General features: G+C 38.9%; 5 protein-coding genes and 1 long non-coding RNA gene across 8 annotated transcripts in view; 4 read left to right on the top strand and 2 right to left on the bottom strand.

Annotated features, from left to right (window-relative positions):
* LOC130096887 (KN motif and ankyrin repeat domain-containing protein 4-like) overlaps positions 1-7,231 on the bottom strand; it is a 10,848-nt gene extending 3,617 nt beyond the window's left edge. The window contains exons 1-6 of the mRNA XM_056263578.1: positions 7,044-7,231; positions 3,611-3,686; positions 1,965-3,485; positions 1,616-1,697; positions 1,183-1,515; positions 995-1,079 (exon numbers count right to left, since the gene is read on the bottom strand). Coding sequence (XP_056119553.1) covers positions 995-1,079; positions 1,183-1,515; positions 1,616-1,697; positions 1,965-3,485; positions 3,611-3,638 — 2,049 coding nt within the window. The 5' untranslated portion in view covers positions 3,639-3,686; positions 7,044-7,231. The remainder of the gene's footprint in view (positions 1-994; positions 1,080-1,182; positions 1,516-1,615; positions 1,698-1,964; positions 3,486-3,610; positions 3,687-7,043) is intronic.
* Positions 7,232-15,490: 8,259 nt separating this feature from the next.
* Positions 15,491-27,681, top strand: LOC130096878 (angiopoietin-related protein 3-like). Its single transcript, XM_056263568.1, has 7 exons — positions 15,491-16,014; positions 17,104-17,214; positions 21,889-21,988; positions 22,072-22,185; positions 22,323-22,418; positions 26,301-26,570; positions 27,161-27,681. Exons 1-7 carry the CDS (start codon positions 15,526-15,528, stop codon positions 27,322-27,324), a joined length of 1,344 nt encoding a protein of 447 aa, XP_056119543.1. The 5' UTR covers positions 15,491-15,525; the 3' UTR covers positions 27,325-27,681.
* A 2,568-nt stretch (positions 27,682-30,249) lies between these two features.
* Positions 30,250-40,091, top strand: LOC130096858 (phosphoglucomutase-1-like). Of its 3 annotated transcripts, none has more exons than XR_008808237.1 (11): positions 30,252-31,200; positions 34,738-34,900; positions 34,971-35,117; positions 35,213-35,338; positions 35,970-36,160; positions 36,297-36,451; positions 36,542-36,657; positions 37,262-37,397; positions 37,484-37,667; positions 39,439-39,523; positions 39,632-39,759. XR_008808237.1 is itself a non-coding variant. In XM_056263545.1 (11 exons), the coding sequence occupies exons 1-11, from the start codon at positions 30,682-30,684 to the stop codon at positions 39,719-39,721; spliced, it is 1,962 nt and encodes a 653-aa protein (XP_056119520.1). In that variant the 5' UTR covers positions 30,252-30,681; the 3' UTR covers positions 39,722-40,091. The 3 variants fall into 3 exon arrangements, 2 of the variants coding, with proteins under 2 accessions (XP_056119532.1, XP_056119520.1); XM_056263545.1 differs by having other exon boundaries at positions 39,389-39,523; positions 39,632-40,091; XM_056263557.1 differs by lacking the exons at positions 39,439-39,523; positions 39,632-39,759 and having other exon boundaries at positions 30,250-31,200; positions 37,510-37,628.
* Positions 40,092-43,154: 3,063 nt separating this feature from the next.
* On the top strand, positions 43,155-43,757 carry LOC130096849 (uncharacterized). Its single transcript, XR_008808230.1, has 2 exons — positions 43,155-43,313; positions 43,397-43,757. It is a non-coding gene; the product is annotated as an uncharacterized LOC130096849 (long non-coding RNA).
* On the bottom strand, positions 43,572-65,311 carry LOC130096828 (tyrosine-protein kinase JAK1-like). Its single transcript, XM_056263521.1, has 23 exons — positions 65,132-65,311; positions 64,924-65,047; positions 64,393-64,525; positions 64,150-64,301; positions 63,152-63,491; positions 62,784-62,969; positions 62,527-62,684; positions 56,246-56,360; positions 55,660-55,855; positions 55,229-55,323; positions 54,325-54,468; positions 54,159-54,246; positions 53,924-54,051; positions 52,911-53,046; positions 51,259-51,410; positions 50,958-51,117; positions 50,532-50,626; positions 49,497-49,680; positions 49,189-49,313; positions 45,565-45,737; positions 44,969-45,086; positions 44,325-44,435; positions 43,572-44,181 (listed from the first exon to the last, which is right to left on the bottom strand). The coding sequence occupies exons 1-23, from the start codon at positions 65,253-65,255 to the stop codon at positions 44,077-44,079; spliced, it is 3,342 nt and encodes a 1,113-aa protein (XP_056119496.1). The 5' UTR covers positions 65,256-65,311; the 3' UTR covers positions 43,572-44,076.
* Positions 65,312-66,375: 1,064 nt separating this feature from the next.
* LOC130096838 (leptin receptor gene-related protein) lies at positions 66,376-70,991 on the top strand. The gene is made up of 4 exons (XM_056263532.1): positions 66,376-66,533; positions 67,050-67,125; positions 67,217-67,400; positions 70,497-70,991. The coding sequence occupies exons 1-4, from the start codon at positions 66,518-66,520 to the stop codon at positions 70,611-70,613; spliced, it is 393 nt and encodes a 130-aa protein (XP_056119507.1). The 5' UTR covers positions 66,376-66,517; the 3' UTR covers positions 70,614-70,991.
* Positions 70,992-71,497: the final 506 nt, after the last annotated feature.

The raw sequence follows: 71,497 nt of genomic DNA, 5'->3' as shown, positions 1-71,497 counted from the left end.
AATCAGCAAAGAAGAAGACCAGTACTGAAGTTAACACTCAAAAGAGGGATACAACAATGGCAACAAACAAAACAACAGGTACTGTGAGGATTGAAAAACTTTAACTGGCAGTCTAACTGGCAGAGTCAATGTTAGTAAAGGAAGTAAATATTCATTTAAGTTTTCACACCTGGCTCGTTTGGAGTGTTTGTTTTGGAACCTGGTACGTTTCCCTCCTTAGTTCGGTTCATTTAGGCATGTATGAACAGAGCAATAACGCTCGGATCCCCACCAAAAAGAACGCCTAAACAAAGGTGGTCTCGACCCACTTGAAAACAAACTCTGGAGCAGTTGGCTCGTGGTGAGGAAGCAATCCCACCGAACATACCAATGAACCAGGCTGTTTCACAATGTACAGAATGAATGAAAAGCAATAGTTTGTTTTGCTAATGCCTCTCAAAATGAATTGTGGGTTAACTTGTAGCAAAGATGAAATGAAATGTCTGATTGAACTTTGGTCGGATTAACATATTTTAGAACAACTGTCTAAACCGTATAAAAATAACAAAGTTTACAAGGTGTTTAGCAAGAGTCTCCAGAGATGGGCTTTAATCGCGCAATGGAACAGTTCAGCACAACGACGGAGCTGATGGATGATGAGCGGAATCCCGGAACATAAACAGATGCACTTTGACTAATGAGAGGATAGTTTACTCGCACAAGACTTGAATTAACACATTTTGGTCCATTTAGAAATGTTGCCTTGTGAAAGAGAACAGAACCAAGAAGAAATTACAACATTGTAACAATTTGAATCCCTGTTTCGGATCAAAGCAAACGATCTACAGGCCTGAAAACACCCAAGGGTTTGATGGTTCATGTCTCATTCCCTGCAGGGATTGGACCAGCAAACTTCCGGTTACTAGCTTTAAGTTATTACACACCACTGCCCAAAATAGGTCATTAATGTGCAAGTTGGGAATATTAAATATAAACTAGTTAGTTTGAATATTACCGTTTCGTCATCAGGTTCTGACACTTTATCCATATGGTCTTTAAGGAAACAACATGCCTGTATGAAATCTTTATTAACAGCTTCCCTAGAAAACAAAACAAGTTGTTTTCCATTTGTGTTTAAAATTTATAAGAAAGCTACTGAAAGATATTGTTGTAACATCTAAAGATGAATTCAGTTCGCCTTACCTGTTTGTCTTAATTGCCAGGGATTTGTGATCCGAGTCCACTCTCAAACAATCGTGATCCTTCCTCTCTTCCTCTATCTGATCCTCTAGAGCTCTTCCCTGACTTATTTGCTTGTGCAGCTCGTCTTCTTTTGTGGTCTCTACATACACGACATCTTCTGTTGGTTTGAATTCTGTATTTGTACTTTTACTTGTCTGCACACTGGAGTCCATTGTCCATGTGGTCCATAGTTTGCCTTCTTCCTTTGTCGTATTCTTGTTGAGGTCAGCATCCACTTCTGTATGCTCTTGTAGTTTGATAGCATAACTTACTCCCTCTGTCTCCACACTCCCACTTTAGAAAGTTGAAGGTCAAAGACCATTAGTATTCTGCAGTTACAGTCACTGTGAATTAGTCTGTAAAAAAAGTGCACAATGTGGGGACATGTATTTACCTTTCTCTTGTGCTGACTTTACGCAGACGTTCTGTCTTGGGGTTCTCTTTCACTACAGGAAGAATTTCCTTCATTTTATAGTCTTGAAATTCACAGAAAGGCCACAAAAGACAAAAATGCATTACACACATTTTAAAAAAAAAATCATAGATTGGCAAGTATATTTTTTTATTATACACGGTCAGAAAAAGGAGCACATAGAGCAGCTTATCACTAGGACAGTACCCTCAACAAATCAACATTTTTACCTTATCTACCCCTGAAGGTTGCATATGAGTACCTTTTGAGGCTAATGCCCCAGTGACAAGCTGTTAAATCCTTAGAGGTACGACTAAGTCTAGAGTCATACCTGGTTGAGAAACATCCCCAGCAGGAAACACATAGAGGGATAGAAGGGTGACTAAAGTTGATAACTGCTCTTGAATGGTGCAGACCCTTGGCGGCAAGTGATCGAAAGACATTTGTCCTGATGAGTCACCTTTGCAAAGGCATTCCCACTGCTCCTGAAGGAGCTCTTGCAATCTTTTCACATGGTGCTCCATGTCTGCATGTGATACTGGAGGTTGATCCAGAACCTGAGGGGGGATTCCCTCCTCTGTTGGCATCTCTTGCTCACTTATTATTGGTTCCTGCAATTCTACCAAAGTTTCAAGATTTTGTTTACTTGCTAAGAAGATCTCAGATGAAATCATCCTGGCCAGTGTGTTCCCCGGCTGTATAGTCAACTGCTTAATCTTCTCATCCTTGAGATGACTCTCCTCTACTTGCTGCTTCAGCAGAGTTCTTGTCTTATCCAGCTCGACCTCCAGTTCATGAAGTTTCTGTTCCAACAAAACAACTTTCCTCTGGAGAGTTTCAGTGAGAGACTTGGTTTTGTCTCCATTATCTAAGAGATCTTTTTCTCGTGAGACCGTCTTATGTCTTTCTATCTCTGGAAGAATTCTAGTTGAAGGCATTGCAACTGCTTCAACTTGTTCTGAAGAAGCCTTGACATTTTTCTCAAGTCGGTCATATTCTCGATTCATCCAGTCATCACTTGCTTTGTCTTGATTTTCTCTGGCAGACGAGGGACTGTCCCAGTTATTTATGTGTAGAGAAGCAGTAGGAACATTCAGTGGCCCAGTGGTTTTGTTTTGGGAATGTAAATGGACTAAAAGCCTCTCTCGCTCCTCCTGCAAAATACATATCTGAGCTTTGAGCTCAGGAATGATTCTGATCTCCTCTTCCAATTCCCCAACTCGTTCAAGTGCTGCAGAGAGCCGCTGGAGGGTCCCATTTGCCCTACCCATCCTGCTGTCGGATGTATGGAATACATCTTCAGAGGAACCATTTTCCCGCATTAAATATTCCTTGGGGCTGCTGGGGCTAGTTGGACCATCGGTTGACTCAGAGTGTTTTCTCAGTAAAACAGTCAAGGGTAAACTGGAGGCTCTCAAGAGATTTGGCCTGACATAATGTCCTAAAGGCTGCTCATCAAAAGCCTGAATATCAGCTTCCATCTCTGCAGATGTGAAGGACTTGTAGATGGGCTCTCCCCTCCTGGCATAGCCAGCAGACACACTGTCACTAGATCGAAACTCAAAATGTTGTTGAGAGTCTCCTAGTTTGGTTTTGGGCCATAAAGTACTGATAGAGCTCCACTCTGTAGCTCTGCACCCATAACCCGGAAGGCTTAAGTTACGTGACAGGGCACCATTATTTCGCCCTCTTTGCCTTCGCTGCATTGGCACCCTCCTGATGGTGTTGCCCTTCTCAATGTCATCCACATATTTAAGGAAGTCCAGGTCCAGATGGAATCCATAGGGCGTCTCTACAGAATAGGAGGGTGGTCTTCTTTGGCTCCCATTCTCTTTTGGAGAGATGCCATTCGCTAAAAGAAAAACACAAAGGTGTTTTGTAGAATTGATGCACAATATCCAAATTGCTCCAAATTTATTCAGATCATTGGAAATGTTGTACCATGCTACGACTGAACAAAAATTGGGTTATTCATACCTTTTTGGGTATCCATTGTTCTTAGCATAAGTCTGTCTTCAGCTTCATGTGGCTTTTGGTTTGTGTCTCTTACCCCCTGAGGACAAAGATACATTTCTGTTACTTTTGATGCATTTAATTAAACAGAATCAAGCACTTCTAAATGTTGGGAACACAAGTTAAGGTGAGAGTAGGTTGTGCATTAGTATTCAGCAGATTTACAGAGCCAGACTCTTTCTTGTCTGTCTCTCTCCTCATCTCTCTCTTTGACCACGAAGCACTTTCAAGGCACCACAGAAGCAGCCACAGCCCAAACAATGTGAGCTATGCAGTAAACACACAAACAGCTGAGACCAAACACTTCCACTGGCTCACATACACACAGACAACCACAGATGCACTCCGTGGCATAGCTCACACAAGTTGAAGAAATACATCTTATCAAAAATTGCAGCCGTCCTTCCTTCATACCTGTCTGTTCCACCATTCTACTCTATCGACAGAGATAAGCCAGACAAGCACAGAAATAGGGGCTGATCTTTTTTTGGTTATGAGATACCTCAGTTCCCGCTAAGGCAGACTGATCTGAAAGAACTGATATAACAAGCAAGGTATATGGGCACTGTCAGACAAAAAAATGCATTGCTGATACTGTCTTCTGCTGACAGGAAAATGGGGCTGCAGGATTCTTGACTGAAACACACTCATAGAAAGTTTCCTGACAAATGTTTCCTGTATCCTGAAAATCCATAAATAGCCAGTAAGCCGGGGGTGTTCAATCCTGCTCCTGGAGGGCCACCTTCTAGCAGAGTTTATCTCTAGCCCTAATTAAACACACCTGAACCAGTAAATCAAGGTCCTCGGTATCACTAAAAACTTTCAGACAGGTGTATTTGAGGTCAACTCTGCAGGACAGTGGGCCTCTAGGAGCAAGAATGGACGCACATTTTTAACATAAACAAGTACTTGAACATTTAAGACACACATACAGTGTCATGACCCCAGCATCACCTCTACTAGGGATGTGCCCGATGCCGAATACCTTATTCAGAAAGGCAGGATCATATCTTCTAAAAAAACTAAAATTCTACAGAATAAAATGATAAATATTCAGCAGACCCATTCACTCCTCATGTTTGCTGGATAACAGGTTAGCTAGGAGTATAGCATGGGATGAGATTATACATAAACCTCTAAAATCACTATGCAAAAATGAGCGTGTGAAGTGAATGATTGTAAACTTTATGAATTAAATGAGCAAAGTGTGATCGCAAAATTAATAGCCACATTGCCATTGTACGTCTCAACCAGAGCTTTTACAAGAGTGATATCAACTAAACTATTACATCTTACACATTTTCTACTACTTGATATGCTTATTTAAATGTTGTACCATATGATATTTTTCTGTCTCACTTTCTGTCTCACAAACGTATTGTTCAGATTTGCATTCAAATGCAAGTCACTGGACACTGGATGTGTAAAGACACATAATTTGATGTTAATGCCCCCTTGAGAACTTGTGTAGAGTATATTTCTGGAATGAAAAAATATATTCGCACCACTATTACAAAAAAAACTGTAATATAAATACTAAATCATAATGAGTGCTGGTAATTGTTTCTACCATACAACCAGCTTTCATGTAGAATCTTAATTCAGCCACTGTTATAGATTTGGGATGTTTTTGGTCACTTTCACAATGTAGTCTGTGTTCACTGAGTGCGGCACAATCCATTTCACAGTAATGATTATTGTTCACTTTCCTTTTTTGCAGCACTCAGGGAAAAAAATATCCCTCCTCTCATTAAATGCTTTTCTCTCCACAGCATTCTTTCTTACACCACAAATTGGATTGAAACTCATGACAAACTAAAAACTGCTACCGCTGTAAGAACAAAAATTGAAACACAGTGTCCTCTGAAACGAATGGACAATTTCAGGTTTTAATTCAGGCTTGGAGGATGGAAAAAAAAAAGACCAAACTGGAAACTTGAGAGGAACAAACATTTCCTGCAAAGAGTTTCAAACTAGTCGGCTAAGACTTGAAGTTTTTACTTCATATACAGGGAAACTTTGCTGCACAATCCATAAATTATAAATGACTGTGTGGCTTTTCTCTTCTCACTAAAAAGGTGTCAGATTACACTACCTGTTCTCTGTTTCTTCTCTGAATAGCATTATGTTATAGCTGTGTTTTGACTTGCACAATTAACAACTCAAGTGGGCCTGATTCACTTTTACATAAAACAGACTGCTGGTCCTGCACACGTTCTCACTCACTCACATTTATAACACACAATAGACAGACGTTTCACTCTTCCTGTTTGGCCCTGTAAGTGGTGTGGTTTCCTTGGCTCAGATCCTCATTCTTTCTCCTCTGTTTGGAGTTGGCTGGAGGACTGAAGCCAGAGATCGGTTCTCCTGCTCTCTGATCCCCATCACCCTTTCACTTTATGGAGAGAGGGTGTGTTGAAGAGTCTCTGCTACTGAAGAATGACTACTGTGAGAAAAGAAACACTCTATCTATCTATCTATCTATCTATCTATCTATCTATCTATCTATCTATCTATCTATCTATCTATCTATCTATCTATCTATCTATCTATCTATCTATCTATCTATCTATTTGTCCTTAGAGTGTTGTTCCATCTTTTTTCCCGATTTTTTTTCCATGTCCACAGTATTTGGACCATGTCGACAATCTTGGCTCTTTGCCAACAGCAATATGCGCACGCACACCAGTTACACGAGAAGACGTGTGTGCAGCAAAGTAAATTCAGACTCACTGTATAATCAAACACATGTGAAACATTCAGCACTAAGCGTCTGAGAAAACTTCAAAAAGAGTCTTTTCAAGTCACCATCTGAAACCTCCTGTCACACAAACGAAGCAATCCAGGACGTCTCTCTATTGTTTTAGCGAAACAATCACTTCATCAGATTTGAGATTTGGACTTCCTGAGAATTTGTTTGTGCAAAATGAACAAATTACATGTAGGCTATCTTATGAAATCAAAACGACACACCCAAATTAGTAAAAAAGAAAAAAAAAGAAAAGTAAATTAGTGGACACCCAGAGTTAAATGAAATAAACTTTTGCTCAAACTCTTTGACTCTACGGTAACACTTTAGTTTAGGGTCCAATTCTTATTATTACCTAGTTGCTTATTAGGATGCATTTTACTAGGATATTGGCTGTTTATTGGTACTTAAATCACATATTAATGCCTTATTCTGCATGATCATATCCCTTAATCCTACCCAATACTTAAACTTAACAACTACCTTAATAACTATTAATAATCAGTCATTCGGAGTTTATTGAGGCACAAGTAATAGTTAATAGTGAGAATTGGACCCTAATCTAAAGTGTGACCGACTTCACTTCTCTGAGTTCTTTATTTATACATTGAGACCGAATTAAATCTGTATTTTAGGGCTGTATCTTACCTTAAATATCACAGGTTTGGCATTTTGTCTTCTCCGTGCTAAAGTGTAGCCTGTTCACCTCTTCACTTTTCTCCTTCATCTGAGAGGCTTCAGAGGGGAAGGCAGACAAAAGACATTCAAGCAATGCCAATGTAAAATTCTTGCAAAACATAAGCAGTGTTATTGTGTGTGGAACAGGAGGTGGGATGTAGGCACTCTGGCCTTTCATGGCTCCGCCCCGTCCAATCAGAGCCAGTGGGTGGGAGGCAATCTACACAATTCCTCCAATGAAAGAAATAGGGCGGGCTGAAAAACTGAGAGGTGGGCGGGGCTTTGTGCATAACTGCAACTGAGGGATGTTTGTCAAAACAGGATTCATGTGATGGCAGGGGGCCCGAGTTTACTTGAAGAGTACTGGGGCACTCACAAAACTATTCCCACATGAAACTGGGTGAAAGAGGACCCCAAAGTAACCTGTCAGAATCTCAGAACACACACACACACACATGCCCACCCACACACTTTAAGTGTAATTCAATCCACTGTAACTTAGTGCTCACCATCCATTATAATCATGAAAATAGTTCAGGGCTTTTTATGAGTACAGGGCACAGAGTGTTTGAGGCTTCCGCAGGACATGCCATTCATTCTTTATGTATCTCCTTTCTCCTCTGGTCTTCTTTTTAATAGTATTATTGTAGATTTTCAACATCAGCATCAGCCAGGCGGTGCTTATTGAGCATAGATAATGGGAAAGGCTGACTATACTTTCACAACTGATTAAAAAGCTGAAAAGGAATTTTCTTTTTTCCCCTTTTAGTTTCCCATGTGAGGTATAGTATACTTATAAAAAGAGTACTTGTTATAGAAACAACATACTTTAAATGAATATACTTGTGTGCAAACTGAATGTAATGTTTTCAGACACTTGATTGCATGTTAGTTACAATTAAATAAAATGTATTATAATTTAAAGATATATTACATGCATTAGTGGATTTTGACCCACTTATGTAGGACTTAAGTGTATGTCTAATTTCATAATTACTTTTATTGTCTTTGAAATATGGTTTAAGTGTACTGACATGCATTTATGGTAAACTAAAATATACTTTAATGTAACTTTACTGAAGCTGGTAGCCTATTGTAATAGATTTGTAATTACACGTGATGAGTTGCAATTTAGTACATTTAAAGTATATTAACTTTAAATATCATATCAAATAACACACTACAGTAACATTTTAATCAAGCACTTTACACTTAACACACACTTAGTATGTTAGACAACACATCAAAAACACTTTTAAGTGTACTTTAAAGCATGACAAAAGATTATTAAAACAATGGTTTAAAATGTACTTTAAAGTAAAACTTTTAATTTAACATTATTACAAAGTACACTTATTAAAAGTGCAGTGCATAAAAAAAACTTTAATATTTGATGTACACTACAATTTGATGGTTTGCATGCTTGTAGGTAGCAACTGGACTCTACCCAGTATATAATGTGTAAAGTCATTTGGTGGAGCTAACTATGAAAATTACAGGAACAATCTAACAGTTTGACTAACATGCAATGTGGGACATAAAACAGCCACAAGAAAATGCATGGCTTGCATGTGACACCCACCAAACAGAATAACTTCAGTCATCTGAGGTGGTCCTGCATGAGTGATGGGAACAAGCGTGCCAAACTAGACTTCCACAACTCAGTGACAAAAGAAACACGCAGGTCCACTTTCCTTTTGCTAATAGCAGCCAGTTGCAAACTTTTGTCAGTTTGTCATTCTTGATAAATGTTGTCATTTGTCTCACAATACTTTATGTAATTATTTTTTATTTGTATAGACTTAACAGTGTTTAGTACACTGTGTGAAGCAAAACACATTTTAAAATAAAAAAATATAATTTTTTCATCAGAATATCAGACAATTTGCAGTTCCCCGTTCATCACCATCTACGTTTGATTGGGTTATATAGCAGAAGAAAAAAACAATTCTTAAATTGAGATTTTGTTTATAATACTTGTTTTTTTTCTATAGTTTTGTCCCACATTTTTTGCTCAACCTTATGTTATGACTTCCCTTCTTTAAAAACAATGATATATTTAGAGAAGATATAAACTATGTAAATTAAATAAACCATGTATTTTTAAATGATATGAAGTCCAAACGACTGGTTTAAAATAATGTGATTTATAAATAAATAAACTCTTTGTGCAAGGCTATAACCACATAATATTTTGTCTCACTCTCATAATATTTTGTCTCTGACAGTTATAGCCCTGGTACTTTGGGACTAAGAGTGGGAAAAGGCACAAATGGCACAGTAACCCTAGTTCCCTGAGTAGGGAACTCGCGCTGCGTCGATGACGCTCTGGGAATGCCCCTGCGTGATTGCGTCTGAAGCATATGTTTCAACTAGTCCAATGGTGAGAGTGAGCGTCACGGGTGGGTGACGTCACGACCAAGAAAGGATAAAAGCACATCCGGTCTGACCGGCATTAGCTTAGAAAAAGCAAGTCGATCACAGGGATGTAGGAAGTATGGCAAAGTGACGCAGCGTCTCGTTCCCTACTCAGGGAACTTGGGTTACAGTCGTAACCTGAGACGTTCCCTTTCGAGGGAACTCGCGCTGCGTCGATGACACTTTGGGAACGAGAATGCCCCAACGCCATACGGCCAAGAACATGCCGTGTTAAAACTGTCATGACATAAGAACTCTAGACCCAGGGGTATCCATGTCTAGGTCATAAAATCTGACAAACGTGAGCGGCGAAGACCAGCCCGCTGCATCACAAACTTCTTGAAGGGACACCCCTGAAATTAGGGCCTTGGAGGCCGCCATACCCCTAGTAGAATGGGCTCTAGTGACCAAAGGTGAAGGCTGGCCCACAACCTCATATGTAAGAGAGATAGCCTCAACTATCCATTTACTAACAGTCTGGATGCAGGAAGGCCTTTTTAATGGGCCAAAGCATACAAGCAGCTGGTCAGACTTTCTCCACAGGGCAGCTCTGTGGACGTAAGTGTCCAGTGCTCTGACTGGACAGATGAGGTTCAATTTCTCCTGGTCTTGATCTTTAAAAGGAGGAGGACAGAACGCCTGCAGTACAATAGGCTGTGGTACATTGGTTGGAACCTTTGGTATATATCCGGGTTTCAGATAGAGGAAAGCTTTGACAATCCCGGGTGCAAACTCAAGGCACGAAGGAGATACTGATAGGGCCTGAAGATCTCCTACTATTTTTAGTGAGGATATGGCTAAAAGGAACACAGTTTTGAGGGTCAGAAACTTTTCTGAGACCGAATCAAAAGGCTCGAAGGGAGCGACAGATAAACCTTCTAGAACAAGAGCCAGATCCCAAGCTGGAACTCTGGTACGAACTGCAGGCCTTAGCCTCTGGGTGCCAAGAAGGAAACGTACTATAAGAGGATATCTTCCGACAGATAAACCATGATAGGCTGTAATGGCCGCAACATAAACCTTCAGTGTGGAAGGAGATAACCCTGAAGCAAAACGATCTTGCAGGAACTCAAGTAATGAACCAACAGTGCAATTAACTGGATCCCATTGTCGTAGATTGCACCAAGAGATAAAAACTCTCCATTTCAGGGCATTTAGCTTCCTCGTGGACAGAGCTCTGGAGTGCAGTATGGTCTCCACAACCTCGTTTGAGAGACCAGAGTCTATGAGTCGGGCCCCCACAGAGGCCAGACCCACAGGTTAAATGTTTCTGGACAGGGATGGAGGATTGCTCACCCCGCCTGAGGTAGAAGGTCCCTCCTGACAGGCAGCTCCAGGGGAGAGCCGTCGAGATGGGATATTAGGTTTGAAAACTCCACTCGGCTTGGCAAGTACGGAGCTATCAACAGGACACTCACTACGTCCTAGCGGACCTTCTCCAGAACTCCTGGGAGCAGAGTAATCGGGTGAAATGCGGGGGAAACACGCCTCTGCCATGTCTGCACCATTGCGTCCAGTCCTAGTGGGGCTGGATACGTGAGGGAGAACCAAAGTGGACAGTGCGTCGTATACTGAGACGCGAACAGATCCACCTGTGCCTGGCCATAAACACAGAGCGCTTGCTGAGGCACAAAAGCTAACGCCGGTCAGACCTGGTCGTGAAGTCACCCGCCCTTGACGCTCACTCTCGCAATTGGTCTAGTTGACACATATGCTTCAGACGCAATCGTGCAGGGGCGTTCCTAAAGCGTCACCGACGCAGCATGAGTTCCCTTAAAAGGTTACTGGCCTGTTATGAGGCAGTTCAACACCAGACACCAGACAAAGACCATGAGAAACACTGAAGTATATATACACAAGAGGTGATTGGCAAACACGACACACCTGGGAACAATCAGGAACTAATCAACAAGAAAACCTACAAAGGACTACAAACCATGGCACAAAACAGGAAATAACAAAAGTCCACACAAGACAAGGGGAACACAAGACAGGAATCATGACAGAGTGGCATGATTACTGATGAGCGCCACCTGCGTATCTGCGCCACCCGCACCGGTCTCGTATCTCTCACGGAGAAGCGGAAGCATAAAAGGAGAAACGACGACAGTGAAGATTGAGAGAGGACCAGGCCTGGACTGTTTTATTTGATGTTTTGTTTTATTATGTGTGGCGGCAGTCGTGAGGGACTGCCGTCTTTACTTTCATTTTGTGTTTATTTATTTATTAAAGTCTTTAAGCGTTTGCCGGTTCCCGCCTCCTTCTTCCCACAACAACATACTGCGTTAACGTATATCAGAATCAGAATCAGAATCAGAATGGGGGTTTATTCGCCCTGAATGTTTACAGACAATGTTTCATATACTAGTTTGTAACCGAAGCTATAGATTTTGAAATTAAACATTTCTCGTTCTTAGTGGGGTTTGCTTACCTATACAATTCAAATACTATACAATAGTTGTCTGTTTTTCTGTAAAGCTGTGTGTACAGTGAAAAGCGCTATACAAATAAATATATTACGTGATGGTAGAAAACTGCTAGACTACTTGTTTAAAATGTTTTTACAAACTGCTTTTATCTTATTTTGTACATAGCAGCGGGATTTAGCATACATAAAGCTTCCACATAAAGCTAAAACAGCTCACGTTACAACAAGTTATTGTGAGAACAGCTTTAGATCAGGCATACTACTGAAGTCCTAAGGTGGGACTCATCTCTACGGTGGGACTCATGTCTTCACCACAGTGGCCATCTTGGCTGAAGCTTCAGGCGTGGCGGCTGGGTCTCTGGTGTGATGAGTACTCCATGAATGTCGTAAGAGCAAAGCCGTTCACCAGAAGGGCGTTATCTAGGAACTCACTCAGTGACCCTCGAGGACCATCACGGATGAGTTTTGGATTGTAACTGGTTGTTGAGTCCATAGCAAACAAAGTCAAAGGGAAGTCCGGGAGGTCAGTGATGTTAGCAATGTTCAAAAAGTGTCTGATGTGGTCCTCGAGTGAGTGAGTCCCTTGGCGTAGTCGGACAAGGGAGACTGCTGGATCCATCTGTGGTCTGGTGTTCTGTTCATGATCCGGTTCCTGAGAATCTGTTTTGTTAAGATTTGAGTTTATTTCTAAATAAAGACTGCTGCACTTAGATCCTGTTTTATCTCTGCCTCAACCAACAGTGACAGAACTGAACATTAAAAACAGGATCTAAGTGCAGCAGTCTCTATTTAGAAATAAACTCAAATCAGACATGAACACACTAAAAACGTGACAAACAGACTCAAATTGTGACAGTGCCCTTTACAGTTTTCAAAAGCTTTCAGTTCTGCAAACGCATTTTAATGGGATCAATTTCAAATGGTGTCTCTAAGAGGAAACTATATAGAAAACTATATTAGCATATAAAACATTTCCCTGCTTAGATTATTTACCTGTATATGTGTTTGCCTCCAGGAAAATAAATGCACATTTGTAGAGCCCTAAATAAATAAAATAAAATAAACTCAATTCTGAACCATGTCTTATGATTTGTTATTTTTATGCCAATAAATTCTTCACTTGTATGGTTATTTTACTAGCTAAATCATAACATACATAGTCTGTGTTGAAATTACTGTAATTTTGCGATTTCAGTTTCCTTCTTGATTGTATTCAGATTTTGTCTAAAGGGGGGTTCTCAAATATATACACAGTATGTGCACTTATCTATGCTTGTATGCACATGTGTGTGCCACATGTTGAATCATCAGTGATGTAAGACAAGACAGTGATGTAAATCATGTGCATTGTATACAGTCTGTGTGTATTCTGCTGCAGTAAACCCATAATTAGGATGCAAATGTGGCCTTCTTCAAAAGAGTCCACAAACCAAACAAACTGCAAACTAGGGATAAAGATTGATTGCTGGCCCATGAGAAATTCAAGCATTCATCCAAGCCCTAAACAACAAAAGCATGATTCATAAACCCAAGATACACACACGAATTTGTACTTGGACACCTTATCAAACAGACACATATTCCCTGTTTTGGACAGAAATGGAGGTAAGGTCAGGTTTGTTGTTTCTACTGTGTCATCCTTATGCAAGTTAACGTTTAACTGGAAGAGGCCCAAAGCTTTCTGATTTACGTTTATTGGAAATCTGCTTTGACTGCAACAGAACTCACACATTTTTATTTTTAGACCTCAGCTTGTGAAGGTTATGACATATAGTTCATGTAGTTGTTAGGATCAGCCTCTTATAAAATCCTCTGTGTTTTCTTTGGCTCACTCACTGACTTTTGAGCCAGTTGAAAAACATTGACTGTCATTAAAAATTCAGAGGTCACCCCATCCAGTGTCTTCTGCTTAAATAGAAGTCACAGGGAGACAGAATGATCTTTCAGGAAAACAGGACATAATCTCACTGCCATATGGCAATGGACAGCGGTGTAGTTATAGCTAATAGTTGGTTTTGTATTTTGAAGAGTTAGGACAGTGGAGAGCTATATGAAGTCAGAGCTAATGATATTAGCAGCCGTAGCCCAATGACTCTCTCTCTCACACACACACACACACACACACAGAGACACGCATGCTTCACCGAATCTAAAGAGACTAGATTTCCAACATGACATCATGACTTTGCGTAAACATACACGCCACTTTCAATTCAAGTGGCGTGTTATCTATACGCATTTTGAGCTATCCGCGTGTATGTCCACGCCGAAATCTTTTGCGTGTATGTCTACGCCATTAAATGTCCGAGTGATTCCGCGTGTATGTGTACGCCGTTAAATGTCCGAGCGAAACGAAGCAAAATCTATATCTACATCTGTGGAGCGATATTTATTTTCCTAGGATGGTAGGAGAAGACTCATAAATGGTATTAACCCCAGTGACGGGTAGGTTTAGGGACGGGGTTGGGGTAGGTCATATATTTATATATACATAATACAGTAATATAACGTTAAGTCAAAGGCGTTGATAAACACGCTGAAAAGCGATTATGCGTGTTGATAGCACGCCAAAAATGAAAATACGAATTGGCGTGTCATACATACGCCATTTCATGAGATCAGTCTGAGATTTCAGAAGTTCAGAAGTTATGAGCAAAAAGAGCCATTGTTTAATCTCCTGACCACTAGGTGGCACTGCGTCGAGACTGTGCAGGTAGCCTCGGGTCATGGTTGTCATAACACACACACATTTTTGTCAGAATATGCTAAAGAGTTGCAGAGATATAGCCTTATGTTCATTTTGACGTGCATTTTGTTGAATTCGTTCACGCATTATTCGAGAACAGTTTCACTAATCAACTTGAATTATACTTTTTTGTTGGCATGGTCTGAAGACGATCTGGTTAAATTTTCGTGAAAATCTGAGCAACAGCCTAGGAGGAGTTCGAAAAAGCTTTGGAAAATCCAAAATGGTGGAAAAATGTTCCTAATGGAAAATGACATTGAATTTGGTTTCTAGCCCTTACGGTTCAAACGTTATTAGCATAAACATGAGTGAAACTTTGGACAATTGGTGGCGCTAGAGGGTTTAACTTAGAGACTCCAAATTGCTCTGCCAAATTCATCAACTTTCCCACAAGCGGTTCTATGGGCTGCATAGACTTCAGGAGTGGAAGAAGAATATGTATTAATACTTTGAATAACACTAACGGATACAATAGGTACCTACGCACCTTCAGTGCTTGTCCCCTAATAACAAGAAGGAATTTGGCATAAGTGTTGGCAGAAGATTTTCAAAAGATTTTTTACATTTTATTTATGATTTGTCATTGAACCTTTATCATGCTCCAATCCAAAATCTCTTTTTTGACAGATGATGTTGATACATTATGTGAATAAAGCTTAAATGTTGTGGTATTTGTGCATTTCAACCCTTTATTTACCTATTGGGACAGCGTTGGGATTTATAAAAGGTCTATATGGGGTCACCACCATGCTGTTTAATGATCAACAGCCCAACAGGAGGAGGCATATAAAAGAAGTTCAAAACCATGGGCGTCTTACTCTAGTGAGGACCAGAGCAGTCTTAGCTGAAAAGAAACAACCATGATACTGCTTTTACTGTCGCTCCTTCTGGTGTCGTCTCAGTCTTATTCCTTTCCAACAGAGCTCACCTTGCCTGAACATCAGACAGAAACTAGGTTACGCTTTGCAGCTCTGGACGAAGTTCGGCTTTTGGCGAACGGCCTCCTACAGCTGGGCCATAGCCTGAAGGACTTTGTGCAGAATACCAAGAATCAGATCAATGATATATCCCAAAAGCTCAACATCTTTGACAAATCCTTCTACCAACTTTCTGCGCTGGCCAGTGAAATCAAGGAGGAGGAGGAGGAACTGAAGAAGACCACTGTGTTCTTAAAGGCAAATAATGAGGAAATAAAGAGTATGTCCCTGGAGATCAACTCCAAAGTGGAAGATATCATAAAAGAGAGGAACCATCTGAGGAGTCAGGTGGGAGGCTTGGAGGAGAAGTTAAGTGGTCTGTCCCAGAGTTTGCTCTCAACTGAGCAGGTTGCTGAAATCTCCACATTCAAGGTATGATTGATTATGAATTGGCTCAAATGCAAACAAGCAAGATGATTTATATATAGGTGCCACACCTAACATCTTAATCATCTTGCTTGTTTTCATTTGGTGCGCGTAAAGAGATTTCATTACTCCAAGTTTTGGGCAAAACATTCATATTCACAACATCAATATTGATTACATTTATATTTGAAGGTGTCCTTGTTACAGTGTAATTATACATTTAAGTAGAGTAATATTAATCAACTACATGTACTTACTGTTAGGGTTAGGTAGGGTTTGGTTTAGAGTTAGTTGCATGTTATTATGATTATTATAGTAATTACTACAGTAACTATATGTAACGTGTAACAAAGACACTGTAAAATCAAGTGTCACCTAAATATTTCTCTAAACTAAGGTAAACAGAGTCAAATTAACAGAGCCTTTTAAACTAATTTTAATTTTATCATACAGGACCTCAACAAGTATCCGCCACATTACTTTCAGATAACTTTCTAAAAACGATTGAATTAATATTGACAAAATCTATTGATTATAATTTGGTTGTATAATAATAATAAGAATACAAAAAAGTAAAGACAAATAAAAACAAATATTCAACATACAAAGATATTGTTTAAAAATAAGAAAAAGATTAGCATTTTTTAGAGGGTGCTAACAATTTAGGTCACAGTGGTTCACTTGACCTTAAAAGTTTGGGAGAGCATAATGAGAAATGTGTTCTCCTTCCATGGTCCAAAAATGATGTACATAGTGAATTGTATATACAATTATGCAATTATATTACATGTAGAAAATAGGGAAAGGTACTGGTAATTTTCAGCCAGTAAATTTTCCATTAAGTTAAAAACAAGATTACAATGTGTTTTCTAGCACAACATAATACAATGTATTATCATACCTTTTTTTAGAGTACATTGCACCAGGTATACATTTTATCATTCATGCATTAATTCATTCCAAATTTGATTTGAAATATCTTGTTCACTACAGTACAAATTCAGTTATGAATGGCGCATAACCCAGCCAGGTTCACATTTATGTTTGACATAAAAAAAAAAAAGATGCTAAGATGTTGCTGTCGTTGTCTATTAGGAGATCATCCAGACCCAGGAAAAGAGCATCACTGATCTGCTGAAGGCTGTGAATGAGCAAAGTGAGCAGCTCAACAACCAAAGGACCAAGATCAAGGGCCTGGAAAATAAAGTACAGTATTAAAAGACCATTTGAGATAACCATAACTGTGGATATGTGCTGTCAGCGTGTAACCCATCCTGCACAGTTTGCAATTAAAAAATAAATGATATTTTAAATCATGCGGCTTGTTGAAGTGAAGTATGCTATTACTTTGTTAAGTGATGCCACTTTTCATCCAGCAGGCAATAAAAGGAGCATAAATACCCCATAGACCTATAATGAAAGCAGGACCTGAGCCAGATATGGGATTTGGAAACCCCCTTAAGGCCCATTCACACCAAGAGCGATAACTATATTAGCATCCACACCAATACACAATAACATTGTTTCTTTGCAGTTCTGTAATCTTAAATTTGGCATGACTTGGAAGTTTGTGATATCTTTCCTTCGCTAAAATGATGTACATCTGAGTGAAATAGCTTCTTGAACAAGATGATAAATGTTGGGCGGGGCTTGATTTTGTCTATCGGGAATTGATTGGATGGTTGTGGTTTGCTATTGCTGTGATGTCATGTGAGTGACAGGTTGTCCCGCCCTCGCACCAGTATACAAATCAACAGAGAAGAGAAGAGATGAGCAAGAGGGAGGGGAAGTTATTTGGTTTCACTTTATTTGGATGGTCCCTTTAACACATTCAGTTGACTATAAGTAACGTTGCACCTACATCTCTACTAACTCTCACTAGAGTGTTAGTATGGTATTAGTAGACTGGTAGGTTTAGGGATAGAATAACTTGACATGTACCCACATAGCAAAATTGGTTTGGCCCAGTGACGGGCCACACAATCCACTTTCACTTGGCCCAAATACAGCAATGAATTACGGTACATGACTGGACCAGGTCTGGTTGCCAGAACTCGGGCCACATATGGCCCATGGCATAGCCATACCTCAGCCAAATGTACGACTATAGCTGGCCCTATTCTGGACCAGGTCTGGTTGCCAGAACTCGGGCCACATATGACCCATGGCATAGCCATATCTCAGCCAAATGTATGACTATAGCTGGCCCTATTCTGGTCCTTTGTAGGACCAAACAATTCCCAGACAGCAACAGTGTCGACCCAGATCCGGCCCACATCTGGGCCGTGTGGAATCCACGTGTACAAGAAGTGGGCCGGATCTGGGCCGACACTATGTTGCTGTCTGGGTTGATTCATGTCAGCCTCAACTAAACCATGATCTAGCCACTTTATATACACCCTGCTCAGCTAAAAAATGTCTGAAACACAACAGTATTCTTAACAAATGTTTATTTTTTCACATTTAAACAAAAAAAATTACAAAAAAACAAACAAACAAAAAACTTCTTGAATGTCAGCTCTTGAACGAGTCTTTTCCATACCGTGGCTTTACTCAGGTCTTTTGTTCTTGAACCTGAAACAAACACAAAAGAGAACATTATAAATTGAAAAAATATTTATATAAATTATTAATAATATAGAAAGCACACACACACACCAAACAAAAACAATCATAAATGAATAAGACTACAAGGTCCGTGTACGTTTTGATAAGTTTGTTTTTCAGTTTAAAATGAAATAAGCAGAAACAAGAAAATGTTTTGTTTTTTTAATAAACAAAAATATAAGATTTTGACTATATTTTCATTTTTTGGTTCACAGCTGAAATCTTGTTTTTTTCATTTCTTCTTATTTAATTTCAAAATGAAAGACAAACTATCAAAACCCATAAACCCACTTGCTCACTTGTTACATAATTTATCAAACAAAAATTTCAACAAATTGCATAAATAATGAGTGATACCACAACAAAATCCACAATGGATTAGAAATGCAAACACACACACACACACACACACACACACACACACACACACACACAAACATAGGCTAAATTTGATGTCAAATGTTTAGGAGGTCCAAATCTAATCTCTCTTTTACTCACCATGGCTAACTTACATTTAGGCTACTTGCTAAAAAATACAGTCAAGCTCTTTTTCAAAACTTTAAACTGCCAGTGTGTAATATACATGATAATAACATGTAATCGCTGTAATGATGTAAGTTAGCATAATTGCAAAAAATGTATAGGCTATTTCTTAAATGTTAAACTTTTTTTGTATGTGTTACAATACTGATTTTATCTCTCTGTGTCTCTGCATATTTGAAATTTTAAGAGGGCTTTGTCGTGATATGTTGTTTATATAACACAAATTAGCATTAAAAAATATCGAACTTAAAATTTGATAATCTCTATAGAAGATATAAATATCATAAGGGCACAAAATTGTTAAAATCCTCAATTAATAGAATATAAACAAAAGTAATCAATATCCTTATGATATTTATATTTTTGTGTGATGTTTCAGGTGCCAATTGCTGCTATACAATTTAGTATGTTAATCCATCAGTGTATGTCACTTAAATTGAAATGGCTGTGATATAAAAATAAAGATGTCTGATGTCATTTAACGTTAAATGTAATCGACGAACATTTAGTCAACTTCTACATTTTAACTAACAGCTACAATTATACATTGTGGCACATCTGTAACATTTCACTTTCCGTCTATACTAACTCATACTAACTCTAAAATTAAAAATTATCACTTACCAAACTTCGCTCGCTTTGAGGTGAGAAGTCCGCAACCGTTAGTGAAATGCAGTCGAGTGCATCAGTGCGCGCCCACTTCTTCTTCGGCAGCGCTGGATCCGGAAGTATAAATTATTATTTTTTTATTATTATTTTTTTATTTGGGTTGAAGCGTTCTAAACCATTAACTAAACCGGCTAAATCGCAAGATTGCACAGTTTCAATCAAAAAAAATATATATATATAATCCATATAATCCATATATATATATATATATATAAAGAAGACAAAAATACAAGATTGAGTGTAAAGACTACAATGAGGTAAAACTGCAAACCCATGAAGCATTGCGGTTTAGGCGCGCTTTCTGGTCGTGTTTTTCTAGATGCAACCTGATTGGTACATTTTTTTTTAAAAATGTTTTTTTTTTTTTTTTTTTTTTTTGCCATATTAGGACGTTGTAAGAAAGAAACGATCGGCCTTCTTGTGCATGAAATGAGACAATCAAACAATTAAAGTTTTATTGTAAATTTAAAATTTATGGTGTTTCATATTTTAAATTATTATTAGGCTAATTAAACCTTGTTAATAGAGAGCAATAAGCCCATGGTGCAAACAGGAATAGGGGAAACAGCTGTGTTTATGAAAATATTATCAATTATAAAATATCTGAAATTACATTTTAACTGTGGGATAAGTCTGGCCAGACATATGTGGGCCACATTTCTATATTTTACGTGTGAGACAAATAATACACGTTTTAACCACTGGCCCATATCCTGTTTGCCGCCTTAAAAACGGTTCAATCTGCCCATAACCGGGCTATGTTCGGTTCACATGCCTCATGCCAGTGCCGACTGAACGCCGTGCCGGCTTCATGTCAAATCTGGGCCAGAATTCTTTGCTACCTGGGAGCAGCTTAAGCTACAGTCAGCAAACAAATTTGGCCCAGATTTGGCATGTGTCTGGCACAGCTGGCATTCATCCGGCACTGGCATACAGCATGTGGGCCAAACATGGCCCGGGTTTGGCAGAGATGGCACTGGATTTAAGACGGCACCCAAGACATGGGCCAGATATCAAATGGAGTATTTGGCCCAGATGTCAAATATAGATATGTGGGCCATATATGTATGGCCGATATTGAGCCACATTTAAAATCATTTAAAAATATTTTTGAGTAAAATCCCAATGTTTTCCCATACAGAAAAGTAATATATTCACAAATATGTGAAACACTGTACAATCTATTGAAATACATTTAGAAAATATATTTTTAAAATGCATAACATGTTATTGTTAAATAACATGTTAACATTTTCACTGTAAAATATATTTTACAGTGTTTCACATATTTGTGAATATATTACTTTTCTGTATGGGAAAACATTGGGATTTTACTCAAAAATATTTTTAAATGATTTTAAATGTGGCTATAGATCGGCCATACATATATGGCCCACATATCTATATTTGACATCTGGGCCAAATACTCCATTTGATATCTGGCCCATGTCTTGGGTGCCGTCTTAAATCCAGTGCCATCTCTGCCAAACCCGGGCCATGTTTGGCCCACATGCTGTATGCCAGTGCCGGATGAATGCCAGCTGTGCCAGACACATGCCAAATCTGGGCCAGAATTCTTTGCTACCTGGGTAGTTGCAAAGTTACTTATAGTCTGTATGTCTGTTGGAGGATCATCACAATAGAGTTGGCAGATATTAAGCAGACAGTCTACTGATAGTCTAATGAGAGGTAAGTTGACATGTAGTTGCAAAGTTACTTACAGTCAACAGAATGTTCAAAAGGGACCATCAAAATAAAGTGTTACCCAATATCCCATAAAAAATAAGAATTGTCCATTTTGATTTCATGGTGACTTTAAATGCTCTAGCTCTTGAAAGCATAATGGATTCTGATTGGCTGCTAATGTTTTTATTGTTCATGAGATGGAAAAAAATCGTTTTGAAAGTGATTCCAACAATATTGTTCCTCTGCACTGTTGACAGCTATTCTCATAGATTTTGAATGATTATTAAAACTTCATAGTTATTGTAACTACTGTCCTTGGTGTGAATAGACTATGAAGTTTTTGAGTAAAACTGTGTTTTCAAAATTGCTATCTAGCTCAGCATCCAGGAAACTGCTGAAAACTTAAGGAACCGCCAAACCAACAGCCTCTCAGGATACCTGCCGTACATCACATCCGATGGGAGCTTCTCAAGCGGTAGGGGAGGCAGGAATGAATGGCTTTGAAAAATGTTACTGCATCTGTTCAGTTACACACCAGCATGTCACGTTGTGTTGCAGATCTTCCAAAAGACTGCGGGGAGGTCTTCAACCGAGGACAGAAATCCAGCGGCCTGTATGCTATTAAACCACACGAGTCAAAACCCTTTCTTGTGAATTGTGAATTCACCGAGGGTAAGAATAAAGCATATTTCTTTCTCACATCTCTGAATTCTTAAAAAACAGCCAGAGGTGTTTCCCTTCAACAACAACAACAACAACATAGGACTCATCTAACTTTGAGATGACTATATGGCATCTGTCTTCTACAGAGGGGGTGTTCACTGTCATCCAGCGCAGACATGACGGCTCTGTGGACTTTGACCAGTCCTGGGAGAAGTATGAAGATGGATTTGGAGACTTCAGCAGTGAGTTAAATCAAGGATGTTGTGCTCATAAACTTGAGTAAATGTGTTCAGTCTGTGATTATATGTGGAGCACAATGTGTGTTTGGTGTTGAGAAAGTCTGACATCTTGACATTCTACTTTTAGTATCACTTTTTACAACATAATTTCACAGTATGTGCAATTTGACCATTCCACTTTTATGATGTTGCCTTCCTTGTCCTAATCTGTTCTCATGAGAAATCCAGGCATAATATATTTTAGAATACTTACTGAAGAAAAATAGTGTCATGCATGTGGATACAGCCTTGTGTCACAGCGCACGCTAAAAAATTATATGATCAATAAGTGATGACAACATATATTTCAACATTGATTTAACTCATCAAAATAAGTTAAGCAATTTTCAACGTTTTTATAAGTTATAAAGTACAAGAATCAACTAATTTTTCAAGGCAGTTTAATGTACTTTAAGTTGAAATGACTTACACAGCCAAGTTGATTGTACTTAAAAATATAAGGCAGCAATATTGTGTGTTTGAAATTCATATACTTTATTTCATTTGAATAGATTTGAACATTTCTGGTAGTGGGCAAATTACTTACAAAAATAAATATAAATATTCTAAAATGTGTTTTATAAAATATTTTGTGTCAGTCATAAAATGTAAAATAAGGGTTTGAAGGTCAACGGAAAACTATTGGATCTTTAAAAAAACTATAAAACTGAAAACGAAAATCTGTAAAAAAAAAAAAAAAAAAAAATCTGATTATTTTTTTTCCCTTACAAAGTTGAAATATTGAGCTTGACCAACCAATGTAACTCTAACTGTATATACACTGAAAATAATAATAATACGTTTTTGAAGTTGCGAATAAAACAAAGATTATTGGAGCATGTTTTACAAAAAATACTATTTCAAGTCTTTCTACTTCAAAATTGCACAAAATGGTTTCAAAGTAAATCCTATAGTAAATTTCAGTGTAAGCTTATTCTTGTTTAAAACATGATTAAAATTACCAACAAAAATGGTGTCAGAAAGATCATAACATTGAAAAAAAGTGAGTGGCAAAGACATATTCAGCATTTTCTCAGAATAATACTGTCACAGTCACCACCTAAGCTCCTCCTCTTCACTCCAAGTCCCATCATCCTCCCTGGCCCACACCTGCAGGCACTCTACAATCACTGATCACCTTCACCTGTTTCCCATCATCAGGCCCATAAAGTGTCTCTTTCCCCTCACTTCTGGGTCTGATCTCGTCGCTACGTGACACACAGACTCTTCAACACTACTTACCTGCCTTCCTGTGGACTTTATGCAAACCTTGCCTTCAGTACTCGTCTTCAGTCTTCAGCCATTCGTCTGCATCCGTCCCCGGGATCCTTCACCTGCATCTGCAAAAGAGACTCTAGTTAATCTTCAGTTAAGTTACCATTCAAGTATCATCTGTCTTCATACTCATCATACCTCTGACTGCTTCTGCAAAACCTGTTTAATAAACTACTTCACTTACCACCTGTCTGAGTCCAGTTCCATCCCTGACAGAAGATCAGACCTACAATAGTGAATCCAGCGGAGACCCGAAGATGAGTTGGGAACTAGCTGGTCATATCGCGGCGGCGGCTCAGCAGAGCTTAAATCTGTTTGAGTACACAGAAAGGTTTGTTCTGCTTGTCGCCACCAGCACCCTAGACAGTGAAGCAATCAAGGCATGTTACCGGAGGGGGGCTAGACAAATCAATCTGAGGGAGCTTCCAGATCTGACCGGTCTGGACTGGAAAGACGCGATCAATCGATGCCTGAAGTCCTTTATCCCTCAGTATGCCATCTCACAGCCAGAGCTTCACGTCAGCCACGTCCAGCCAGAGCTTCACGTCAGCCACGTCCAGCCAGAGCTTCACGTCAGCCACGTCCAGCCAGAGCTTCACATCAGCCACGTCCAGCCAGAGCTTCACGTCAGCCACGTCCAGCCAGAGCTTCACGTCAGCCACGTCCAGCCAGAGCTTCACGTCAGCCACGTCCAGCCAGCGCTTCACGTCCAGCCGGAGACCGTCCAGCCGGAGACCGTCCAGCCGGAGACCGTCCAGCCGGAGACCGTCCAGCCGGAGACCGTCCAGCCAGAGACCGTCCAGCCAGAGACCGTCCAGCCCTCTTCGCCGCTGGTTCCGTCCAGCACCGAGCTTCCTTCGCCGCTGGTCCCATCCAGCCCAGAGCTTCCTTCGCCGCTGGTCCCGTCCAGCCCAGAGCTTCCTTCGCCGCTGGTTCCGTCCAGTCCCGAGCGATACCCGCTGGTTCTGGCCAGTCCTGAGCCAGCGCCTCCTGCCTGGTCCGTCGAACCTGAAAATTCTGTTCCCCAGTCTGTCTATGAAGTCCCACCCAGCCTCCCTCTCCCGCCTCCTCTCGTCTGTCTTCAGCCTTCCTCATCTCCTCTGCCTCCTGTCAGCCCTGTCACTCACCCTCTAGAATTCAGTGGATTAGTGGGCTCGCTGTGGGGCTTCCAGTCCCCAGCATCATCCTGGACTGTGGATTCCTGGGGTCCGCCTTCAGCTGCTTCGTCCAGGATTCCACATCGGCCCATCACTCCACTGTCTCACCCTTGGCTCTTACCTCCCTCAGCTCCACCGTGGTCCTTCAGTTCACCAGTTCCGCCAGGCTCCCTCGTCCCCCCGGATTCGCTTGGGTCCCTTGTCGACCTTCCCTCGCCTCTGGACTTCTCTCCTCTGGCTTCGCCTCGTCCCTTCACCCCCCCGGCTCCCTTGGACTCCTCTCTCCCTTCTGCTCATCCTTTGTCCTCAGTCCCTCTGTCTCCACCGCGCCCTTCAGTACCCCCAGCTACACTTTGGTCGCCTGAGCCTGCGGATTCCCCCGGTCACTCTGAACCCTCTGCTCCACCGTGTCCTAACAAACTTCCGTCTTCTCCCTGTCATTCCCTGTCATCGGTTCCGCCTCTGTCTGTCATCGCCACCAAACCCCTTGCCCTTCAGCCTCCGTGGCTCCTCCCTCCATCGGCTCCACCATGGCTCGTCAGTCTGTCTAGTCTTCCTTCTGCCTGGTACCTGCCTGTCTTCAGCCCTGTGCCTAGCCCTGTTTCCAGCCCGTCGCCTGCTCCGCTTCCTCCCAAACCTCCTCCATCTCCTTTACGGCGCGAGGTCGCGCCTCCCGGGAGGGGGGAGTACTGTCACAGTCACCACCTAAGCTCCTCCTCTTCAGTCCAAGTCCCATCATCCTCCCTGGCCCACACCTGCAGGCACTCTACAATCACTGATCACCTTCACCTGTTTCCCATCATCAGGCCCATAAAGTGTCTCTTTCCCCTCACTTCTGGGTCTGATCTCGTCGCTACGTGACACACAGACTCTTCAACACTACTTACCTGCCTTCCTGTGGACTTTATGCAAACCTTGCCTTCAGTACTCGTCTTCAGTCTTCAGCCATTCGTCTGCATCCGTCCCCGGGATCCTTCACCTGCATCTGCAAAAGAGACTCTAGTTAATCTTCAGTTAAGTTACCATTCAAGTATCATCTGTCTTCATACTCATCATACCTCTGACTGCTTCTGCAAAACCTGTTTAATAAACTACTTCACTTACCACCTGTCTGAGTCCAGTTCCATCCCTGACAAATACATGGCTAATACATCTCAGGGAAACAAAACTTCACATACCGTGAAAGCATAATTTTCATTACAAGAGCAAAATTTTACTAATTAATATGGTTGCATGCAACTTGGCTGATATACATTTAATAATAATAATAATTTTATTTTTAATCATTTTATATATCTAAACTGTAGCATTATTAAAACGAGTGATGTTAATATGTAAAAATGTGAAATAATGCCTATAGTAATAATTTATAACACTATACAGAGAGCTGATGTCTCAGATGTCTGTTTGATAGGTGAGTTCTGGCTGGGGCTGAAGAAGATCTATGCTGTTGCCCGTCAGGGACAATCTCTCCTGCACGTCCAGATAGAGGACTGGGGGAAGCAGAAGCATTTCATAGTTTATCAGTATATCCTGGAGGACGCTGCCTCCAACTACACCATCCATCTGAAGCTGCAGTCGGCTGAGTCCAGCTCTGCTGTGGACGAACACACTGGATTCAGGTTCTCCACTAAAGACCACAACGATGGAAACCAGCATCCAAACTGTACCCAAGACTACACAGGTACAGTACATGCCATCATTTGCAGCTAACATAATATGTTCCAAGAACATCTTGCTAACGTTCCCATTAAGTTATGAAAATGCTTGAAAGTTCAAAATGTCCAGTTTTTAAAAGGTTTTTTTCATGGTTGTACAAATGTTAAGGAAACATTCTGTTTTATAATTTTGCAAACTATTGGAACGTACAAGTAGTAGCTGCAAATTTAAGAAATGTTAGATGAACAACCAAAACGTTTCAAGACAAAAAGTTCCCTGAACTATGCACAGTACAGTATAAATAATGTTTTTTGTTAAGAATATTATTAAAGACCAGATAACTTTGAACGATTGTTCCATTAGCGTTACTGGAAGAACGTTTGTTTATAACTTTGAGAGAACGTTCTGTGAATGTTCCCTGTTAGCTGGGCTTTCATGCCTTTTTCATTGAGCAAAATTAATATATCAAGTACTGCTTTTCCTGTTCCTGTGCCTAAAGAGCCTATTTTGAGAAAAACCCTGTGTGTTTTTTTGTGTGCATAATATGCTTTTGTGTGCATGGAAATTGCGAATTAAATGTGTAATTTTGTACACGACTGCTGCTGTTTCCTTTAGGTGGGTGGTGGTTTAGCATTTGCGGCGACATTAACCTGAATGGCAAGTGTATTCAGAGCAGACCTCGTAAAAAGGGAACCCACTGGAAACCTGGCAGGGGAACCACCATCTTCAAGGCCTCAAAAATCTCCATTAGTCATCTCACAAAGCCACAAACCCCTTAGTATCAACAGTATGTGCAGAAACACATGGGATTATCAGAGCTCCAATACACATTCATGTTGAACAACTGAATACTATTTTTTTTTACAAAATAACTTTTTAATGGACATGACAAAGTTTGTTGAGTATAAACATATCAAGTATGCTGCAGTAAAAATGGGACATTTACACTATGATTAGGCCACTGGACATATGATTCAGTTTCTCCACCAGTCATCTTAATTACATTGCAATCAGTCCAACCAGGAAACCTCTCATTTAACCTTCTGAAAGCCAGTTTCATCCATGTGCTTGAATGTCATGTTGACTGTCATTTGCTATTTTTGAACTACATTTCAATATATATTCTCTTATATATATATATATATATATATATATATATATATAATTGTATTAACATTAAATGCAATTATATTTAAAAAATGTTTTCATTTGCTGTTTTTTAACATCTTATGTATACAAAAAATATATAGCCTAAATGACAGCAAGTAAATCTGTGGAAACCACACAATAATAAGGAGAGAGGGGGAGGGGAGAGGAGAGGAGAGAGAGTGGAGAGGGGAGAGGGGGGAGAGGGGAAGTTAAGGGAGTGAGAGAGAGAGAGAGAGAGAGAGAGAGAGAGAGAGAGAGAGAGAGAGAGAGAGAGAGAGAGAGAGAGAGAGAGAGAGAGAGAGAGAGAGAGAGAGAGAGAGAGAGAGAGAGAGAGAGAGAGAGAGAGAGAGAGAGAGAGAGAGAGAGAGAGAGAGAGAGAGAGAGAGAGAGAGAGAGGGGGCAAGGACTTCCGTAGCTGATGCAGCATTGCCCTCTACTGAGCATTGTCCATAATTGCAGTCATTTTTTAATTAAAGTTTGTTAAAATAATAAATACACTGATCAGCCACACACAACATTAAAACCACTGACAGATGAAGAGAGTAACATTGATTATATGCTTAAAATGGTTAAAAGGGGTAGGATTTATTTGGCAGCAAGTGAACAGTCAGTTCTTGAATTTCATATGTTGGAAGCAGGGGTAAAAAGTAAGTCTTGTGTTGACTGTATAGGTGAACGTGCAGGTACAACATGTTCCTGCATCAGCATCTTTGTTGATCTTGGAACAACATTCCAATCAACCAATCAGATTTGAGGGACAAGTTTAAAGTTTATGTCAAGTTTAGGCTTACAACCAGGGTTAGGTGCTTCTACAGCAGTGTTATGCATCTATCAATCCCCTCTGATAAGATATGAGTAGAGTTAGGTCAGGGATATGGTTAGGACTACATTTCCAGATAAGAATGTTATTCCAGGAACTACAAAATATGTCTTAAGCCACGTTTCCACCGAATTTACCCGTAACTCCCAGGAAATTGTCCCAGGAACTCCAACCAGACCTGTTGCCGTCTGCGTTTCCATCGCAGTCTAAAGTAATGCGAAAATTAGTCAGATGACGTAGGACTGTGCACGGCTTTCCAGTTCCCACTGGATTTCGTCCTCTGCATATAAGCTTAATAAAGCCTGAACCTCGTTGTCGGCCCATCGGTCGTATTTTTAAACTCCATTGTTGATTCGAATAGCAAACAAAGCAAACTCTTACTGCACGCACCGCAACAGACTTTTCATAATGGTGGTTAAAATAAAATGCTGCGTGGAGTCAATCAATCAAAATTCTGCGTGAACTCAACAAATCAGCATGTTCAGTGCCCAAGTCCCACCCCCCGAAAGTTCCTGCGGTGGAAACGCGGCTTTACTTGGCATAATCACAGTGACCTCCCGGGATGCAGTGGTTAGTACCAACCTAAAGTGGGGCAAGGAAGGACAACCAGTGAACCGACATCAGGGGGAGCCCATGGCTCACTGATGCACATGGGTAGCGAAGGCAAGTCCGTCTGGTCCGATAACACAAAAGAGCTACTGTAGCTCAAATTGCTGAAAAACTTTATGCAGCCCATGATAGAAAGGTGTCAGAACACACAGTGCATCACAGTTTACTGCAAATGTCAATAGATAGCCGCAAGCTGGTCAGAGTGCCCATGTTGACTCCTGTCCACCGCCGAAAGCACCTACGAGGAGCAAGTGAGAGTCAGAACTTTAATTCCTTTATTTTAGAGCAATGGATGAAGATTAGCCTTGGAAAACCCAAACAACTTCCGGCAAATTTAGATTTGCTCTGAAAGTTAGTCTGGCAAAGAGCTCATTCAAGCCCATTTCCAATCCGTCGAAATCGCGGCACCAATCAGAAACGTTGGGGCGGGCTTTACACGATGACGACAGCGCTGGGATTTTGAAGCAGATTTTGTAGCCTACATTACAAAGATGGATGCCGCCGTCGAACATCACTCGTTTGAATCCGCTATCGCGTCTGTTTTAAGCGATTTGAACGTTTCCTTTTTGTTAAAAACCGAGCAAAGAACAACCGCCGCTCTGCATACGTCATCTCCTTCAACGCTCTGATTGGTTTTAGGTCTATCCGTGACGTCCGTTGGTGACGCCCCTCTGGAAATGATTTGTCTATGACGCTTTGCCAGACCATAACTCAGTTACAACTGAGAATGGTCTGGTTTTAACCAGGCTAAATGAAGGTTGCCTGGTCTGAAGAATCAGGTTTTATTTTAGAGAAATTGGGTGTATGGCCGGGTGCGTGTGCATTGTTTACCTGGGGAAGAGATGGCATCTGCTATGGGAAGAAGGGAGGTGAAGGGAATCAGTGTTGCACTCTGGGAAATGTTCTGCTGGGAAACCCTGCGTCCTGGCATTCATGTGGATGTTACTTTGACATGTACCACCTACCTAGATTTCTGCAGACCACGCACACCCTTGATGGCAATGTTCCCTGATGGCACTGGCCTCTTTCAGCAGGATAATGCACCCTCCCACACTTCAAAAATTGTTCAGGAATAGTTTGAGACATATGACAATAATTCCCTAGATCTCAATCCGATTATGCTGGACAAACAAATCCGATCCATGGTGTCCTCACCTCGCAACTTGCCTGGATCTTAAAGGATTTTCCTTTCTTTCTACCCCAATTGCCCTGGTCTTGTTGCAGTAAGGACTTACCCTGGGTCTTTTTTTATTCAGTTTATTTTGGAGCCAGCTAAACCATCTGTTATAATCAACACATCAACGCAGTAATTTCATCCATAAGGATCTTAGACATGCTGCAGTTAATACCCAAACCCCCCTGACTGTCCCCAAACCCTGACTGTCCAACGATATGGCATGTTTTTCATTAGCTGCTCGAATCTTGAATGATCCTGGGAGATTTAGAATATGTCAAAACAACCCATTTAGTGTTTACAGCCAGATCACCCTGGGCTTATTCACTCAGAATCAGCTCTATTTAGCCTCTGAGTAAATGCCTGGGCAAATAGTGCACATGAATGAGCCCTTGTTGGCTGTCTTATCCATCTGCCTCAATAGGCCTTTGGAGGCAAGAGAATCTGACAGTGATGCCCATGCACATGTGTGAGAAGCCGTCTTCAGTTACCAAGTTTAATTTTAGCCCGTTAACAGCCTCAATCCAACTCTCGGGAATGCATAAGGGCACAAGGCTTTTCCTCCTTCTCCTCCCGTCACTCTCTCTCTCTCCTCTGCGAGGAGATAACAGCTTCTCCTTTAGTCTTCCTCAACGGTTTGGAGCAATGAACGATAGTCCCTTGCAAGTGCTGACGTTGCCTACTTCTCCGTACCCCGACCAGAGGCCTGGAACCAGTGGCCTGAGGAAGAAGGTCCATATTTTCCAGTCTAAAAAGAACTACTTGCACAACTTCATTCAGTGCATCTTCTCCTCCATCGACCTGCGGGACAGGCAGGGCTCCACTGTGGTGGTGGGTGGAGATGGACGCTACTTCAATTCGACTGCAATTCAGGTCATAGTGCAGATGGCTGCTGCTAATGGGGTTAGTTGCAATTCTTACAGTTGTTTTATTATGAGGAACCACTATATGTTTCTAAATCTCATCCAGGTTATCGTTATAGACACCTGGCTCTCTTCCCAGATGCATCATGACTCCTGCACTGTATCTTTTGTAGTATATTATAGGCCTACTTTATACTCTTGTAGTTTGATGGCAACAAATACTGTAGGTCTCCAAATAGAGTACATTACCTCTAATAGAGTACATTTTCAACATAAGCAGTGCGAGGAAATAAATATCAAATAGATAGCTGGTTTATTGCTGACCACTTTTCAGGGATTCCATATTTTCCACTTTCCACACTGTAAAAACAAACCTATAGAATCTACCCAATAAAATTGAGGTAACAATTTGCACTCACTTTGTTTGGGTAGATTTCATCCCATATTTTTGAATAAAGTGTACCTACATTTAATGGCTATGACATACTAAACAAAATTAGGTAAAGTCTACCTAATATTTTTCAATACGATACACAGCTAATTACTGAGTAATAATTACTCTATTGTTAGCAGGCAAAAGTCCATCTACTTAATTTTTATTAATAATAATAAGTCAATAGAAATAATTAAACATTACTTATTCAGAGATGGTTAAATTTACCTAAAAATGGCCAGACACAGGATAGCTCATGTATTACTTTTTATTGACCAAAAAACAAACATTTCAAACTAACAAAGGAACTACAAAAGAGTCCTCTTACATTAATATGACTCACATTACATACAACTTCTTCAACACTGTCCATTTAAAAATAATGGGAAGTCAGAATATACATTAAAAGCAACAGTCTTAAATTTCTCACACATTTTGTTATTTCAAACACAAAGAAATACACAATTTGATGTAATGTGTGGTGGTGGATCTATAATAAGAGCAGAGGCTGATCTCATTTACCTCAAAGGACTGACATGCTATATGGATACAAACAAACATTTAATTTTTTTATAAACTTAACACAAATTAATAAAAAATAACCATTATTCAACATTAAATTTTAAGCGACATACAACTTAATATCACTCACGTGATAACACTTTACAATAAGGTTTCATTAGTTAACATGGTTAAATGGTTAGTTCACCCAAAAATTAAAATTCTGTCATCACTTAGGCTACTCACCTTCATGTTGTTCCAAACCCATAATAATTTCATTCACAAATAAAGATCTTTTTGATGAAATCTGAGATATTTCTGTCCCTCCATTTGCAGTCTACACAACTACTGTACCACTTTGAAGCTTCAAAAAGTTCATAAAGAGATCGTAAAAATGTTCTGAAGAAAGACAATCACTTGTGATGAACAGATTACATTTAGGCTTTTATTAACATATTAACATTAATCAACTCCCACATCAGTTATGGTAAACGGAAGCTAAAACATGTTCCCTTGATCTGCGAGAACCAATGAGGTTAATTCTCGTGTTACGCAGCATGTTTGAGCTTCAGCAAGAACCAATGAGCTTCTGTTTGTTCGCTGATCAATGTTTATGTGAATAAAAGCCTAAATGTAATATGTTTGTCATATAAAATGATTGTCTATCTTCAGACAATTTGAACTAAACCGCTTAATGTGTCAATGGAGGGAGAGAGAAATCTCAGATTTTATTAAAAATATCTTTATTTGTGTTCTGAAGATAAAAGAAGGTCTTACAGGTTTAAAACGACATGAATGTGAGTAATTTATGTCATAACTTTCATTTTTGGGTGAACTATCACTCTAACTACTTTAGTTAACATGAACGAAGAATGAACAACACTTCTACAGCATTTACCAATAAATTATTATAATAAAAAGTTTTAATTTTTAACATTAGTTAATGCACTGAGAACTAATATGAACAATGAATGACTGTAGATTAGTAAAGATTAATAAATACTGTATTGCTCATTAATAGTCCATCTTAATTAATGCATTAACTAATGCTAACAAATGAAACCTTATTGTAAAGTTTTACCACTTAGCCTACGTTATAAAACTTCTTCAACACTTCCCATTCAAAATAAACGCCTTCATGGGATGAAACATTCTGTGGTTGAACTTATAATTCTTCTTGCACGGTCTTCAACTGTTTTCATGAAGATCTTTCTGTGGAAGAAACAAAGTAAGACATTTTTTAATTATACATTTTTGATTATAGATTTAATCAAGACATAAATTAACTGCATTTAGGCTTAAATCAATGTAAGCTTGCTTAAAAAACAACAAGACTGCTTTTACATGATGCACAATTACATCTGCATGATGCAAAATCAAAAGAGGAGAGCAGCAGTTAAAGTTAGGTGATATGCTAGCATAATATATGAACAATTTTGTGTACGTTAAATATTTGTAAAGGAGGATATGGATAACAAATTAAGCACATCGCGAAACCATGCATACGAAAAAAATTAACAAATTACCCAAATATATTAACACCAAACCGTTTTTGACATAGGGCCAACATTAAATGAAAGAACCCAACAGAAAGGCACACAATAATTATCATATCCGTCAATAATAAACAAAAACAAAAGTAGGCCTACTTTATAATTTGATCCCTTCTAACACACATATCATCATATAAATGCAAGGAAACCACATTAACGTTAACAGTTTTACTGCTATTATTATTTTCTCTACGTTAACGTTACCCTGTCCTCAGAACGTCAACAGTCTCTCTCTGTAACTTACAGACGCATTGCGCGCTGCGACTCTGTTGTGTTCACTAATTTCAGCCATGTACATAACACTAATGGCATATGGAAGCGAATATTTTACTCATAAATGTAGATTTTTACTCGCATTTGCAGGTGTATAAGACCCTGTAACTTAGCTATCAACGCGAAATCGACCAACCTCAGACTAACGTTAACGTTAGATATCATCAGCTATGGGTGTGGCGCCGAAAGGATAACAGAACACAGAAGCGAGCAAATTACAAATCTTTTGGTAAATTTGACTATTAAATAAGTTAACATTTGCGTTATATTATATCAACACGATAAACAACAACAAACAAACAAAATAAACTTACCTAGAGCTCAACACTTCGTCATCTCGCTGGAAGACGTTGAATTTGAATTCCGTGATTCCCGCATGGACGTTGAAGTTGGCGCATGCGCAATTTGTGACCACTGAACTAATATAATGGGGTATGTTTTACTCATTCTTTTAAGGTTGCAGATATTACTTTTAATAAATAGGTAGTGTAGTTAGAATGTACTCATTTTTATATATTTTACTTGCTAACTAATATACTTAAGTAAAATATAACTGATTTGCACAGGTTGTATTTAACACCCTCCTGCATAATTTTTTACAGTGCATATTCTTGACACAAATGGTAGGTAGTACAGATCCAGCTATGGAACATTCTCAGAACATTGGCTAATTTATCTAGTTTTTGCTCTATTAACTTTTTACAGTAAACACATTAACACTCTATAATTTCTCATATGACGTTGGTCCAGTTGAAATTTGTACATGATGATCAGTAACAAATAGTGTTTAATTCAATGGGGCTGATGAATTTCTTAGGTGGGTCGTATTGTGATTGGTCAGAATGGCATCATGTCGACGCCGGCTGTGTCGTGCGTGATCAGGAAGATTAAAGCCATAGGTGGGATTATTCTTACTGCCAGTCACAACCCTGGAGGACCTGACGGAGACTTCTGCATCAAATTTAATACTGCCAATGGAGGTAAAATAGCTCACATGTGATTCTGAAGTTTTTTTTTTTTTTGCGTTATCATTGTAAATCTTCAATGCAGGTCCAGCACCAGAGGCTGTCACAAATAAAGTCTTCCAAATGAGCAGAATCATAGAGGAATATGCCATCTGTCCTGAACTCAGAGTTGATCTAGGGACTATTGGCAAGCAATCCTTCGACCTGGAGAACAAATTCAAACCTTTTACAGGTGAAAACATTTGCAACACAACTGCTGAGCTGTTGATTCAAAAGAATGGCATAAAAAATAAACAGAATGTCCTGTCGATATTTTCTGTCACGCAGTAGAAATTGTGGATCCAGTTGAATCCTATGCCAACTCTCTGAGGAACATCTTCGATTTTGCCATTCTGAAGGAGTTACTATCAGGAGACAATCACATACAAATCCGTTTAGATGCCATGCATGGAGGTGAGGAACCATGTTTCTTTCCACGGATATAGAAACAGACTGATCTAGCCATTTGGTAACTCAATTGAGTTACCACCATAGCCAACGCTTCATCAAGTTAATTTTCCACATTTTGATAAGAGCATTTAGAGTAGCAGCTGCATCTACTTAATGGGCCGAAGATGCTTCCATGTATGCCAGTTGGATTGGAATGAGATTAGACTTGCACTGCTCCCCACTTCTCTGTGAGATTGAGTTTCCATATACATGCTGTGATCTGAATGATTAAGACAAGCCATCTGACATAATATTAAAAGCAGGCACAGCTCTCCTCTTTCAAGGAGTAACTCCATACCACATTGATGAGTCCCTTGAAATTATAGGAATCTTTGGATGACGTCCATTGCAATTGCATTACTGTAAATGCAATGTTTGCTTGTTTTAAGTCTGGTTTCTGTAGATGCAGTTTAAATTGTATTGAACCCAGAGCATTCCTTCGGCGAGTTTATTCAAATTGAATCAATGAAAATGTTTTAACAGGTAAAGAAAGGATGGCTCTCAGTATGAATCATTATATGTACAACTTGGTCTTGTGTCTCATTAAAACGTCTGATTCTGAACTTTTGTTATTGAACCTCTATTGGTTCCACAGTGATTGGGCCGTATGTGAAGAAGATCCTGTGTGAGGAGCTGGGCTCCCCTGCGAATTCAGCCATTAACTGTGTACCTCTGGAAAACTTTGGAGGTTGCCACCCAGACCCCAACTTGACCTATGGCGCAGACCTTGTTGAGACAATGAAGAGTGGACAGTATGACTTTGGAGCTGCTTTTGATGGTGACGGTGTAGGTGTTGAGACATCACGACCTTGCTATACAACCGTTTTGACCCAAGCAAAAGTGCTCAAGTGACAGTCAGTTTAACATTTTCTTGACCCCCTCCTGACCCAGTCTCGCTCTCTCTCTCTCTCTCTCTTTCTAGGACCGTAATATGATCCTTGGGAAGCATGGCTTCTTTGTAAATCCCTCCGACTCAGTTGCCGTCATTGCTGCAAACATCTTCTGCATTCCTTACTTCCAGCACACAGGAATAAGAGGCTTTGCTAGGAGTATGCCCACCAGTGCAGCTCTAGACATGTGAATATTACTCCTAAATGTTTCACATTATTAAAGATGTTCACTTACCAGGATCATCTGCATCTCGACTCACTCTGCGCTTCTATGCAGGGTGGCCAGGGCCACCAAGATCCAACTATACGAGACTCCAACCGGTTGGAAATTTTTTGGGAGCTTGATGGACGCAGGACGTCTCTCGCTGTGTGGGGAGGAAAGTTTTGGCACAGGTAATGAATGTACAGTACCAAGACATTTAAAGACAAATATATAATAAGAAATGTTTTTTTTTCTTCAATCATGGACACTTTTGGCAATGCAGACAATAACATCTCGACCTATAATGCCCTTTTCCAAAAGTTTTTGGGGTATACTTGAATAGGTTTTCATGCTTGAATGTTCAAAAAACATTATTTTTTTTCTCATATTTGGCTTTGTTTCAGAGAGTCATTGTCATTTACTGATATAGAGAATAGGGAATGTGTGCTTTGTAACTTTGCAGACCTTTTTCATGCTCAAACAGTAACACTAATAGTGTGGCACATGAAGATTTTTTTACATCCATGGAACCTTTCTATTGTACAAAAGGTTATTCAGGTTATTTAATTGTTCTTCACAAAAAAAGTTAGTTGAAGAACTGTTCACTGAAAAGTTATTTGGTAAACCCAAATGTTTCTTCAAACTTGTTTTATTTTTCATCATATGCTCATCACTGACATTGTAAACAAGTAAAGTAACTTTAGAAAAAAATTGATTAGTTGAAGTTGAAGAATCACCCACAACAAAAAATGTGGCAACAAAGATATGATTAAATTTGCTACATCTTCTTGATAGGTTCAGATTATATCCGGGAGAAGGATGGGCTTTGGGCAGTGCTAGCATGGCTGTCCATCCTAGCGGTGAGGAGGCAAAGTGTAGAAGACATTATGACAGACCACTGGAGAACCTACGGGAGGAACTACTACACCAGGTGTACTATCAGTAAAAGACCACTTCTACATACAGTATACAGTCTAGTGAGACATTTCATATTGATGACATATGTACACATGACAGATTTGATTATGAGGCGGTGGATTTAGATGCGGCTGTGGAGATGATGTTAGATCTTGAGCTGGTGGTTTCAGACAAGGCATTCATTGGACAAGTGTTTGCTGTGGGGGAAAAGAAATACCAAGTGGAGGTGGCAGACAATTTTGAGTACAGTGACCCTGTGGATGGAACCATTTCAAGAAATCAGGTACTGTTTTATAGTAAATTCTCCATATTTATTATACAAGTAAAGACACCAAAAAAGCATACATTTAGCCATTTAATTGTTATTAAAAGCTATTAAGCTATTTATTGAGACTCATTGCAGAAAGATTAATGGAACCGCATAAAATGTTAACATGAAATATCAACATGTCATTTTGACAAAAGAACCTTAATTTCCTTCCCCCAAACCAGTTAAGTGCTAACTCCGCCCAGTAGCCGATTCTAACGATTTCATTGGTCAATGACAGTGCTGATTGTCTACATCTGGGGTTTTCTATCTTTTAGGGGAAGTTTACGCAAAAACTGAAAACTTCTTAATGTGTTTTAGCCGTTCATTTATATGACAACAGCATTTTTGGGGGCCTGAAAACACACATTTTTTAAAAACAAGGTTCAAAGTGCAAGTTTTTGAAAACTATCGTTATCGTCTCAGTGTAAACTACAAAAAAGAGAATTTGTGAAAACCTATTACATGTTCAGTCCATAGACAGTAAAAGAAATGGACAGAGCGATCTCATTGGAACTCAGTTGAGACAGTTGAAGCCCACTTTTAGCGATTTTTGAGAACTTCCGTTCCTGACGCGCAGACTCAGACCGACTCAAACTAAGCTTGATGACGTGAGCAACCTGTCTGACAGACGTTAATCTTCTAGTAGCTGTGCGTGAAAACTGCCAACGTTAATCTTGCAGAGACGGGGAACTTGAGCAAAGAGTTCTTTGGCGTGAGTGAGCAGGAGTAAGAATTCCGTTGCTTTTATGGACTCATTATCTATGGGCTTCTCCCTTGACGGGACGTCCCCCCGATTGCCTGCGAGCTTCTCCTCCTCTCTGTACGGTAATTTCTGTACAGCGCGACAGAGAGTCGAGTGGTTATGACGCAATCGTTAGCCTATTTTTACTAAATCTGTTTCTACGGGGCCATAGTGTAACATAGAAGGTAATGGAGCCCTTTATACATTGTCGTGTTTCTTTAGAAATAAATAATGGACAAATGGAGTCTTTAAACGCCTCAGATGTAAAGTTATTCGCTGTCAAAGTGACGCAAAAATGAATGGGAGTCAATGGAAATGCTAACGCAAGTGAAGTTCTGCTACAACATGGCGGCACCCGGCCGGCTTCAACTTCCGGTCGATGGATTACCCCCTTGGTTCAGTCTATGAGCGTAGTGTTTCTTTACAAAGTGACATCGCCAACTACTGGCCTGGAAGCAGAATATGGCATTTTGAAATAGTTTTCGTGGATCCGTGTGAATGGGGAATGTTTCGTGTCTATACACGAAAACCTTTTCCAGACAGCTATATATGTATTGTCCCAATTTATACTATAAAAATATATGTATTATAAAAGTGTAAAATATTATTTAGAAAATATTTAGTTTCTCTATACATAGCCTACATCTTTTTTTTTTTTTAACTCAACATTTTTATCTATTTAAATACATTTTACCTTTATTTTACATCTTCTAAAGCATTAATTGAATAAATAAATTAGTTTTTGCATTGTTTTTGTCTAAACTTTTCCACAGGCCACGTGGATTAAGTTGACCAATGAAACCGGGTGTTGGGCGACTTACCGCTTAACTTGTTTAAGGGGAAGATATCTCTGACAAAGGAGGCAGGGAATAGGGATACTGTTATTAATGTCTGTAATGAATTGTATAACATTACAACATAAATATTAAGAACATGTAAACATTCCCTGTAGGGTTTGCGGATCATTTTTAAAGGAGGTTCTCGCATAATCTTTCGTCTTAGTGGGACCGATAGTTTCGGAGCCACAGTTCGCCTGTATATCGACAGTTTTGAGAAAGATATAAGCAAGCTCTTTCAGGACCCACAGGTAAATGATGACTTGTTTCTAAAATTCATACCCAGGTCTTGCTTATCATATAACATTTAAAATGAACTATAAAATGTTTATTGTAATAAGTTTTTTTTTTTTTCACAGGTGGCGCTGGCGGAGCTCGTCACCATTGCCCTGCAGCTTTCACAGATACATGAAAGAACCGGGCGAAGAGGCCCTACTGTTATTACATGATTACTTTCAATGTCCTTTTACTTTTTCATTCTTTTTTTTCTACACATTGCTTTCGGCGAAAAATATAATTGCTACATGTTCTCTCGCCTTATCAGAAAGAGTACAGACATTCTCGAGCTTCACCTTTGCTTGGCTTATGAATATTAATTACGTCACTTGACGTTTCAGGAAGGTTACCGAGCAACGTGACCATAACCTAATTAATATTCATGAGCTAGCCACTGACGAAATTTGTATTCGTGAATTCGCTGCCCAACAACGACATGTTGGACTCAGTAATAATGTAATATACTGGCTGAAATGAGACGCAGCTGTCACACAGGTAGGCTAAGTAACTTCTGATAACGGATATATAATTTAAGGAATGGTTCTATAAAACCATTAAATGTGCTATTCCAGCACTGATTGAGTGCATGATTTATTCATTACGGGTTTTGATGTAAAGTCAAGAGTTGGGTAAAACCAAACGTATGTCTGTGTAAAAGAGTATTGCACAGCTGCCCATCTGTCTCTTTTGTTTTATGCTGTATATTCAGTACATTTTGAATAAACATCTCGTTTACCCAGAGAGAGTTATATATTTCTGATACAGGCATTAGGGCATAACTTATATTATGTATATTTTAGGTTTAAGGTTAAACAACCTAATGTGTAGTTAAAAGGTTTACACTTTAGGCTACATAAGGTCCCATTAGTCAACTAACAATACATTTGTCACAATATGTATTAATCTTTGTTGACGTTATTGATATTACTGATATAATTACAGGTAAAAAAGAAAGAATTTAAACAGACGAGCCTATTCCATGATTAGCCAAACTTTCCCTCACATTCCAACAGGTTACAGGCCACATGCACAGTGCTTTTGATGAGTCAGCATTATCCACACTCTTTTTATATTGTTCTCTTGCCTATTGCTAAAGAAAAAAGTAGCCATGGAAGCATATTGATATGCTGTCCTGCTCTCCATCAACACAGATCATTACGAACAGTCAGGAGCTGGAGGGTAAGAATAACCCACAAGTTCACGAACTCTGCCTTGCACATCATAAATCACATTTTCCAAAATCATATTAAAATGACAATACTTTCAAACTATATATTTTTCACCATTTAAATCAGACAGTGTGGCAGGAATGGGGCTGAAGTCAAGTGAAAGGCAAGACCACAAATCTTTTGACTCTTACTTTAAAGTTTTGTAATAGATATCATAAAAATATATATAGGATCTGTAAACTATCTCCTCTTCTTTACCAGGCGAGTATGTAGAATTGCCTTTGAGGAGTATCTCGACATATGGATGAGAATCGCCACCACTAACCCAGAACTTCTGAAAGGAAGTGATTGTAAGTGAATTAATATAAGACTTTTCTGTATAGTGATGGTGTGGAATACATCAGCGAATCTAATGTAGTGCTTCATTTGCTATTAACGGTTTCCTTTAAAAAAATGTGTATATGATCTCTCTAAGATGTTTTCAAAATATAGAGTCTGGTGTGGAGATAGTCTGCCAAAATTCGTTGATATTTTTTATTACAGCTTTGGATGAATTCATCAAATATACAGAGAGATGTGCAGTCAATTATGGGTCAGCAAGCAGTGTTATCACTGTCAAAGATTGTCTCATTCAAATACAGCGCAACATGTGAGTTGATATAATACACATTCACTCATTACATACAAGCTCAGATATTGTTACAATTTAGTTTCAATGAAATATAGTTTACATTTCTAAGATTAAGGAGCACTTGTAATGTCCTGTATCCCTCTTTTCCTATGTGTCCTTATGGTGCCACAAAACAATTTTGAGATAAAAAGTCAAATGTAAGGTAGTTATGACATTTTATCTTATAGTTTTGACTGATATAGAAAGTCAAAATTGACGAAAATCCATAATAATGACAAACATTTGGACTTTTTAGGTCGTAATTATGACTGTCATGTTGATTTTTTATGTCAAAATTACACCACAGTATCTCATAATTGAATTTTTTTTTTATCTTATAATTGTGACCTTTTTATGTCATAATTATGATTTACCAAAGCATGATTCTTATGTGGAGGAATTGGGCTTCCATACTCATCATGATATCATCCGAAGGACTGTTTTTCCTAGAGAGTAGTAAAGAACTAGCCTGGTTAAAACCAGACTATTGTCAGTTGTAACTGAGTTATGGTCTGGCAAAGCGTCATAGACAAATCATTTCCAGAGGGGCGTCACCAACGGACGTCGCGGATAGACCTAAAACCAATCAGGGGTGCGTTTCCCGAAAGCATCGTTAGCCAACCATGGTCGCAAGTTGGTCGCAAATCCCATTGAACTCTATTGGTAACGACGGAACTTGCGACCATAGTTGGCTAACGATGCTTTCGGGAAACGCACCCCAGAGCGATGAAGGAGATGACGTATGCAGAGCGGTAGAAACATCTCCGAGTGTTGTTCTTTGCTCGGTTTTTAACAAACAGGAAACTTTCAAATCGCTTAAAGGGATACTCCACTTTTTTGGGAAATAGGCTCATTTTACAACTCCCCCAGAGTTAAACTGTTGAGTTTTACCATTTTTGAATCCATTCAGCCGATCTCCGGTTCTGGCGGTACCACTTTTAGCATAGCTTAGCATACATCATTGAAGTGGACAAGACCATTAGCATTTAAAAAAAAAAAAAAAAAGACCAAAGAGTTTCGATATTTTTCCTATTTAAAACTTGACTCTTCTGTAGTTACATCGTGCACTAAGACCGACGGAAAATGTAAAGTTGCGATTTTCTAGGCTGATATGGCTAGGAACTATACTCTCATTCCTGCGTAATAATCAAGAAACTTTACTGCCGTACCATGAGAGCAGCAGGCGTAATGATATGACGCAGCGCCTGAAAATAGTTCCGTTGTGTTTCAGGCGCTGCCTGAAAAAAATAATCGAAACTCTTTGGTCATTTTTTTTTTTTAGAAATGCTAATGGTCTTGTCCATTTCAATGATGTATGCTAAGCTATGCTAAAAGTGGTACCGCCAGAACCGGAGATCGGCTGAATGGATTCAAAACCGGTAAAACTCAACAGTTTAACTCTGGGGGAATTGTAAAATGAGCCTATTTCCAAAAAAAGTGGAGTATCCCTTTAAAACAGACGCGATAGCTGATTCGAACGAGTGATGTTCGACGGCGGCATCCATCTTTGTAATGTAGGCTACAAAATCTGCTTCAAAATCCCAGCGCTGTCGTCATCGTGTAAAGCCCGCCCCAACGTTTCTGATTGGTGCCGCGATTTCGACGGATTGGAAATGGGCTTGAATGAGCTCTTTGCCAGACTAACTTTCAGAGCAAATCTAAATTTGCCGGAAGTTGTCTGGGTTTTGCCAGGCTAGTAAAGAACTGCACTCCATACAAACATACTTGCTCATTATCAATGCTTGATTTTAATGAGTGGATATAATGGGCTTTACTTTTTTAATATTGGAACACCCTTCTAATGCTGAACACCAGAACAGTATTTGAGGTTTTCGGTTATTATGTGCAGCCCTGTTCAGAAGCTTCCAAAGAAGCGCAGCCGTGTGGAACGCATGAGAAGACTCTACATGCAGTGCAGAGCTCCAGGTGATTGGTCCTGTAGATCTGACTGTGTGTGTCCTTTCGGAGATCCCACCTCACCTCAGTTTCTGCAATGTGTACCCCATTAGAACCGCTGATCCCCCAGATTCCTGGTCCTGCTCAGGGTTCAGATGGGCGGGAACACTGGGAGCAAGAAATGGACGAACTGGTGGAATGGACTCATTCTCTCTCTTTGAAAGAATTGGATAACCTATGACCTTTAGCACAAATTTAGATAATATAACGTGATCCTATAAACACAAATCAGAAACTTTTTTTTTCAAACCAGAACTGGATTTACAGTACAATAAACAATGTCTTTAGGACACATTTCAAATCAAGGAACATTTTATTTAAAACATTTTTTTTTTTACAATTATGACAATATTCATCCACTCCTCTCTCTATCTATCTATGTCATAGATATTACAGTAAAATACAACAAATATGTCTCCTGTGATAATAAGGCACTTCTGCATTTTACCTTTCATAAAATAACTGGTTTAGTTTTTATAAATGAATCTTTTTAGAACTTAATTCTTAAATGCTAAGTGTATGCTGTTTTGTTAGCCAAGTACCTGTAAGATTACACTGTATAAACTGTTTTGGAGGTAGGTGATTAACTGACAACGATTTAAAGAGAAAGTAACGTGCAAAATAGTTCTTATAATGAGGAAGGTATAGAAAAATACAAGAAAATGAAATGTATAGAAAAATATGACCAAATGAATCTGAATTCTGTAGGTGAACCTGATGTGATGAAAGGAAGTTAGATTTTTTCTCTAGAGAGAAACGTAAACTCTTTAATCAGGCTCTCGAAGTCCACTCTGTCTTCTGGGGCATGACTCCAGCACCTGTGCATCTGAGTGTACACCTGCAGCCACAGAGACATATATTGAAGAATCTGGCCACAATACAGTATCATTTAATATCAGTTCATTTTGTGCGCAAATGAACCAAATAACAACCCCTCCACACTAAAGTCTATGGGACTCCACACTAAACTCCATATCTTACCATATCAGGGCATGAATCTGGGCGTGGCATCCTCCAGCCTTTCTCAAGAGCTTCTACCAGTCTGGCCATAGTCATCTGCCCTTGAGACTGACCAATCTTATTCTTGAAAACCTACCAGAGACACATCAAAGAATTTGGATAAACAAAGACGGTGCACACGTGGGAGAAAGCGCAACATGCAATATGGCCGGAATAAGTCCAGCCTTCTAAATAAAAAAGCCAATCAAGTCATTGCAGCTGCTGTTAGAAGCTCCGGTTGCCATTGAAACGGTTAGTGTTCTGAGAGAGGTGCATTTTAGGACTGCAAATGCACATTGGCCTGTCTAGCTTGAAACATTTTTCCATTAACATTTATGAGATAGTTCATGTCAGATTTTGTTGCTGATTTGAAACATGTGATTCAAATGTGAGTTTGGCAAGCAGTATTTGAGATTTCAGGATTTCCGCATTCAAGTAGATAGGACTTGGTCTTGGATGCTTGAAATAGCTGCCCGGAGAGGTTGCAAATATGGCCGCCGAGTGAACAGACTTTCCTTGAAAGGGACTTTGGCAACATTTAACAGGAATCAGTGAATGGGTCACTGTGTTACCTGGAGTATTCAATAAAGTCAATATCAGGTTTGTAATGTCCAGGGGCGGCTCACCTGTGGAGGGCTGCATTCTGGGTCACAGTAGGTCATAATTTCATAGAGGGTGACCCCAAATGACCAAACGTCAGATGCCTTATAGAACTTCCGACTAATCAGACACTCTGGAGCATACCTGCACACACAAAGCACAATCAGTGTAAGGTAGCGGCTGTGGAATTAAACAATATCTGAATCACGTTTCTTTAGCAGCAAATCAGCATCCTAGAATGATTTCTGAAGGATCATGTGACACTGAAGACTGGAGTAATGTTCAAAGGAATAAATTACTTTTAAAAATGCATTAAAATAGTTAACATTAAAAACAAAAACATTGGGAAATAATTGTATAGTAAATTAATGTATTTTGATCAAATAAATGCAGCCTTGGTGAGCATAAGCATACTACCGTAAACATCTTACTGATACTAAACTTTTGAATGGTAGTGTATAAATTATTGGCTAATCTGAGAACTCTTCAGAAAACATTTATCTATTCCTCCTTAATAGGAATATTCAACAAATTTAAAAACAAGTTGATACAGTGATTTACATGATTAAAATATTTAAAGTTGTATAACGTCCAATCTAAGCAGAAATGGGTGCTGCTTTACCAGTACACAGGACTGTCCTGTTCTTCTGTCACTTTGTAATAATCCTTATCATCTTTGATGCTCTTAGTCAGACCAAAATCCCCGATCTTCACAAGTGATTTATTCTCCACTAAGATGTTCCTCGCTGCTAGATCCCTGTGGATGTAGTTCTGAGATCCAAGGTACTCCATTCCCTGATGAACACACAGGAAACAGTCAAACCCACAATATACTGAATACCTGTAAACTAAAATAACATTGGAAACTGAAAATATAAAATTAAAAGCTAATTCAAAATATTAATAAATACTATAATTATCTATAAATTACAGGAACGTCTGTCTGTCTGTTAATTGCATATCTCTCGAACCGTTAGTCCGATGGATTTCAAACTTGATAGGTGTCTTGCTACGGGCATGAGTAAGTGCAGTGCCAAGTTTGACGTTGTTTGAATTAGAAATGCAAAATATATCGTTAAAAGAAGCACTTAGAAGGTTGTGGTTTAAAAATAAATATTCTGACATAAAAACACTCATTAAGTCAGCTACACTGTTTACTTCTGAATAATATTATATTTTATTCACGGCCATCATTTGTAGAAGCCTATTCACAAACTGTTTGCTCAAGCGTAGTGTTTTTTCAGGGTTCACTGTGTAGCCTGCTCCCTGAATCGTCGCGCTTATTCATTTGTGGATGTTAACTGAATATGTAAGTCAGCTACGGTGTTTACTTCTGAATATTATATCCATCTATAAATTACAGGAACGTCTTTCTCTGTGTGTGTGTGTGCCTCTGTTATCTCTCGAACCGTTAGTCCTATGGATTTCAAACTTGACAAGTGTCTTGGTACGGGCACGAGAAAGTGCAGTGCCAAGTTTGTTTGGATTAGAAATGCAAAAGATATCGGTAAATATATCGGTAAAAGCAGCACATATTGGCTTTTGCCGCTCTAGCCGCTGGCCACTCCCCCTCTCACACTGCACACTGAGTGGCCACTCCCCCTCTCACACTGCACACTGAGTGGCCACTCCCCCCTCTCACACTGCACACTGAGTGGCCACTCCCCCTCTCACACTGCACACTGAGTGGCCACTCCCCCTCTCACACTGCACACTGAGTGGCCACTCCCCCTCTCACACTGCACACTGAGTGGCCACTCCCCCTCTCACACTGCTCACTGAGTGGCCACTCCCCCTCTCACACTGCACACTGAGTGGCCACTCCCCCTCTCACACTGCTCACTGAGTGGCCACTCCCCCTCTCACACTGCACACTGAGTGGCCACTCCCCCTCTCACACTGCACACTGAGTGGCCACTCCCCCTCTCACACTGCTCACTGAGTGGCCACTCCCCCTCTCACACTGCTCACTGAGTGGCCACTCCCCCTCTCACACTGCACACTGAGTGGCCACTCCCCCTCTCACACTGCACACTGAGTGGCCACTCCCCCTCTCACACTGCACACTGATGGCCACTCCCCCTCTCACACTGCACACTGAGTGGCCACTCCCCCTCTCACACTACACACTGAGAGGCCACTCCCCCTCTCACACTGCTCACTGAGTGGCCACTCTCCCTCTCAGACTGCACACTGAGTGGCCACTCCCCCTCTCACACTGCACACTGAGTGGCCACTCCCCCTCTCACACTGCACACTGAGTGGCCACTCCCCCTCTCACACTGCACACTGAGTGGCCACTCCCCCTCCACACTGCACACTGAGTGGCCACTCCCCCTCCACACTGCGTGGCCACTCCCCCTCTCACACTGCACACTGAGTGGCCACTCCCCCCACACTGAGTGAGCACAGCGCAGGACCAGAGACAGAGAGGGTCGAAGAAAGCAGCGGAGCTTAAGTAGCGTTTTCTTCACTGTGTAGTCTGCTCCCTGAATCGTGTAGTTCAATTTTCCATATTTATTGTATGTCATTGTCATTATGTCAGTATCAGTATTTGCTTTCTACCATGCACAAATAAAAATGTCACTGAACTTTAGTTGTGTAATTGTAACAATGAGCACTCAAACACACCAAACCAACAATTACTAAAAACACACAAAAACTGATTTTGCACGGGCACTTTACAATAGTTATATAAATACTAAAAACACTGGCTGGGAACTGAAATGTGTTCTGTGAATTCTATAAAAAATTAATTGTTCTATTAATTCTATAAAATCATTTCCAAATATTTATAGAAATTCCAGTAAGAATCCAGTATATGTTGCTTCATTTGACTAGGGAAGTGTAACAGTACACAATATTTAAACTACATCTGTCTAGTGAACTGTCACACTGTTATTCATAGTGATCTCTGCTGATGTGTGGCATGAAAAATATGTAGATACTTGCTTACAGTAAGTCACAATTAAATATATCTGAATGTAATTGCATTGGATTCAAAATATCAAACTAAGTGGCATCTGAAAGCTTGTTTAGTGTAAAAAAACAGGCGAGTAATTGATAAAGTGGAGGAAAGTGGGAAATATTCTAAGTGGTCAGACTATAGTTATATGATGTTTTTAAAAGAAAATGAAGGTGGGTTATTTAGGCTATATTGTTGAATAAATTATGTGTTCTGTATTAAACGAGATAATCACAGCCAGGTGAGAAAAAGTAACGTGACAATATTTTCCATAAAAAGTAACTAAGGGTGTATTCACACCTGCCTTGTTTGGTTCGATTGAATCAAACTCTAGTTCGTTTCCCCCCTTGGTGCGGACCTTTTGGGCAGGTGTGAATACAGCAATCGAACTCGGGTGCGGACCAAACAACCGAACCGAGACCCAGCTGAAGAGGTGGTCTCGGTTCCAAACGAACTCTGGTACGGTTCGTTTACGGTGTGAACATGACCGACCCAATTGCACGAAAGCACTGCGCCTTTGAGTTAACAGGCTTCCGTAGTCGGAGATTTTGGCATAATGGTTTGTGTAATTGTTGTTCAAGTGCGAAAGAGAATTCCATTCCAGCGCGCTGTCTGGCCACACGATACTGTTGCGCGTCTTTCTGCGCGTCGTGTGTGCATCATTGGAATGGAATGAATGAATGAGTGTGTGCATCAGGACATTCACATACAGAGCGTTCTCTTTAGTCTAATCGCGCATAGATGCAAAAAAAGCTTTTGCAGTTCATATAATGTAACGATATACAAGGATGATGCTGCGTTAAACTGGACAAACTTAATCGCAGCGTTAACATTGACAGCACTTGTTATACAATAAGAATCTCATTATTTGAATGTGTGAACATAGCCCCTCTCTATGAATGAAAACTTTATACCTTATCTGTCTTCTGTGCAGTTTCTTCATATTGCGTTTGTACAGAATAACACACAAGTAGTAAAATAACAAATATTGCAGTACGAAATATCTCCATGCTGAGCCTTTTTTGCACTTCCTGATTTCCCTACTTGAGAATCCTTGTCCAATGAATGGACGACCTTTTTCACTTGCAAAAAGAGCAGTGTGAAAGCGAACCGTACCAAAAAAAAAAAAAAAAAAATGTATTTGGTCCGGACCAAAGCAAGTGAACTATCGGACTTTCCTGGTGTGAATACACCCTAAGTAGCGCAATTAGTTACTTTTTTAGGGAGTATCACAATATTGTATCACATTACTTTTAAAAGTAACCGTGTTGGCTATATTACCTGACATATCTGAAGAGCATAAAGCAGCAGTCTCTTCTGTGTGATGTCGGATTTGTTATTCGGCAGGTATTCTTTCAGACTGCCAGCGGGCAAATACTCCATAATGAGCCTGATGTTCTTTCCTCCTGAGTGACACACATTAACCGCAAGCGATAAGTAATACAGCGAGTTTATATATAACTGGGCAATATTATCTTTTGTAACAGGTATATAATCTTTTTCATTAAGGTGTAAGCCATCAAGATTATACACGGATGTAAACACTGTGTAAACAGAGCCATGTGTGTGAAGGCGTGTTTACGACTTGCCTTCTTCATTGCAGATGCCTTTGTATTTGACGATGTTTTCATGGTAAAGGTTTCTGATGGTGTTGATTTCTTTTCTCAGGTTGTTGCTCTCATTCTGTGTTTTCAGAGATTTGACGGCCACCAGCTCACCTGTCTGATCTCCATTAGGATCATACAGACACAGTTCCACCGTCCCAAAGTTACCCTGGACAAGATTTATAAAGAACGATATAAACAGGTAATGATTCAAGGACACGTTATTCCAAGGGGATTATGAGATTTAGGAGGGATGAGCATGCACAGAGAAGTCCAAATTAAACATGATTTAATGACTCGTAAATGTAAGTACACATTGATGGCCTAAGACACCAAACGAGCGGTTTGTGTGAGAAAACGAACAGTATTTATATCGTTTTTACCTCTTGTAAACACAGCCACGTCCAAGTGATCTGAGGGCGCCGGCGCTTCGGTCTGTGCGTTACAAGAGGTAAAAACGATATAAATACTGTTCGTTTTCTCACACAAACCGCTTGTTTCGTGTCTTAGGCCATCAATGTGTACTTACATTTACGAGTCATTAAATCATGTTTAATTTGGACTTCTCTGTGCATGCTCTTTGAGGTGGTGACCATAGACCTGCATTATATGACTGACAGACAAGAACGGTTTGACCTAAAAATATCAAAATTGAAACTACTACGGAAACAAAGACACCTACATCTTGGATGCCCTTGAGGTAAGATAAAACATACCAAAAATTTATTTCAAAGTGAACTATCCCTTTAACTTGGTCCAGATTCCCAATTAGAATCCCTAGTTCAAAATTCTAAAAGGTATTTATATAGTATTCCTATAAAACAATTATATAAATTCTATACTACACTAAAAAAAATAAAAATGAAAGCAAAATTCAAAATAATAAATATTATAATATTATATAAATAATACTAAAATTACACAGAATTAAAATGTGTTCTAAAAATTCCATGTTCTAGAATTCTAGAAAAAAAGTCCAAATATTTAGACCAAACTTTTTTTTTACTAAAAGTCCAGTACCTCTCCAAGTTTTCGGATTTTCTTGAGGAATCTCCTCTTGAAATCTGCAGGATCAGTCTCCTGTGGAGGAATTACCCCTGATATAATGGGAAGTTCTGTAGATAAAACATAAAAAGTTAATTAAATTATATTCAGTACAGCAAATACTAACATGATGTATACTTCCAGTTGTATTTTAAAATGTAAATAATAACTTTCCCCCAAATAACAGTAATGAAAATTAGATTTTTAAAAGAGGGTTTTAAACTAGAATGACGATGCTATTTTAATAAAAAATAAAAAAATAAAGTTTTTGGTTGTCGGGTGAAATATAAAATATTTTATGCACTTGATGACACCAAAAATTCTTTAAAATATCCATTGGCTAAAATAGAGTTAAAGACTAGTATCTGTGTTAGTCATAGTATGATATTATGTGACAGATACCCTGCTCTCGCTGCTCTTTGATGCGGCCCAGCTCTCTCGCTATGGCTCTGAAAAACGGCCTCTTCCGGGGGTCATAGTTCATGCACTGGGAGATCAGATCAGCCAGTTCACTGATGCTGGGAGTGACCAGAGTACCGCACACCTCATAGAATCGCTCTTTCTGTTCATGTACACATAGATGTTAGATTAAAAACAATATCGTTTAAGAAGCAAATGACAAAACATGGTTTTCAATTACAATAAAACAACAGCTGCTTTATTCAAGTATAAATGTAGAAACGTATTCGAAAGAGTCAAGCACCTCTGAGAGTTTCTTCTCAGACAGAGGCACCTCGCCATTGTAGCAAATCTCCCACAGTGAGGTCCCAAACCCCCATTTGTCTGCTGCAACGCTCAGTGCTTTGGGGTTATTAACACACTCCGGGGCGATCCAGGGGATCCTTTCAACACACTCTGTCCACAGGCACAATGAATGTTAGTAATGCAAAATGGGGGTCATGCACAACAAACTTCTGTATTGTGTAAAACAGGTCGCACTGCTTCCGGTTTCAGGTCTTTTATATGTGCTTCATTATATATAGAGCCGTTTTACTCAAGATACCTTCAGAGCAGTGAGCAAAGATGAGTCCATCGCATATACAGGTTGATATCTAAAATATTTTATATTTTCCTTCTACTTTTAGATATTTAAATCGAATAAAACGGCAACAATATTAAGAACTAGCTAGGTTAGCATATTACCTTAGGGTTAGTTTACCCCTAAATGAAAATGTTGTCATCATTTACTCAGCCTTGTGACGTTCCAAACCTGCAACACTTGCGTTCTTCTTCAGAACACAAATAAATATATATTTTTAATGAAACCTGAGAAAATTCTGTCCCTCCATTGACAGCTACACAACTACCACTTTTAAGTTTTAAAAAGTTTATAAATAGATCGTAAAACTAATCCATATGAATTAGCGGTTTAGTCAAAATGTTATGAAGAGACACGATCGCTTTATACGATGAACAGATTGAATTCAGGCTTTTATTCACATAAATATTGATCAGCGAACATAAACACAAGCTCAACCGTACTTGCTTGATGTGCAAGAACAAACCTCATTGGTTCTTGCTGAAGCTCAAACGTGCTGCGTAACACGAGAATGAACCTCTTTGGTAAATTCATATGGATTCGTTTTACGATCTCTTTATGAACTTTCTGATGCGTCAAAGTGGTAGTTGAGTAGCTGTCAATGGAGAGACAGAAAGCTCTCAGATTTCATCGAAAAGAACTTTATTTGTGTTTCGAAGATGAATGAAAGTCTTGCGGGTTTGGGACGACATGAGGGTGAGTAATTGATGACAATTTTTTAATTTTGTGTGAACTAACCCTTTAAAAGTCCATAGATATCGCTGTCAGTTCAAACTGTCATTAACACTTTCTCTAACAAGCCGATGCAACGAGACCTGTTTTTGTGTTTGTTCATGTGACGTTCTGGATAAAGGCTATGGGCTCTGTCAGAAACTGTCAATGACACTTAGTCAACACCATTACACTGATTTACCTTTGCCTCGCTACAATGACATTACAAAACAGTGAAGTTGAGAAGTCAAAATATATTCAAAAATGTAAATATTATTTTCCAACTATATACATTATTGTTCTTATTATAAGCACATTTAAAAATGACACAGAAAAAGAAACCAAGCAAGCAACATTGTTACAGTCAAGTGAAAAAAAAATATATATATATATATATATATATATATATATATATATATATTTTTTTCACTTGACAGAAAAAGAAACCAAGCAAGCAACATTGTTACAGTCAAGTGAAAAAAAAATAAAAAATAAAATGAAAAAAAAATAATATATATATATATTTTTTTTTTTCATTAGGCACACTACCATTAAAAAAGTTTTAAAACATTTATTCTGGACGAGTGTGCATGAGCGTGTGTTACCCCTTCGGCTGAGCACGGAAATGGGCAGTCCAGGATCACTCAGTTTAATGAAAGGACCACCCTGTCCTTTTAGACCATCCAGCTTCAACAGGATGTTTTTAGCGCAGACATAGCCGTGGACAAGCTTCTTATCCTCCTGAAAGAGAGAAAATAAGACTTTCTGTCCCAAAGATTCCACTAGAGAGTTTTAAATTATTTATTTACAAATGATATTACTATTAAGACCTCTATGGGTAAAGCAGGACATCAAATCATCCACTGGGAAATATAGTTTATAATTGTCACATGTTATTATTGTGACTCATTAATAGTTACAGTCATACAGACAATGACTTGAATACACGCTTGATAAGCAGGTTTTACATTTCTGAATTAAAATTAATAAATGTGATATTTTTACTATCTCAAAGGAAAATATCTAGGTAGTGTAACTGTCTAGTGATTGCAAATAAAAAAAAGGGTGTCAAAAGGCTAAAATGTATTGTCAAACAGTGTGGCATAATCATGCATTATTGTTTCTTTGGGATTTTTTTTTTTATTATTATTATTAACCAGGGCTGTCACTAAAACTTTACCGGTTTACCTTGAAAAATACATTTAACACTTTTCTTTTTTTTTTTTTTTTTTTTAAGATGTGTACACCTTAAAAACTAAACTAAAATTACTAACACTAAAACTGAAATTAAAGCTAGATAGAAATATATATATATATATATATAAAAAAACCTAATATAATTGAGTAATTGACAAACAAAAGCACATCAGAAAATAAAAGAAATCTCAAATAAAATGAAAATGAAACCTGAAAATACACAAAAATAAAGCTAATATAAAATAATTGGGAACTAATCTAAACATGATCTCTAAATGTGTTCTAAAAAATCTATTTTCTATAAATATTTAAGATGTGTACATCATTTAGAGTCATTCAATTATTGACCCATAGCTTTGAAATATTCCACAGAATGTAAACTAGGGTGAAACAAGGTCAAGTTCAAACTTAAATTTTGTACCAAATAACTGAGGACACTGGAAAGCTGCTCCGCAACTTGGAACTTCCAGGGGGGCGTGAGATCAGAGCGATGGCTTCTCATGAACAGATCCAGAGGGCCGCACTGAACAAACTCCTCCACCATAATGACTGGCAGAACAACAGCAATGAGACGTGAGATCATCTGTAGTATTCCTTTAACTTTAAAAATACGAATAAGTTGTTGCATTTTTGTCCAGTGGAGCGGGAACACTTACCGTCCATGCTGTGCATGCATATGCCAAACATCAGAACCATGTGTTTATGGGATATCTGTCGCATTACACTGACTGTGTCCAGGAAGGCCTAAGAGATGTACAGAAGTATTTGTGAAAGCAATTGCCCCTTATTCACTCATGTATCAAAAGATGGGTTGTCACTTACAGAAATGTAATTGTGTCCTGCTACCAGCATCTTCAGAACCACATCCACCACCCGGAGGCCCAAAACCCCCTCATCATCCTCATTTCTCAACTTCAGCCACCCAGCATAGATGTTTGTGCGAGTGCCTTGACCCAGGTGTTTGTCCTGTTTAACAAGCATCAACTTCATAAGACAGAGCATTTCTTTCCATTTCTACATGGCAGATGATAGTTATCTAATCGTCCCTATTGGAAAACCCAATCTAATCTGGAAAACAATAGCTGATCTGAACTGGTAGAACATTGTAAACCTGGTTTATCCAGCTTCAAGACTGCAATATGTTCTGAATCAGTATTTTTATTTATTTTTTCCAGTAAAAAATAAACATCCTTAAAACTATACAAATTGACTTGATCTGTAAAGTAAAACTTGCTTTTAGAGAACACATCTTACATGTATTTTTCAGGTTTTAAACATACATCCCACTAACATGGCTTAGATTTATGCTTAAATTAAGTCATTATTTTACACAAATTCGTTTTTGGGGGGGGGGGGGGGGGGGGGGGGGGTTTCAAGAAAATTGCCCTACATGTTTCTCTCAGATATACATCACAATTAGAGAAGAAAAAAAGACTATCGTAACTTCCATTTCATGCCAACTTCAAGAAGAAAAAAATATATATAGCTGGTTAGGCCGCTGATGGATGTTTTGTTGTGGATTTGTTTTTGTTTGTTTTTTTTGGCACTGCAACATAATGGCAGTTTAAGACCAACTACTATAATCCAAACAACAGTGGCCCGCTTTGGTCAGATCTTCCAGCACCATGAAATAACTTCTCACTATAAGAACATTTGTTTGTTTTCTAGTAAACAGATTTAACTTTATTCATATCATGTACATAAAGACACAGTTTTGATGTCCAACCTGGGTAATGTCCTCTTTGAAGATCCTATGGAAGGTGCTTAATGAAGAGTGTGACACTGAATCTTTTCTGGTCATCAGGACGAGGTTGGATTGCTCTGTGAAGCAGCGAATGGAAGATTATTTTATGTTTTTGCAATATTTCAAGTCATAAGGATGATTTTAGTCACCCTGTTACGAATGGTTACTTCATTCTCAGAAGAAAACCCAAGACTACAATCGAGGCGTTTCTGGGGAGTTCAGAAACAGTGCTTACTGATATAGAGAATAACTTCCTTTTTCATGCTCAAACAGCAACATTACACACTAAAGAAAGTTGAACATGTAAAAACATATATAAAGTCCTCTTTAAATGATTCCGTTAAGAAGACAAACATTATAAACCTCTGGCTATCTACTTCTGCAGTATCACTGTTGGAGGGAAGCTCCAGTACCTCTTGGTTGGGGTGGACAGCCATGCTCAAGTCTTAAGCTGGTTTGGTCTGTAGAGAGACACTGGCTAGACAGGTGGTCCGTCAGCTCTCTCAGAGTGGGTTTCACAACATCTGTCCCAGTCAGGAGGAAGCCCTGTGCGCTCACTTCAATCTGGAAGTTCTTGAAGGCTTTGGTGATGCTGCCATAACAATCCCTCTAAAAGAAAAGGGTCAGTTTTGACCTTTCAACTTCAGTTCAATATCTTATTACGCAAACTTATTTTCATATTTAAGGTATGTTTCCTTAAAGGCCAATTCACATAAAGGCCAATTCACACAAAGACCAATTCACACTGCACCGACAATCGCAGACCAACAGCGACAGTCACCCGATTACAGCACCTCACTTCTCAGGCATTCCAAGACCTACAAACGCTGATTCAGCGAGTTCAATTGCCGAAAACAAGCTCCGACTGAGAGTTTGTCGGATCAGTGTGTTACCCGTCGCAGTGCCGTCTGTCGGTGCAGTGTGAATTGGCCTTTATTCTACATTTGCTTGACATACACAACTTTTACTGAAACAGTAAAGTACAGTAACCGTGTATACCTCATTGCATATGACAGTCAGGAAAATATGATCGTAGTCATGAGTACTCCAGCGCAGCAGGTACATGCCCTCCTCATAACCTTCCTGCTTGAGTTTATGGATGGCATATTCATTACTGAGGGGTACAAAAAATAAGATACCATTACATCTGCTGTCCAAAGACATTCTTCTCTGTCATTTGATTATTGATTACATCTGTAGATGCTGATGAACATGCTGTGCAATTTAATAAGAGCTACAGATTCAGAGCAGCGCCATGACAGGTATGAAAGCGAGGCTGTGAGGGATAGACTAACTGTGTTTTCAATGGCATCAGCTGTATAAAGCTCTTAGATCACTTATTACAGCTCATATTGTCTGGAGTTTTTTGTCTACTGAAATTTCTTGGAAAGACATTTTTGCTGTTTCGTCAGCAGAACAATCCCAAAACGCATTAAATAACGGTACAACCTGCTGAAGAGATGAAAGTCTATCCCAGGCCCGTCGCCAAGGGGGGGCATTAGGGGGCAGTGAAAACTTAGGGGTCATTCAGCAAACTTAGCCTACTATTGAGAGCAAAAAAACGCATTCACTTATTCCATAACGAAATGTCGTCATGCAGCATTTAGCACACAGGCACTAATCTCTAATTTGAAATAACACATTGTCTTCAGAAATATGAATTGGAAATTAGTCGGAGCGCGTGTTGTCGAATTTTCATATTCATTTACCTGCTAAAAACAGCCTACTGTTTCCACATATATAAAATAAAGGAAATTTTTCTCAGAATTGCGTGATATAAAATCAAAATGGCAAGTTATAAAGTCAGAGTTGCGTGAAATACAGTCGCATTTGCGTGTCATAAAGTCAGAATTGTGAGATAAACTCGGAATTGTGAGAAATCCATGTGAGAATTGTGAGGAAAAAAGTCGCAATTATCTTTTAAAAAAATTTAGTCCGTGGCGAAAACAAGTGAAGGGTTGGTCAAAATCCCTTGCCTCTTCAAATACATCTATAATCATATATCCTTTTGAATGGTTATATACTTCCTTTATAAAAATCAATAATCAAATATATTCATTATCACATAATAATTTTTATATTCTTTGTGCTTGTGAAATTATATTTTCTTAAATGCATGTGATGTAAATAACCAGTTTCTTTTAGGTGCATTCCAATCTTACTTTGAGATTGCACGTAGTACACGCAGGACACGAAGGCCACGTAACCCACAAGGCCGTTTGTCTCTTTCTCTGGGATCAGTAGAAAGGTTAGAGGGTCCTACAGGCAGCGTGGACACATATGATCCTTCGCTGGACATATGGTCAAGCTATATTGAGCGTTACTATCAAACTTTAATTGTTGTATTAAAATGTATTCTTTCCAGTATATTTCCTTCCTTGGGAGTAAATGCCAGTTATCTGTTTTTCTCCCAAACGAGTGAATGTTTTAGCATTATGTTTTGGTATACTTAACTGATAATAAGGAGCTCAGACTCTCTTCAGCCTTGATGGGAGCTGTTATTTGCTAGTGTCTGTTATTTGTGTGTGTGCGTATGACATTCTATGTAGGTTCTGGACGTTCGGACCAGACAACCCGGCGCCCTTCTCGAACCTGCGAGGCCACCACAGACCTAAATCTAATGAGTGGACGACAACTATCTTGACTAATGGCGATAGGCACCCCTATCTCCTCACATGTGTTAAATTGTTTAGGCTCTTAATGTTTCTTAGCCAATGATAATCATTCAACCTGCAAGCAATGACGTAGCTTAGACCTTGGAAATGGTATAACTGCTGTGATCTTTGTAACTGTAAGGGGGGCGGCCTACGAACTCCTGTGTGAGTCTTGAAGCTGACTTCTGCTGATGAAAATGCAAACTATCTTCAGTAAAACTTTTCTTTAATTTTTTATAATTATGACTCCGGGTCTTCATTCTTCATATCTGGTTCTGGGTCTTTGACTGTATACCCCTTACACAAGCTTCCATATACTTGATTGCTTTTAGAGGGAAAATCTGTCCATAAATGCTGGTGTAGGATCGGTTTTCTCTGTAATAAATGAATATTGGCGAAACTCCAGTGTTTTGAGCGGTGAGTGGATTAGATCTATGCGCGCGCAAATCCTCTCGTTATACACTCACCGGCCACTTTATTAGGTACCCCATGCTAGTAACGGGTTGGACCCCCTTTTGCCTTCAGAACTGCCTCAATTCTTCGTGGCATAGATTCAACAAGGTGCTGGAAGCATTCCTCAGGGAGTTTGGTCCATATTGACATGATGGCATCACACAGTTGCCGCAGATTTGTCGGCTGCACATCCATGATGCGAATCTCCCGTTCCACCACATCCCAAAGATGCTCTATTGCATACATGGGCAATATACGGCCCGGGGGCCGGATCCGGCCCGCATAGAGCTTCAATCCGGCCCCCGCAATGCACTCGCAATTTGGATGAAACACACGCCGCCTTTATCTGAACTGCGATCCTGAATGCGTTTCTATATTGGAAATCCAAACAGCATTTCACATTATAGGGAGAACGAAATATAACTGTGCAGTGTAACCTCCTTTCAGTGTCCATAGACTCCACCTCCAACCTAAAGAAGAAGCATCTAAAGTACTTTTTTTTATTAGCCAGGGGTAGTCGTCTCACTCGTCTACTGTAGTTTTACTGGTCACCTTGCTATTTTTTAGTTGTATCAGCTAGCTACCAGGGCTGTAACGATATGCGATATGCAATATGAAACCGAAATCGCGACACTCAGATCAACGAACCTGTGTCGCGGTGTGAGAAGGCAGAATCACAACACACCCCTTCCAACTCCGTTATCCTTCCCATCCAGATCTTCAATCTTCAAAATACTATTAGTAGGCTATTATTTGACGTTAAAATACGTAGACCTACACTACACCACACAAAACTACCGGTAGTTGAACACAAAACAATCTTTAACTTTTAGGTGGCAAAATATGTTTTAGTGATTCTGTGAATTACACTGCGCAAACCAAAGTAATACTACCCACCGGATGAAGAAGGGTTGTCTCTCAGTCTCCCCAGAACATAAAATATTCATTTTATTTTATTTTTCGTGTTCGCATTTATGAGGAAAAACAATGTTACGGATGTGTTCTCCGTTACGGACGCGACCGCTCTGAAGCGGCACTAAAAGATGCTTTAAAACTTTCACAGAGACATCAAACAGAAAGCACAAAACCTTTCTTTAACGTGAATTTCGTTTTGTATTAATTGTATCTTAATTTTAATCAATGTTTCATCAACCAATTGCCTGGATTTAATAAATAAGTTGTAAATATAGCAGACGATAGATAATCAGAAACAGAGGCGCCGACGCGTGAACTGGAGCGTGTCTCATAAATGAACCGAAACTCAGCATATAAGGTAGCCTACTTGCTTCACATGTCTACTTTTAAACAGAACGATTCAAAACGAAAGAAAACAGACTACAGACTGCTCTCTGCTTATGTAATCTGTATGAAATGTGCATTTCTCTCTGGCGCGTTCACTACTGCGAAGATCGCGAGTCAGCATCGTCAACTTCATCTTAGCCGACAATGACAAAGAAAACACTTATTTATTAATAAACAATTAAAATATCTCCTTGCTATATTTTACATATTCCTAATCATTACTTTTGCCGGTTCTTTGTGACAGCTTTCAGGTGCTTTATTGGCAGCGCCACCCTTATGTTACATGAGCGGCCTGTTTAGTAAGCATGATTTGATGGCCGCATTCTTATACTTATGAAAGGCAATTCAATGTGGAAGTAAGTCAAGTATTCAGAATACGTTACTCAGATTGAGTAATATAATGGAATGCGTTACAAATTGCATTTTTGGGCATGTATTCTGTAACGAAATACGTTTTGAAAGTATCCTTCCCAACACTGGAAGTCTGTATGTTAATGTAACCTGCACACATACATTTGCAGTTTTGTTAATAGTTTTCTATCTTGAATAGCTACAGCTGGTGTGAATGACAGTTGAACAATGTGAAGGGTAGTGTAGGAAAGTAAATCAAGTTATTGTAACCTTAGAGTAGCAGGTCAGACAGGCCTATAGCAAAAATAAATATTTAATCATGTATATGTTTAATTGCAATTGTCCAAAGTGTGGCCCTCCGTTTACTTTGCCAAAGTAACTGTGGCCCTCAGACTAAAACTGTTGCCCACCCCTGCTCTATTGGGTTGAGATCTGGTGACTGTGGAGGCCATTTTAGTACAGTGAACTCATTGTCATGTTCAAGAAACCAATTTGAAATGATTAGAGCTTTGTGACATGGTGGAAGTAGCCATCAGAGGATGGGTACATGGTGGCCATAAAGGGATGGACATGGTCAGAAACAATGCTCAGGTAGGCCGTGGCATTTAAACGATGCCCAATTGGCACTAAGGGGCCTAAAGTGTGCCAGGAAAACATCCCCACACCATTACACCACCACCACCAGCCTGCACAGTGGTAACAAGGCATGATGGTTCCATGTTCTCATTCTGTTTACGCCAAATTCTGACTCTAACATCTGAATGTCTCAACAGAAATCGAGACTCATCAGACCAGGCAACATTTTTCCAGTCTTCAACTGTTCAATTTTGGTGAGCTCTTGCAAATTGTAGCCTCTTTTTCCTATTTGTAGTGGAGATGAGTGGTACCCGGTGGAGTCTTCTGCTGTTGTAGCCCATCCGCCTCAAGGTTGTGCGTGTTGTGGCTTCACAAATGCTTTGCTGCATACCTCGGTTGTAACGAGTGGTTATTTCAGTCACTGTTGCCCTTCTATCAGCTCGAACCAGTCTGGCCATTCTCCTCTGACCTCTGGCATCAACAAGGCATTTCCGCCCACAGAACTGCCGCTCACTGGATGTTTTTTCTTTTTCGGACCATTCTCTGTAAACCCTAGAGGTGGTTGTGCGTGAAAATCCCAGTAGATTAGCAGTTTCTGAAAAAGTGTGCCCCCCCATAAAAATGAAATGCCCCCCCCCCCATTCTATATGTTCTGGCGACGGCCCTGGTCTATCCATGAATGTTTTTTTGGCCAGATTTTTTTGGTGCAATGGCGGACGGAAGTGGAAGTGAGGCAGGTGCTGCTCTCCTAGAGTCTAATGTCATTTTGCAACCACACCGACCTCAGCAAAGAAAATCTCGCAATGAGTGGATGTACAATGTACAAAAAGAATACTTTTTGTGCGTAAAAAACAAACAAAAATAACGACCTTATTCAACTATTCATTTCCTTCTTTGTGGGCCTCGAGATAGTTCACGTAGTGAAACTGCGGAGCGCTTCTGTGTTGTAGACAAGACAATTCGTAATTCGTTTAAGAGTTAAATTCGGTTACTATTGAAATGTTTGAAGTTATTGAAATGTTTGAAGTTAGTAAAAAGTTAGTGAAAGTCTCTTATGCTCACCAGAGATACATTTATTTGTTCGAAAAATATAGAACAAACAGTAATATTGTGAACGGTTTTCGGTTTTAAAATATATTAAAATGTAATTTATGTCTGTGAATTTTCAGTATCTTCTCAGCATGGTTTCAGCCTTCAGTGTCTTGTTCAGAAATCTTTCTAATAGGATGATTTGGTGCTCAAAAAAACATTTCTTAATAATAGTATCAAAGTTGAAAACTTTGCCATAATGGCTAACATAAGTCTTCTACATGACTTCCACGGAACTGATTCTGAGTCACAGTTCCCCGTCCTAGAAGTACGCCCCAACGGTCGTTGTGACTCTTTCCCCTAGGGCCAGAAATCCTGGCTACACCTGGTATTTAAAGAATACCTTAAAGGTAATATTGCCAAGGATATAAATATACCCTGCCAGTCACCACAGGGGACACACCCCTGACAAATGGAGGTTTCATGAGCAGGGCCGGTTCTAGGCATGGACAGGGGTGGGGGCTGAGCCCACCCAAACGTCTTCCTTGCCCACCCAATCAAAATTTAGGAACAGATAGTATTAATCTGTTTGTATGATTTGTGCATTGATAAAAAGCAATCTAAGTGGATTCTGTGTTGAAAGGTTTAATGAAGGGCTGTAGAATGCCCCAAACAATCACAATAAATAACACCAGAAATTAGTTAGTTAGGGATAGTTTATTGGTGAATACTGAATAAAATTTTGGTCTGTTCCTCAAAAAAAGCTATTTTTCGGATTCAAAACCCTGATTACCGTCCGACTTTTACCTGTGCGTAAAAAAAAATCAAGAAAGCCATACGGGTTTGGAACAACATGAGTTAATTTTTATTTTTGGGTGAACTATTTCTTTAAACATGATGAGTGAATGTACTAACTTGATTGGACCATGGCAGCCATCTTGTAGGTTAATTTCCAATGAGACAGGAGCAATATCCCTGCAGAGGAAATGATGTGCATCTACTGTGAGCCTAAAGTATCCATCTACGAGACTGGCAAAGGACAGCGCCTCCTCGTGGGACGCCAACGTCAGCTCCTTGGGAAAATCAAGAACATAAAAAAAGGGTTTATGAAGTTTATGACTTGTCCTAAATTAACCAAAACTGACAGATTGCAGATCTCACAGTGAGCCTACCATGCTTTTGTTGTCTTGTTTGTGGATGGTAACCACGCAGCCTTTGATGACAAGATGCGTTATCTCATTAAAGTCTGAAAAGAGTGTCCATCTATCCTCTCCTGGATCATATGATGCTTCTTTACTTTTCTTACGGTCTCTCTTTGATTTATGTCTCTTCTTATTGGTCCACAGATCTGAACAGGTCTTGGAAACAAATATTTGAAATTGTCAAAACGGAAACTTATTGTCAAGAGATATTTCAACAAAGCCCTAAACCAAAGTGTTAAACTTTAGCACCTACACTACAATTCAGAAGTCATTAAGTTGTTCTTGTTTTATTAAATTATATTATTATGTGGATATTATTTGTACTACGGACTTCTTACCACAGAGCGGACTTTACACCAGTGAATGCCAGAGGTGCCAGACACCAGGACTTTGTGGTCAACACCAGCAGCACAGCTGGAGTCTGTGAGTATTTGCTCATTGTCATGTATGATAAGGGAAAAGGGTTTAAACACCTCCTGGCCGAAGTGTTTAGTTAGAGTCTCTAAAGTCAACATGTATTTGACCTTCAGGTCATGCGTACTGATCCTGTTGCCTTCCACAGTATTCCTGTTGAATTCCTCAAGGAAATCTTTAAAGACGTTGGAGATGCGAAGACGTGTGAGAATGTTCCTGTGACGTATGGACTGGTATAGGACCCAGGGAATGTAATTTTTGTACCTGACAAAGATCAAATGTAACATGGAAAGATACAGATACACTTTAATAGTTGTAAAATGACTCATTAATGTTAAAAATCGTTTCTTAGATCACATGTGGGTGAAATTTGGGATGATTCAACTTTATAATTGTGATCTCCATCTCATGTAAAAGGGGATCAGAAATCAAAGCTCATTAGGATATTCATTTCCAAAAATACTGACCAGAGTCTAAACATATATCAAAACTATGAAAGTCAACTGTTAATTTAGTTTAATTATTTGTCTAAAACAAATAATGGCTTAATAATTCATACTTAATAACAATAATACATTAATAACATTTGTGTATGTTTGTTTTTAAATATACTTAACTTTTATTTCGGTTTTTTTTTTTAAGTTTTATTTTGTGTTTTTTCAAATAAAGCAAATTAAATTACCATATTAATTTGAATTATTAATTAAATAACCACATCCCATATTCATTTAAATGAATATGGTTGTATACTGTATAAAAGCCAACACACACACACACACACACACACATATACTGTGTGTGTATATATGCGTGTGTGTGTGTGTGTGTCTCAGTCATGAAAAAATATATATTTTAGAAAAACATTGATTTATATTTTTGAAATATACTTTAAAAGGTATAAAAATAAATAAAAAGCTCTTACTCAAATTCACAGACAGGAAGATCTTTTTCAATGGAATGATGGGAGATGGCCATCACAGCCATACCCAAACACTCATTTTCTATCTGCTGGACGTCATACTCATTGCTAGCGCTACGCAGCGGTGCCAGACCACTCTGAAAGTCAATCTGACTCTGTCAAACACAAACACACATGAAAATGAGAAGCCACAACTTTCTTGAACAACCCGTCCTTTAACATTGTCCAGTGTTTTTGTCACTGTACCTGTGCGTAAAGGTACGTTAGTGAAGCTGCATCCAGCACAGCTGAGCCCGTAGACCCCGCCCCTCGTTTAAGAGAGTGTCTGCACACTGCAGGAGATGTCTTACTGTTCCCATGCCAGTTCGTAAAATAAAACCTGCCCCAAAAAATGTGGTTATAATGTAAATAGGGAAAAGTTCAAATATCTGTACAGTGTTTCCCATTAATTGCCTATACTCTGACAGCCAGCAATAGCATTTGGGAACGCAACAGGCACCTCATGGATTATTTTCATAAAAATTATGATACGCTAGATAAAAAAAAGAGGTTATGAGATAAAAAGTGGAAATTATGACATTCTAGTCATAAGTATGACATACTATAGCATAAGTATGAGATTAAAAGTCAAAATTATGAAGAAATTAGGGGAATTTCTCTACTCTAGAGTTAAGTTAATTTTCATTTACATTTGTTTTACAGAGGGAGGCCACACCCCCGTAGTTCCATTAAACTGGGAAGGAAAACTAGATGAGAAAATACTAAGAACAGGAATACCTCATGCGATAGAAAAGCTTCAGTCTGGTTGTCTCGTCAATATTGAAGGAGTAATTGGGCGGATACCAGAGCTTGCTATATTCATCATACAGGGCAAAAAAACTGTGACACAAAGGAGATATACCTGTAACAATGAGACAACAGTGAGTTTGTCTTATTTCTCTGTCGTAATACAATGTTCATGTTGTACAAAGGCTGAAAAACGTACCCAACTTCTTAGCAGCTTCAATACACAGTTCATCTGCTGTGAATCTACCTGAGAGATGAATAATCTGGTGTTTCTCTGGCAGGTAAAAATGGACCTCGAGCCCCTGTAATATCGACGAGGCCATGACTGACTTCTTCTGCAGTGCTCAGCACTATATTAATGAAGTGCTGGGCATTTTCTAGACCTAAAAATTACAGAACACTTTAGTAAAAAGGATATTCTGTCATATATATATATATATAGATATATACACACAGTATAACAACATTTCCTCTTTAAAATACAGTAAAGCCTGTCTTTACGAACACCTGGAGTCTTTACAGGCAGTTTAATAGAAACTGAAAGTTTGAGGAAACGCTCAATTCACGACTAACACACAATATGGTTTGTGAATGTCGTCGGTGTGTCTGGAATATTACAGCAAAGTTTATTAAACTTATAAATGATATAAATCATGTTAGTAGATTTTACCTTACCGTCAAGTGCGAAACAAGATCATCAGAATCTCAGAAAGCGATTCACATTCCACTTCCGAGGAAACATGATGAGATTCTCATAAATTACGTGACCAACACGCTGATCCTGATTGGCTGCTTGACGGTTCCCTCACTTGACGTCAACTTTATTTGTCACACTGTTAACAAGATCATGATTTGGTCTGATACCTTTTACAGTCTATGGTACGGTCTATTACGTCATTTTCCAGTAAAAAAACAAAAACGTTTTAGGTTACGGTAAGAAATGTGTTCAAATAATTTCCACATAAGCCATTTACTAATCTCGGATTGTCATTTTGTTTGCTTTAACTTTTTTTTTCGTACATTTTTTAGTGTTTCAGTTCCCAATATAAACTCGTTTAAATACTATGCATTTTAGACCTTCATTTATTTTAACATTAATAATTATAATATTTATTATTATTATTATTAGGCCTATTATTAGACAGCAATACAGATGATATATATATATATATATATATATATAGAGAGAGAGAGAGAGAGAGAGAGAGAGAGAGAGAGAGAGAGAGAGAGAGAGAGAGAGAGAGAGAGAGAGAGAGAGAGAGAGATAGATAGATAGATAGATAGATAGATAGATAGGTAGATAGGTAGATAGATAGATAGATAGATAGATAGATAGATAGATAGATAGATAGATAGATAGATAGATAGATAGATAGATAGATAGATAGATAGATAGACTATTATTATCGTTGTTGTTGTTGTTGTTGTACTTGTTTGTTTTTCAGCTTCAGATCAGTGAATTCTCCTCTCGTAGATTTTAAAAGGCTCTGCTCCTTTAAGGGTGGATCAGTAGTTGAAGAGGAAATAGGAAGTCAGTCCATAACATTTAGCACAAAGATCTAAAAACAAAAGGCGTTTGCGAGTGATGGCAGGAATAAAAGGTGAAGTTAAACCGTAACTCTTGATATGATCAACTCTTAACAATATTTTACACAAAACCACACCGATCATTTTACGAGTGCATCTGCTTTCGATCTGCTTTCGAAACTCTGTTGAGTTTAAACTACCGATTGTCACATGAATCTTTGCATCAAAGTAAACATATAATTGCAAATGTTGTCGATTGATTAAGTAAAGTCTGTTAGGTGTTATGTTGCTGTATGGTAAAGTTGTCAACTAGGGTTCAAGTTTTATAGGTTTACTTTTACTTTAGTAATTTTCTTTTACTGTTGTGCTCCAGTCTTTTTTCGATTCAGAAATTAACCAATGAAAATGACCGTAAGAAATGATCTTATACATTAAAAAAATTACAGAATTAATTTATTTACAGTCTATTTACTTAAAGTACGTCATATCTGCAGTTGCGAAACTATTGCCGCAAGGGGGCGACATATACGCGTAATGTTTCAGTTTTCAAAGCCTTGGCCTTGACTTATCTGAGTTATTATTGCTTTCAGCTCTTGTTGCGTTGTCCTTCAGTGGTGCACTTGGACTGACCCTTCTCCTTTTGGGATGTGCACTGCAACATTTTGGGTAGGTCCATGTTTTTGCCATCTGTAAGGATTTTTACTTGACTGAAGTGCAGAAATTCAAGATACTGTAACTTGTGCTTCTTTCCTCACAGACAGTACTGGCCCATGTTTGTCCTGATCTTCTACATTCTGTCACCTATACCAAATTTAATAGCTAAGAGGCATGCAGATGACACAGAGTCAAGCAATGCATGCAGGGAGCTTGCATACTTCTTAACCACTGGAATCGTGGTGTCAGCCTACGGGCTCCCCATTGTGCTAGCTAGAACATCTGTGGTGAGTACACAATATATTTATCTTTTTCATTCTAAACATTTTGACAGGGTTGGTGATATGTAGCTTATACATATAGAGTAAAAACATATCCATGTCACATTTAACCAAGGCTAATAAAATAACACACAAAACGAAATAATTCTATTTTTAGGACCATTATTTTATTTAGTATTTATATCTATAAGTATTTTTTTTTTTTATAAACCAGTTCGCTCTGGGTCTCGAATCTGATCAGCGTTCAGCGCTCATGTACCCGCCGAGAACAGCTTTGTCTCGGCCAGTCCTTTGGGAATTTGCCATTGGCTCTTATGTAGATAGGGTATTTCTATTATGTTCTATTACTAGCACTGCGTTTGTACTTTTGATTGAACTGTTTGCTTGTTTATTTCCTATTGTACAAACTTCTAATACTTTTATAATGACTAATATTGTTACTTCTTCTTCTATATTATGTTTCAATAAATATCATTTTATAGAAATAACATGCCGTATTTGGTATTGAGATGATTGTGATTTCGACTTCAGTAAAAGTTACATTATTGTACCATTAGATGGCAGCAAAGACTGTCACTGACCGTAGCAACGACTTAAAGCTGCAGTCCGCAGTTTTCCTCTTTGTCGCCATCTCTGTTCAAAATCTGCAATTGCAGTTATTCGCGGAATTATCAACTTTACGTGAGTTGTACCTCGGCATGGCACAGCGTGGATGAATCCAATGTTTGAGGGGAATGTGCAGCTGTCAGTCACCGCGTCGGTGTGGATACTGTCATTCAGAATCACAGATTCTACTTTTTGGAAGTATGACCAACATAAGAATTTTCACCGGAAAATGTCATTGAACAAGTAACATCCACTTTTGTTCTTCTGACCAAATGAGGCGGGGAAAAAGCATTGCAGTAAATCGCGCTAATTAAATCTAACGATCACTTATCATATCACGTCAAACCGTGCAAATTATACTTTGTTCTCAAATTGTTCATGTTAACAACACAGCATTGTGTGAGTACATTTAAAGATATTTATCCTTGTTTTCACATGGGCCGGTTGCCGTCTCTTTTTCCAAACTCTCAGTCCAAAGACAATGGAAGTTGATGGCTTCCTCTCTAGGCGCCCTTATGTACCCTGCCTGCGCACCTGTGACGTTACCCGACCTCGGTAGCCAATCAAGATCGGCGTGTGGCACACGTGCTTCAGACACCGGTTCACAAGGAGCGATCCCATAACTCCATGATGCAGCGTCTCGTTCCCCTTCTCAGAAAACCATGGTTACAGTCGTAACCTGAGAAGTTAACTACATTAGTTAACATGAAGAATACTTATAAAGCATGTATTAATCTTAGTTAATGTTAATTTCAACATTTAATAGGCATACATTATTAAAATCAAAAGTAGATACAAGTTTTTAATAATATTAAATGGACCTGAGCTAACATGAACTAACAATAAACAGTTTTATATTTATTAACTAACGCTAACAAAGATGAATAAATACTGTAATAAATGTATTGCTCAATACAAATGGGACCCTATTGTAAAGTGTTACTTTAAAGGGGTCATGAACTGGCTTTTTTTTAAAAAATTATATTGTTGTCTGAGGTCAACTTATGACGTTCGCTTGGTTTTTACATTCAAAAACATCAAAATTAATAAGTAATAGGCTATTTTCTACCCTAGTTTTGAGCCTAGCTCAAAAACGCTCGGTTTTTATGGGCGTCTCAAATTGAAGACTTGGAAGTAAACGCCCACTGCTGTGAGTGGATAACAGTTTTGCATATTATAATGAGTTTCGTGTAATGCGCGAATCGGTGGGCGGGGCTAAAGTAGCGTGTTGAAGTAGGCGTTGATCTTCTTCTGCGGGGGTGGTGTTTTATCCTCTTTGTCCTCATAGTTCCCCACTTTGAAAAACTTGCTGAGCCTGGTGTCAATAAAAGCTTTTATTGGACTAACAAGAACGTTTTCAGTTCTGAAACTTACAGGATATTCTTATAATATGATGACCTCTTAGATGTCAAAAGCTCAAGGAAAATTTGATTTCTCAGTTCATCACCCCTTTAATTTCTGTATTTATTTTTAAAATATTTGTATTTTATTTTTTAGGATGTATTTGAATTATAGTACTGAAAATAAAGTGCAACAGTCGGGTTTCGGAAGTAAAAAATCCATTCATTTTCTCCAAAGGAAAATGATTTTGAACTTGGTATTTGGTATGGTTATTTGCTTCTGCTAAAGACGTCAGCCCGCATTATTTTAGCTTATAATAAAAAAAATCATGTTTAACAGCAAAATTACTGGTGAAAAACGACATAAAGCATGATGCTATACAGAAAATTACAGTTGAAAAAGCAACACGTTTCAAAATAGCTTTTTAGCTCCGCCCACTCCCACAATGCACTGCGAATTACGTAATCCACTCGGTCTTAAATCTTTGTATGTGCAATAAACCTAAAATATATTGTTTATATATATAATCAACCTCTGTAAATTATTAGTTTTATATATTTCTCCATCGTTTTTAATTCGACCATGCTGTTCATAATGCTTCATGCTATTGTAGTTCTTTCCATCACTAAAGTCGTTAAGTACACAATCTTGTACCTTCCTCTTTTTGTCCAATTTTCAAAAACTCAGCACGTTTGAGCTTCTGCAAGAACCAATGAGGTTCATTCTCGTGGGACAGAAATCTCTCAGATTTCATCCAAAACATATTAATTTGTGCTCCGAAGATTAACGAAAGTCTTGCGGGTACATGAGGGTGAGTAATTAATGACAGAATTTTCATTTTGGGGTGAACTATCCCTTTAATGGTTTTAAAAATATTATTCTGTTCATTAAAAGATTATTTCTTGCTTGTTCATATAATAATATCCGACGTTATAGCAATGATTCAGATTTTGTACAAGAGGGAAAAACCTCTAAATGTTCCAATATCACTGTGGAGGCACAAATTAAATTTCATTCCATTTTTGTTCAGTGCTCACATGTCCTCAAAATGATTTAAAAGCATACACAGGCAGAATATGCTTTCTAAAACGGCGGGTAGTACACCGAATGAAATGTGTCCCCACGAATGAAACGAATGCCTCTCTTCCTCTGCAGATCAAGTGGGGCGCCTGTGGCCTGGTAATGGGAGGCAATAGTGTCATTTTTCTGACCATTCTGGGGTTCTTCCTGACATTCGGGCGTGGAGATGACTTCAGCTGGGAACAGTGGTAAAACCCACCAGGAGGAAGTACATCACTACACTATAAATTATGAAACTTGAAATAGTTTCCCATGGTAATGCTAATGAACCCAGGCCTTGACAGAGACTGCTTTGTTTTACTCTCGGTCACATCTGCTCTGCTCTGTTACTCTGCTTCTGCCTTTTCATTTGCATACATGTCACTCAGCCTATGCATGACTCTGTATATACAATGATTTTCTTCAAAAAAAACCTTCAATATGAAGATGCATTTATTGAAAGTAGTTTAAACAGCACAACGTAAAGGCTGAATCTCTCAAAACCTGTAACGTACAGTTTGAGTCATATTTCACTCAAATCAAAAGCACAAAAAAAAGAGTCAATAATATTTGCTTAAATAAAATTAAGCCTGTTTTAAGATTTTACCATACCCCCCACCCCCTCATTAATGTACTTGTTTTCTTAAACATAATGAAAAAATTGTTCATTATTTAAAATACATGTATACTTCTTGGTAATAATGTTTGAAGTGCCTTTATACATAAAAGTGCATATATATGGGGTGATTTATGAAAATATATTTTTGTGAGATTCACACAATGATTAAGAAGTCATTCTGCAAGCCAATAAACCCATTATTAAGATTTATGAATTTAAATGCTAAAAAAAAATTTGCATCTTGAATTGTTAGTACTTAACTGCCTTGGTTACATTATTAATGATGATCCTTTGCTCTACCAGTTATGAAGCTTAATTAATTGACTAACAATGCCACTGTCACCTTAGAGTTAAAGCCACACTTTGTGTTTGAAAACAGAAGCACGGTAACCATGGCAGTCAATAGAGTGTTTTTGCTGATGCCTTTGTTTTTTTTTGTTTTTTTGCAATGCCACTAATGTCAATTATGGATTGGACC

Source organism: Rhinichthys klamathensis, unplaced genomic scaffold (assembly GCF_029890125.1).
Source record: "Rhinichthys klamathensis goyatoka isolate OS25496 unplaced genomic scaffold, OSU_Roscu_1.1 h1tg000011l_1, whole genome shotgun sequence".
Taxonomy (NCBI): Eukaryota; Metazoa; Chordata; class Actinopteri; order Cypriniformes; family Leuciscidae; genus Rhinichthys; species Rhinichthys klamathensis.
This window is presented reverse-complemented; position numbering and strand designations above follow the sequence as displayed.

Bases quoted from the DNA above. Each gene is read 5' to 3' on its own strand.
- LOC130096828 (XM_056263521.1), bottom strand. From the start codon at position 65,255: ATGGCCTCGTCGATATTACAGGGGCTCGAGGTCCATTTTTACCTGCCA. The intron at 55,856-56,245 runs GTATACACGGTT...CTTTTCTTTTAG, and splicing joins TGACTGTCATATGCAATGAG to AGGGATTGTTATGGCAGCAT. The intron at 50,627-50,957 runs GTATCTGTCACA...TTTTATCTACAG, and splicing joins CAAAGAGCAGCGAGAGCAGG to AACTTCCCATTATATCAGGG.
- LOC130096858 (XM_056263545.1), top strand. From the start codon at position 30,682: ATGAGCCCTTGTTGGCTGTCTTATCCATCTGCCTCAATAGGCCTTTGG. The intron at 35,339-35,969 runs GTGAGGAACCAT...TTGGTTCCACAG, and splicing joins TTTAGATGCCATGCATGGAG to TGATTGGGCCGTATGTGAAG. The intron at 36,658-37,261 runs GTAATGAATGTA...TCTTCTTGATAG, and splicing joins GGAGGAAAGTTTTGGCACAG to GTTCAGATTATATCCGGGAG.
- LOC130096838 (XM_056263532.1), top strand. The intron at 67,126-67,216 runs GTAGGTCCATGT...CTTTCCTCACAG, and splicing joins TGTGCACTGCAACATTTTGG to ACAGTACTGGCCCATGTTTG. The intron at 67,401-70,496 runs GTGAGTACACAA...CTTCCTCTGCAG, and splicing joins TGCTAGCTAGAACATCTGTG to ATCAAGTGGGGCGCCTGTGG.
- LOC130096878 (XM_056263568.1), top strand. From the start codon at position 15,526: ATGATACTGCTTTTACTGTCGCTCCTTCTGGTGTCGTCTCAGTCTTAT. The intron at 17,215-21,888 runs GTACAGTATTAA...ATTGCTATCTAG, and splicing joins TCAAGGGCCTGGAAAATAAA to CTCAGCATCCAGGAAACTGC. The intron at 22,186-22,322 runs GTAAGAATAAAG...TGTCTTCTACAG, and splicing joins GAATTGTGAATTCACCGAGG to AGGGGGTGTTCACTGTCATC.